The sequence below is a fragment of the Nuphar pumila genome, chromosome 10 (assembly GCF_984573655.1).
Source record: "Nuphar pumila chromosome 10, dmNupPumi1.hap1.1, whole genome shotgun sequence".
NCBI classification, from domain to species: domain Eukaryota; kingdom Viridiplantae; phylum Streptophyta; class Magnoliopsida; order Nymphaeales; family Nymphaeaceae; genus Nuphar; species Nuphar pumila.
In genome coordinates, this window is record NC_143258.1 from 82038507 (window position 1) to 82110595 (window position 72089).

The 72089-nt window shown below is 36.3% G+C and overlaps 3 protein-coding genes and 1 pseudogene across 3 annotated transcripts; 3 read left to right on the plus strand and 1 right to left on the minus strand.

The window, feature by feature from the left end:
• The first annotated feature begins 3113 nt into the window (after nt 1–3113).
• Nucleotides 3114–9815, plus strand: LOC149827048 (HMG-box (high mobility group) DNA-binding family protein). The gene is made up of 6 exons (XM_090020213.1): nt 3114–3235; nt 3346–3462; nt 4354–4411; nt 4495–4539; nt 8013–8093; nt 9292–9815. The coding sequence occupies exons 1-6, from the start codon at nt 3219–3221 to the stop codon at nt 9328–9330; spliced, it is 357 nt and encodes a 118-aa protein (XP_089876339.1). The 5' UTR covers nt 3114–3218; the 3' UTR covers nt 9331–9815.
• A 1904-nt stretch (nt 9816–11719) lies between these two features.
• On the plus strand, nt 11720–17668 carry LOC149827049 (uncharacterized; annotated as a pseudogene).
• Nucleotides 17669–24348: 6680 nt separating this feature from the next.
• Nucleotides 24349–25942, plus strand: LOC149827050 (uncharacterized). Its single transcript, XM_090019142.1, has 2 exons — nt 24349–24620; nt 25350–25942. Exons 1-2 carry the CDS (start codon nt 24369–24371, stop codon nt 25770–25772), a joined length of 675 nt encoding a protein of 224 aa, XP_089875268.1. The 5' UTR covers nt 24349–24368; the 3' UTR covers nt 25773–25942.
• A 2504-nt stretch (nt 25943–28446) lies between these two features.
• On the minus strand, nt 28447–43973 carry LOC149827051 (tobamovirus multiplication protein 1-like). Its single transcript, XM_090020214.1, has 13 exons — nt 43687–43973; nt 43496–43546; nt 42737–42770; nt 42236–42322; nt 42064–42115; nt 40219–40393; nt 39941–40036; nt 32102–32162; nt 31039–31103; nt 30322–30396; nt 30142–30217; nt 29095–29261; nt 28447–28984 (listed from the first exon to the last, which is right to left on the minus strand). The coding sequence occupies exons 1-13, from the start codon at nt 43810–43812 to the stop codon at nt 28961–28963; spliced, it is 1089 nt and encodes a 362-aa protein (XP_089876340.1). The 5' UTR covers nt 43813–43973; the 3' UTR covers nt 28447–28960.
• Between the last annotated feature and the right edge of the window lie 28116 nt (nt 43974–72089).

A 72089-nucleotide genomic window follows, 5' to 3' on the forward strand; every position in this document is an offset into this window, starting at 1 on the left:
GTGGGTACGCACAAACATTCGACATCGTAGCAAACCGAGACCACATGGGGTCTATTATGCTTTTCAATTAATACCCTATGTGACTAGCTGTACGAATACCTAAAGGAGATGATTTTTGACCGAGAGAGTACTCCCCAATGGCAAAACTAGAAATAGGATATACCCTGAAAACTTCTGCAAAGGACTTGGATCTACCACCTATGACATATTTGTAGTCTTGGCCCCCTAACTCTGAAGACTAAGGACCAGGTGAGACGCCTTGCTCTCACAAAAAACATAACTGTCCCACAAAGCTTTTACCATCTACCCTCTCCACGGTAGAACATGAGTCTAGTAACATACACTATCTTTCAGGTGTACCCAGAACTCTGCAAAACTGGTAACATACCATCTTTTAGGTATACTTAGAATCCTGAAAAATCGATAACATATACCATCTTTCAGGTATACCTAGAATCTCGCAGTTAGGATATATGTGTATATATTAAATTTTGTTTATTTTTTCATGTGAGTCATTGCACCATAAGGGATTTTCAAAACCCCAAACTCACACTTGGGGTGATCAGGTGTATGCACATTACCAACCTAGTGCACAATAGGCACCAAAAAAAAAATTCAGAATTACAGCTCAAATCTGAGTCGAGTATTTGTACTTGCATTATTTTAAAATTTATTTCTGAATTAGGGTGTATATATCGTACCCCACTGATCATGCAACCACATGGCATGTCTCAAGTACAACATTTCGTAAGTGCTCATATGACATTACAAAGGTTTTGCAAAATCGCAAGCTCAGTTTAGATATTTTTTGTATAATCATGACCTTATAATTTTCATTATTGTGTAAAAGTTTATAAGAATATGCATTTTCTATCAGACGATCCATACATTGGACATAGTCATAACATTTACATGCAAATCACATACAAATTTCATAAGTGCCTATATGGCATCACAAAGGTTCAGTGGAACCTCAAGCTCAATTTTGAGCTTTTGCATAATTCATCACCCTACAATGTTCATAATTGTGTAAATATCCATTTTGCAATAAGCAGTCTATGTGCTAGATGTAGTCATAGCATTTATATGCAAATCACATATTTAGTTTACATACGAAACAATTTACAACATGGATATATCATTATTTGTCAAAGCACAGTAATAGCATAACATTATTTTCATGTGCATGTGATAAAAATTGCATTTTTGCTAAAACACTCACATGCACACTCATTCCAATAACATAAGGGCAAGAATCATGAAATAGGCATTACTTTACCATTTAACAGGGTTTTCAAATGTAACAACTACCATGTTAAGTGCGCGACAACAAATGTAATAAGTTTGTATTTTGTGAAACTATGCTCATGTATGTTCATTCGATGAACATCAATCAATTTAAAATACAACCTTACTTCATATCGATAACACTTAATTAAATCAATCGAATATACCAAATTCAAGTTTCGCATGTGTAGGTCATGATAGAGTCCTTATATTTATTTATTGAACTCATTATCTAGGAGATACAGATCTTTCTTTGAAATCGGTCAACTTAGAGAAATCTGTACAATCCTGCAACATGACAAAAAACTAATTCCCTATTGCAATAGACATATCTCCTTCAAATCGGATGCAATAAAATAAAAAAAAATACATCAAATTGAAGTTCAGGATGTGTAGATTATGATGGAGTCCTTGTTTGAATTTTTTACATTTGTTATCTATGAGATACAGATGTTCTTCCAAAATAGGTTAGATTAGAATATCACTACAGTCTTGCAAACATGATAGAAATTAGTCCCTTGTTGCAATACACATATCTCCTAGGATACTAATTCAAATAAATCGAATAAATACACCAACTTAAAGTTAAGAATGTTTAGATCATGCTAGAGCTCTCATTTGTATTTTTTAGATTTATTTTCTATGAGATACAATTATTCTTCCAAAACAGGTCAGATTAGAACATCAATATAGTCTTGCAAACATGACAGAAACTAGTCTCCTATTGCAATAGACATATCTCTTAGTATACTAATTCAAATAAATCGAATAAATACACCAAATTGAAGTTAAGAATATGAAAATCAGGTTAGAGCCTTTATTTATATTTTTCAGATTCGTTGTCTAGGATACAAATATTCTTCCAAAACAGGTCAAATTAGAACATCAGTACAATCATGCAAAAAGGATAGAAACTACTCTCCTGTTGCAATAGACATATCTCCTAGGATACGATTTCAACTAAATCAAATAAATATACTTAATTGAAGTTCAGAATGTGTAGATCAGGATAGAGCCCTCATTTATATTTTCTGAATTCATTATTTAGGAGATACAAATATCTTTCTGAAAATGGTAAGATTAGAATTGCAAATAAGACAAAAACTAGAGTCATGTTAAAATAGATATATCTACTAGGATACGAATTCAAATAAATAAAATAAATATACCAAATTAAAGTTCAGAATGTATAGATCAGGATAGAGCCCTCATTTATACCTTGTGGATTCGTTAAAAATTTGTGTCATTTGCATAATTACCAAAAGTTTAAGAGAAACTCCATGCTTCCTTGAAAGGATGAAAAGCTTTGGAAAACCGGCTTCCACAATATTGAAAACTCTAATCCTTTCTTGCTAGAAGATTTGTTTCCTGATCTTTTTCAAAATCAATTTCCTTCCACTTCTTTTATCACTTTCTACTCACTTTCCTTGACGTCTTGCACTTTTTATATTAAAAAATAATATTTTTCATAACAAGTTTACATGTCAGTTTTATATGATTTTATATTTGTATTTATGCCATTTTTTATTTGCTTATGTTATGCCCACGCTTCATAACGATTTCTCTGTCTTTCTTTTTTACTTCACACTATTTTTTTTACTCACTTTCATACTTCTGCTTCACGAATCGCTTTACTATCCATTTAGTTTCCTGATAATTATGGTCCTCTGCATCAATTTTGAAAAGGTTTTCTAACTATCCAATCGAAACCATTCCGTGTCCTAGTGTCCGCGTATCATTGTGACAGTTCCTAAGTCTCCTTTAAGATATTTTTTTCCAAAATAACAAACATGTCCCCTGCTGTGGCTTTTCCTAAACCATCGGAATCGAGGGCATTTGTGGCGATTTCAGGGGTGCGCGAGTTGAAACGGCAAGAGAGGAGACATCACAAACTGCAAGAATCTCTCTCTCTCTCTCTCTCCAATTACGCTATGCCCACAACGCGAAAGTAATAAAAAACCCAGTTTTTTTCTTATCGAACACGCTATAATTTCTCGATTTTCTTCTTGTTCCCATGTTTTCTTCTAATGGGCCCGTTTCTTTTTCTGGAATCTGCAGGAAAAAACTCAAACCCAAGTCACCCATCAGCAAGAAGAGCAAGAAGGTGAAGAAGCAGCAGCAGAAGGTGGACTCCCAAAAGCCCAAGAAGCCCCCCACTGCTTTCTTCTACTTCCTGTGAGTCTATTTTTTCTGATAATCCTTTAATTTTTTCTTCTTCTCTTTCTGGTTTTTTCTGCACAACGTTGGTACCCATCTCATTGTTGTTTTCTAAAAGTTATATGGATGAAAAACAAAATCTGTAGTTGAAACTTGAAGAGGGACTTCGGAACCCAAATGGGTGAACTTTTCTTTTTTGTTCTTTCTCTAAAGTTGGTGTTGTCTTTATCCCTTCTTTTTGTTTAAATGCATCGAATTCTAAACTTTCTCAAGTTAAACTATGGCGGTGCACGAGAAACGAATTGATTTGCCACATATCCTTTCCTTCTCTTTCTGTTATCTTTTTGTCCTTTTTACATGAATTTGGGTTCTGCAAGACATAGCTCAAATTGCTTGCATTCGTTTTTGTTTCCTAAGCTTGTGACATATCAAAATAGGCGTAGTCTGAGAAATGGTCACCGTTAATGAGGGGTAAGACATATTTTTATTAAATTTGTTGCAATTTTATGAGAAGGAAATCAGTTTTTTATTCTAAAGTGGATTATATTTGTGTGATACGTACTCTGTGCTCCTTAAATCCGTCTGTTTCTGACTTCCTGTCTTCAGATGACCATAACTAGAATCTAAATCATGCGGAATATTGTTTGCTTGTATTGTTCATGTGTTATAATAGTTAGAGTTGAATAACACTCCTTACAGCTTCATTTGGTACTGACCAGTAACAACTGTTATTCAAAGACCAAAATATGGATATATTTCCAGCTCTAGTGTATCGTTCATGAGTTTCTAGGAGTTATATGTGAAGGTTATGCGTTACATGCTTGATGGCATTTAATTTTTTTTTTTCAAAGAATAAAAAGGACGTCCTAGGACTTTGAAGTTGAATCTAATACTTAATTTATATTGAAGGGAAGATTTCCGGAAAGGGTACCAAGAGCAGAATCCAGAGGTCAAATCAATGCGTGATGTATGCAACCAAATGCTCCTCTATTACTTTCTTTAAATTGTTCATTCAGCTTAGTAATATTGCTAATAGTTTGTATATTGTAGGTTGGAAAGGCAGCTGGGGAGAAATGGAAGACAATGTCATATGAGGTATGTTGAAATTATAGAAGATATGTTTAGCACCATTGCTTGAACCATTTATATATATCTGTGGAACATCTAAATATCCTTTAGACTGGACAGCCTGTCTTACGTGTTATGACTTTTTTGGGGTGATTCAACTTGGTTCTGTCTGAGTTCAGGTCCAAAATCAACATGATTTGCTGGATTTGTTGGGGTGGCAAATTTGAAACACCATTCTCATTTTTTCCAGCCAAATCATGTCAACTGAGACTGGAACTGGTATTGATTGCATTGTTTTGATGTGTTTCTCATTCAATGTTGCATGAATTTTTTGGAGTTTTAAAAGATAGAATAAACAAAGAAACTTCGAGACACTGCTGCCAAACCAGTTGTTTCTTTATTCAAGACAGATTGTAGTGATCAAAATGTTGGGAAAGTAACAACTGAGTGTTAATGTTGAAAGCAGCTGCCTGTTAAAGTTCTGCATATTGTTATTGCTTTTTTCTCTATTTTGATTGGAGTTTACCTATAAGTATGTTATGAATCATTAATGACACATCTGCACTGCACATTTGTCCATCATAGGTTAAAATTGGATACCGCCAATTGCTGTAAGTTTCTTCAGTTGCTCTATCTCTTATGCTTTCCAGGATTTTATTCACAAGGTGTAGTTCCATCCAAATTAGAGCCACACATTGAGGTCTAGAATCTAGATATGAAGCAGGTTTATCATTCTAGAAGAATGTAGTTGTTGAGAATTTAAGTGTTTACGAGGAGCTGTCTTTCTTGCAACCAGGTTTTCATTAGTTTCTTGGGAGAATATCGTAGACCACATAAGCCCATATACACTTGAAGTTCCAAATCCTGCCAAAACTTTTTATTGTATCTCATGGACTCTGATTCTATTATCATTTTTTTTAAACTGTAGTTTCTACCTTAAATTAATTTGTGATTTTCTTTTTATCACAACCCACACACACAACCTTTTATTACATATTACCATCATGGTGGAAATAGATATTCTAGCTGATCCAACTTTGGTTGATATTGTGTGTGGACACAAAGTAGATTCACATTTGGGTGGGATCTTGTTTAATCCTAGTAGTAAAAAGTGGCTGTGAGAAGCAATGCATGAAAGAAATTTTCAGTTTCATGTTTTCTAAGAAAGCTTCTTAGGAAGCGAGCTTCTAAGTTTTTTAGAAGCTTCTGCTAACTATGGGTTTGACCGTGTGGTTGGATCTTGATCATGCATATGCAAGTCATTTCCATTTTTTGAGTAAATGCCAGACAAGCCTGATTACCCCTGTTAAATAGGCAGTGCATAAGTGAAATGACAGTTTGGTGATGTTGCACCTATAGAGTGGATATGTTCTTGGTTGAGTGTAGGTTTTATATGAAAATTTGAAAATGAATGGTTTGGTTCTTGCTACATCACGTGGATATGGCTGTGAATACAGGGTTATGGCCATTTTTATGAAGTTTTCAATATGACTAGTATATAAGTGGACACGATACTTGGGACAAAATGGAGTAGCTATGTGACATAGGGATGTGGCCTACATCTGATTCATGTATACATGTCCAAAGGTCGAAGTTTAGGTCTGCTAGGCCCAGACTGGATCCGATCTCAATGTCAAAGCAAGAATGCTACACACATAATATAACCACTGCCAGAGTTCAACCTCAGACCCCTTGGTTGAAGTAGTAGGATTGCCAAAACAGCTGTTACACTATCAATAAAATCATAATTGGTAAGGATCTTATAATCTGTTGTTTCTGGGAATTGGGGATCTTCACAGGAATTTCCCTTCTTAAAGGGATATAGAAGAAATGGACTTTTTTTCCTTTACATTTCTTTTTCTATTTTTTGTGTGGAAAAGAGAAACAACTTTTTGAATTTTCTAGAAAAACTGACATTTATCAGGGACTACTTAGGAATTATCAGTAACTTAGATACCTAAATTCACAATTAGAAATACCTACCAGTTAGAGTTATCCCAACCAAATATTCGTAAAATGAGATCAAGGGATTTTTTAACATAGGTGCCTATTTGTACCAGAGTTACTGGAAGCTTCATAGAAAGGTGGGAAGCGCACTTCCCAGAAACTCGCTTTGAAACATGATATTCTTTGCTTTCGAAACTTGATGAGAATCTCGATTCTCCCTTGCTTCTCCTGTGCCTCCCACATGTTTCTTCCTTATTTCCCTACATGCTTCATATGCGCTTCTCTCACGTTTCTTTTCATGTCTTCCATGTGCTTCCTTTCACGCTTCTCACTCACTTTCTATGTACTTTCTCTAAATTAGTAATCATCAATTTTTATTTTGAGAAGAGTTTAATTCTTATATTGCAAAATCATAAAATTTAAGAATAATAATTTTTATTTTAGTTTTTATTCTCTTCCTGTTTGATTAGTATTTTGCTTCCCATTTGATCCTACATTACTTTCTTTTTTATTCTATTTTGCTTTTAAATTGATTCCTCATTTTCTGCTGCTTATAAAGTTTAAAATACCTCGTTTCTCACTTCCGCTTTTCATTTAGTTTCCCGCTTATGCTTTCTGGTCTGGTAACCTTGATTTGTACCACTTGACTTGACTAAGATGGGGTAGCATATTCACTGATAGCACTCATATTTTGAAAACATCGCATGATAATTTCAGTGATTTAGAGTAAGCCAATATTATTTGCAATACATGGCAATATTTTCAAAATATTGCCAAAATTGAGAATATTGCTATAATATCACGGTATTTTTGTGATATTTAAGGAAAAAAATTAATTTTTATTAAACCTACTTTTTCCTATTTTTTTGTTTCTTTTATATTTTAAAACTTGTTTCTTTATGTTTTTTCAAACCTTTTAAAACTTGTTTCTTTATTTTTCAAGAAAAATAATGTAATACTTTGTTATTTTTGTATCTTTTTTGTTATAATTCGTATTTTTTTTATTTTTAATCTTTCAAGATTTTCCTGAGGAAAAAATCTTATTGAAAATCTGTTCGATAAAAACCCTCGGCAAGAAATTACCATGAACGATACAGGTGAGTATGGATGGTAGATGCTCTATTTATATTAGATAAGCTCCATAATGACAAGCTGTATGTTTGGTACCAATGATCTTCTGTCTTTCTAGTATGTTTTTCCCTTATTTTTCTTTTCTCCTCTTCAAAATGGATGAGAAATTTAAGGGCTTGACTATCCTCACTTACCAAACTTGGGCTAAATTGTGTTAACCCTGCACATAATACCTAGTGTACTTGTTCAAGAGCATGAAATAGTTTAGGTGTCAGACCTTGACAATCAACATACTAATAGTTACGTTATCCCAAAGGTGTCAACTGGTTTTAAATTATAACCGTATTAATTTCATCTAATGATTGCGAGGTTTGTTCTTTTCGTTGTCTATTGGCCTCATAAACATTATGCCTCACCTGCCTTTACCCTATGATAAAGCTGATAAATGACTTAAACTAACTTTTGTTTGGCAATGTTTTCAGGAAAAGGTTCAATACTATGATATAGCCACTGAAAAACGGGCTAAATTTGAGGAGGCCATGTCTGACTACTTGGATAGAAAGGTAGTGGTTTATTCAGTTTTCTTTAATAATAGGGTTATTTAGAAAAACATACCCAGTTTTCTTTGATAATTCAGATTCATACCCAAAAAAATTGGTAATTCAAATACATCATTCATTCTTTGGTTAACCAAAACCATACTTGTGGTTAGTTTCCCAGGCTGATGACACTTTCTCATTTCAAATCTCCACTTTACCCTTATTAAAAAAATGAGCTTTAACCGTCCCCAGTTTTCTTCTTTATCCAATCTCCTTTCCTCTTTTTTTTGTTTTGCACTTCTAAAATACCATGTTTCCCCATCTTCTCCATTCATGCATGCACTGACTCTCCATCTTCCACAACTGAAGCCCACAAGTTCATGTAAGATATGGAAGGTAATACCCATGTGTGAGTGGGTCTCTTTGATCCTCCATGATGCTTCTTGAATTAGGCACTCTTCCGATGGTTTTGTAGTGCACAGGGACTTCAGATGTAATTGAAAATGGATGAAAAAAGAGGGAAAATAGGAGGAAACCTGCAATTTTCTGCAGGTTTACCGGTTGGGCAATCACCCACTTGAAAATGTCATTTTGAAAGCCACTCACGAAAACCCTTCAAGAATGTTGACTTTGATTGATCAAGACTACAGATTGGTGGAAGTCTTCTAAACAAATGCACACACACACACACACAGGGTAATGATAGTAAAATGGATAAAGTAAAAATATTTAATGAGAGTAATTGGTATTTCTAAAATTTACGTCTTGTGAGTTTAGGAATCCTGGATTGAGATATGTTATGGAAGCATAAACCACCTGATTGGTAGATGTATGCATTTGAACAACTAAACATAAACTTAAGTATGCATTTGAATTGTAAGTTTTTTTCAAGTATGAATTTGAATTCTGAAAATAAACTGGGTATATTTTTCGTAAATAACCATAACAATGTAACTTGATTTGGATTAATCAAATTTGACTAAATGAATGCATTAAAAAATGGCCCATCCAACTTACTCCTAAAAAATTATCCCTAGTCCATTAAGCTAATATGATCAGTTCAATTTAGGCAGCTCAGTGTGCATTGTACTGATTTGGAACCATTATCTTGAACCCATCTTATCTTTGAACTTGATTTGCACAAAAGCATTGTGGAACAGGTCTTGCTGCTATTCCAGTATGGTTTGTTACTGATGCTTTCTTATACTGATGTTATTTGAAGGAGAACGGCGAGGATGCTGCAAGTAGCGACGAGTCCTAGTTTGGTGTCTTGTGAAGCCAATCCTTGATATTACCTGATACAGATATAATTGTCAGAAGAGCAGTGAGGATGCTGCGATTAGCAAAGAGTCCTACTAGTAGGTGTCTAGAGTGGGATTGTGATATTTTGTGGATTGTCATTGCTGATGACTTTGTAATGCTTAGCATTGTCTGTTTAGTTGACAAGAACACCTGTAGTCTTCATTTTCAGTTTCTAGGAGGCTATGGCTCTGTCACATGGATACGGCTGCGAATACGGGGCTACAGTGGTTTTTATGAAGTTCTCAATATAACCAGTATATAAAGGGACACGATACAGGGGCGTATCTGTGTGAGATAGCCATGTCTGATTGTATATGGTTTCACTTGTTGGGTTCTAAACTTTGGGTTCTAAACTTCAAGAATCTGCCTCATCTCAAAACCATGTTATTTTCTATCTTTTTTTATAGAAATCTTCTATCTATTTAATGTTCATTTACGCAGAAACAGCAGGGTGAGAATTGAACCAAATATTCACTCTGCTCACGGTTCCCCTATCTCAAGATCTGACGAATGATTCCACTGCACTATTTTCAGCATTTGGGTCATGATTAGAGCACATACAGATGTTTCTTCTTGTTTTTGCTCTTTTTCTTGGAGATCAAATGCATCGATAGACTTGCTCTGCCTCATGAATAAACCATGATATTCATACACTACACAACCAACTCTTTAACCATCCAACAGAACAAAAAACTGGCTAAAATGGAGACGCAAGATGGGAAGAAACAGAACTGCTTTATTTGAGAGTGGAATTCGTCTGGTACAATGTCCTTAGAAGCAGATAAATAATGCTTTTATGACAACACAGCTGCTCTTTTGTTAGAATTGTTGACGTTTTGATGGAAATGTACCAAAGAAATGATTGTGCAGAGAAAATTCAATCATGGAAGGGGAGAGGTAATGCAAGTCCAGGCATGGCTACTCTACCATCTGCTCTTTTCTTTTTGTTTTTCAGTTTTTTATGATAATTATAAAGTTTATTTGCTATTCGGTTGTTTAAGCATTAAATGCATATTTTAGAATTTAATTGAACCATATAAGTCATTGTTTACTTTATCTCCATATTTTCATAAATTTTCTGATTTTTTAATTCTTTTACGATTTAAATTTTAAAAATAAAATAAAAATTTGATTGACCCTTGATTCAAATTTTAGTGACCAGGTCTGGTTTCGGATCTGGATTTAACTCCTAACAAATGGTAGAAATTTCAGCCAGGTAACAAACTCAGTCATTTGTTCGATTCTGTGACTCTGTCACAGTTTGGACTAAAACGAGATATTATTTGTTCTTTTGTTTTGCTTGAATCGAACTTTTTATAAAACAAAACTATTTTATGGACCGTATCTGCCCGAAGTACCTTAAGTGGGATCAGATATTCTGTTCAGATCCAACCCACTTGCACCTCTGAAATTCACGACAAGTAAATTTTTTTTGCCAAAATTAAACCAACCAAAATGATAAAATACCCTTAATTAATAAACGATACCAATATTGCCGTATGCAATACTAGGGCTGTCAACGGGTCGGATCTGGTTTAGACCCATCCACGCTTGAAACTCGGATCTGACTTTGAGGTGCTGGTACTGGTTCTGGATTTGGGTCAGATTAGAGCCACCATAAGAAAAACCATATTCGGTTCCTATAAATATTACAGAAACCAGACTCCGTTCATATCTGATAAAATAATATTTTTACATTTTTTTATTAAAAATTGTAGATTTTAATCGTAACTCACGTTGGACTCGGCTCTGGTATGAAATTTCACACACCTTAGCCGGCTCCATTTAGGTCATCCAGACCCAGATTCTAATAGGACCTCCTTATTTCTCCCCAAACACTGACTTTATCAGGTTGGGTACGGGTCGGGTTCGGATCAAACCCGACCCTTGGCACCATTAGTTATGAACCCCTCCATCACCATTGCACTCACCTCTCTCTCCCTCTCTGATTCAGGCCGGAAAGGAGCCTCATAATGGCCCTTTTCCGTCCGGCTATGTCTGGCCGGAGAAGGGCCTCTCTCTCTCTCTGATTCAGGCCGTAAAAGGGTCTCAGAATGGCGCTTTTTCCGGCAGACCATGTCTTTCCATGGATGATAGTTTTCTTTGTTTGAATTTCAGTGAATGAGACCCCTTTGTGATTGTTTTGATGTTGAATTTTAGCATGTTCAATTTGACATATAGTGTAGGGGGGATTGATCTGCAGTGCATGTTTTGATGTTCAATTCTGATATGTTCATGTTGACATTTACTATAGGAAGAAGATTGATCTGAACTTCGCTAAACCAGATACAGCAGTACATGAATCACCCCAATCGTTTCTTCCTTCTTGACTCTTAACTTGATCCGAGATGTCATTCATGAGAGGAGACCTCCTTACGAAGACGAGAAAGCTCGTAAAGGGCCTCTCCAATGCCGAACCGGTGTGGCTTAAAGCCATGGAACAGTAAGAATTTCCTCTACATGTTGCTGCCGAACTGTGATTTTACTTCATTATTGCAACTTTTCTTGGTGACCATTGATTGTGCAGGGCACCACCTGTCACTTTCCCTCGCACCGATGGTTAAGTTGAGATCACTCTTCCTGAGGATGTATACGTTAAGAAATTTTTCAGAAGCATCCCGATTCTAAATATGAGGATTCTGTCATGTTATTTTCTCTCTTCTTTTCTGGTTGAAAGGGAGCATCCGTTTATTATTGCTTTTGGAGGTCTCTACTTGATATGAATATTGTCGTTAGAACGTTGTAACTTTTAAGGATGTGATTGGATGATGTGCTATAAAACTTGATTTTTTTACTGCAAAACCCTAAAAACTTTGTTTGTTGCCTGGATGCCAATATATTAACCTGTAGATAACCTGGTTATCTATAAATTGTTGTTTGGGTGGCAATTATCCTAGTTTTGTGATTTTGTAACAAAATGCTTATATGAACTCCAAGATCTTAAAGCAACCAGTGAATTCATGTGAGATCTAAAAACAATTTCTCTTTCCATGTATGCCATTGAAATCTACTCATAAACATGTTTTGGTTGTGTAACATCTTGGTGGGTGGTAGGTTTTGCAATCTCACATTTTTACCCAGTTTTGGTGTTAGTACTGAAAACCAAGGTTTCTGACCTGGTTTTGGGCATCATCCAAACATTTGATAAAGAAATTAGTTTCCATGTTCAAGTGACTTCTTGGGTGCAATAGCATGAATGTTTTAGATTTTGCTTTCTAACTCTAATTATGAGAATGTCTTCAGGTTGTGGTTTTGTATCTCTCACTCATGTAGCATATGTACCCAGTTTCTACTGGTAGCTTATACTGGCATAGAACATGCATTAGTGGCAATGTTTTCAATGCCACAAACAAAGTCTATGTGCTTTCGAGGTTTGGTAGATGTAGCATATATACCCAGTTTTTACTGGTAGCTTATACTGGCACAGAACATGCATGGCGATGTTTTCAATGCCAAAAACAAACTGTATGTGCTTTTTCTCTTAAATCTTGTAGTGTTTTGATGAGTTCGCCAAAAATCTTTGATCTTGCATCAGTGTCATGCCTCAATCCATTCTCAAATCTCAGATAAGAGGTATTCAATGCATTAAAAATAGATTGTGCGGCTGATCCTAGTCTAATTTGGCAAACATGCTGCTCGATTTGATTTTAGATTTGGGTGTTGGTCTAGTTGCTGCATCTTCAACTGATATATTCTAGTTGAAACCTAGCCTAATTTATATGTAACATCTTATTTTATGATATCAAATGGCTCACTGTTGGGATGTGCCCTTTTCAACGTGCATCCCAGTTTGATGTGCCGCAGAAGGGTGCTATTTGTACATATGGTGCATGGTGGACCCTGTGTCTCCAGTGAGGACCATTTTAATCAGGCCTGATCTGAACCTGATCAGATTAAAAGATTATACTCCAAAGCTGATGTGGTTCTTATTCCGATCATGGTTTTACTGCCTTGAGTTAGGTTTGGGACCTCCTATTTAATCTAACCCTTTAGCATCACCTTATTTGCTTTATTTTGATATCTCCTTACCAGATGGAAGACCAGCTTGTGGTTCCATGTTATGTTTATTGGATTTCTCCTTCCTCCATGGTGCGCCATATTTGCATCTTTTTTATGCTTCTGTTTAAAATCTCTCTCTCTCTCTCTCTCTCTCTCTCTCTCTCTCTCTATATATATATATATATATATATATATATATATATATATATATATATATATATATCCTTCAAGGTTTTTGCTTTTTATATGTTCAAAACAATTTCTGCCTGATTGTGTCATTGCTTGTAAATTCATTTCCTTCAAGTTTCTTATTGTTTAAGATATTATCAACTTTAAATCTTAATATTTTACTGGTTTAATGGTTTTGATCCTCCACCAGCTCGAGTTTTTGGTTGGCGTGTGCTTGAGTTGAAAGAACAGGGAGTTATTGAAGAAGCAATGGCTGTAGTTGATGTATGTAACTTTTTTTTTAATATATGATATAGTTATTTCTGTTACTAATTTAATTGGTAATACTTTTGCTTTTTTATACTGTTCAATTAGGATATTTTCCATTGAGGTATTTCAGTTTTGTTAGAGCACCAAAGGCTATCATGAATATTAAATAATCACAAAAATGAAAATGTGACCATCTCTCTCTCTCTCTCTCTCTCTCTCTGTAGTTATTCCTGGAAGAATTACATTGTTGGATCCAGTAGCATTTGTTTTATTCCCTATAGTAGTATGTATCCAAATATATGTTGGATCTGGACAATGAATACTGTCATAAGACTCACAACTCACAAGCTTCAGACACAATTCCATCTGTCACCAATTTTTAAGAAAACGAATAACAGTCATTTCAGGTCAGAATCATAGGGGCAGGATTTACCTGGGTCCAAACTACATGTAGTGAAGAGTAGACACCTGTAGCTTCAAGCTATCGTACATAATTTGATGAACATCTATCAAACTCATTGACATGTCTAATTCAAACATGCATGTAGCATCTGCTATTTGTTATGCAGGTAAGAAGAGAGGATACATACGGTTCTAACATTATGTATGTGTGTGTGTGCCTAGGATCTTTTACTTTTGGAGATTTATTTTAGAGGCAGTGAAATTCGCACTGTAGTTTGATGCCTTAAGCCTTGTCCCATTTACCCATCTTAGTAGGAGCATAAAAAGGAAAAATACCCATCTTCTAATTGAATTGTTAATCAGGGATAAACAGAGAAACAATTGCAAACACTTTTTTCTGTCTGAAGTCGCAATTTTGCAGGACTTTTCCATGTTCTTTTGTATGTTTTTTGTTTCTCCTGTTTTTCTTCACTAGTTTTTGTCCCATGGCATTCAGGGGGTTTGAGATTGTACCATGATCTTCCATTGAATGGTACCATACTGTATGTGTTCATTAGGGGGGTCTTTTATTTAAAGTTAGACAATCCAGCTAACCGTCCCATTCAGGCTCTTCTGCACAGGTGCTGTTGATCAAACCAAATAGCACTTAGTTTAAATGTCTCCAACTTATTTACTTGGACATAGTGAAAGGGAAGAGTAAAGGTTTTCAAATCAGGCAACCAAGTTTGATGGTCTTGGGTTTATTTTCATTGATAATTTTAAACTGCTCCAGACTTCTGCTTGTGCAAATATAAATTACTTTGATGCGGATTCTCATTCACGTTTCCTATTCTCTCATAGATGGAATAGGGTGATGAGAAGAAAGCAAAGAAGTCCTATATCAGGCTGAAGCAAATTGCACGTCTTCAAGGAAAGAAGCCTCCTCGGAATCCATATCCTATTGCGATGAAAGAGATCCAATCAGAGGAAATGGAGTATGTCCGTGATCGCTTCACCAATCCCAAGATTCTCGAGATTGTCAAGAAAATGAAAGAAGAGAAAACTGCCAATATGGCTGAGAGAGGGGGTAGGTTCAGGGTGGATGGTAGCTCCTGTAAAAGTATCTCCAACAAGATACTAAGATCAAGACCTTAATATTCTTGATAATAAACTTGACACATATGCACAATAAGAACACTTTAGAACACTTGTGCACAAAAGCACAACTCACAAATGCACAACGGCATAAAACATATTGGACTCACTTTATTGAACACTTGGGCTTTGACTCAAAGCCATGAGAAAATACAAAGGGAGAGAGCCCCTATTTATAACAACCAAAAGGGGCCTTGGAGGGGCTCCACTCATAGACGTTGGAGCCCCTCCAACGGCCACAAATGTGACAGTTGGAGGGGCCCAACGTCTATTTGAGTGGGCCCCCCAAGGTACCTTTTGGTACTTAAAAGAAATAAAAAAATAAAAAAAATAAATAAAATTAAGTTACAATCACATTCATAAAAGTGAATGTGCGTAAAACAGAGGAAAAGACTAAACTACCCCTACGGTTAAACAAATAGAAATATATATTTTATATATAGAATAAGTAGATACATATACATATATATTAATATATGTATATGTATTACCTTATATATATAAAATATATATATTACATTACATGATTAATTACATAATTTAACACCCCCCCTCAAACTTAGGGCAGGATGACCGAGAGTTTGCTAAGAAGGAAGTTGAAGCGCAGAGCACATAAAGCTTTAGTGAAGAAATTCGTCAACTCATATTCTGACGTGACATATAGAAGGTCAATGACTCTTTTGAGGTATGTCTCCCGAACATAGTGACAATCCATCTCTATGTGTTTGGTCCGCTCATGAAAAGTGTGATTCTTAGTAATATAAATCGCACTTTTGTTGTCACAACATAGTAACATAGTTTGGTAGGCCCTTCAATTGTGATCCTCATGTCTTCCAGCAACTGATGAATCCATACAATTTTCATAGTAGTAGTTGTCATAACACGATATTCGGCTTCAATTGATGATAGAGACACTTTTTGTTGCTTCTTGCATCTCCATGAAATCAATGAGTCTCCTAAGAACACACAAAAACCAGTAGTGGAATGACGGTTATTTGAGTCACCTCCCCAATCAGAGTCAGTATAAGCAATTAATTTTAAAATAGACGAAGAAGATAGAAAAACTCCCTTATTTAGAGTACCCTTAATGTATCTTACGACTCGTAAGATAGCACTCATGTGGACGGATATTGGTGCATGCTGGAACTAACTTGCAGTATGCACTGCATGAGAGATATCTAGTCTGGTAATACTCAGATACATCAACGATCCTACAAGTTGTCTGTAGGGAATAGGATTAGAGAGAACACCATCATCAATCTTCATTTTAGCTCCTACTATAGCAGGAGTTTCACAAACCTTATCATCAGTAATACCTGACCTATCAATAATATGAGATGCAAGCTTAGTTTGAGACAAAAAATATCCTCTATGAGAGTATGCTACTTCAATACCAAAAAAATAAGTTAGAAATCCTAAGTCCGACATTTCAAACCTATCATTTAAAATTGTTTTTATGCTTTTAATCCCTTTAGAATCGCTTTTGGTTATAAGCATGTCATCCACATAAAGAAGTAAAATAACAATCCCTGCATTGGATTTTCTAACAAACAAAGCAATATCAGTAAAACAGGATGAAAAACTATTTTCTAACATTACAGAGTTAAACCTATCATACCAAGCCTTGGGGGCTTGTTTAAACAATAAAGTGTTTTTCGAAGGCGAAACATTTTTCCTTTAGGAGACTTCATTCCAGGAGGAGCATCTATATACACTTATTCATTTAGATCTCTATTTAGAAATGCATTCTTAACATCCATTTGATAGATGTTTCACTTGTTGATCGAGGCAACAGTTATAAGACATCTGACGGTGACCATTCGAGCTACTGGGGCAAAGGTTTCTTTATAATCAATCCCATATTCTTGACTATATCCTTTTGCAACTAAACGAGTCTTGTATCTCTCGAGGGACCCATCACTCTTAGTCTTAACCTTAAACACCCATCTACACCCTATTGCTTTCTTACCTTCAGGAAGGTCTTGAAATTCTCATGTATTGACTCTTCTTAGAGCTTCGAGTTCATTATCCATTGCGACTATCCATTCAGGACATTTTCGTGCTTCTTCGAAGTTTGTAGGTTCTATGTAAGAATGAATGGTGCTTAAACATACTCTATGTTTAGGTGAAAAAGACTCATATGAGATGAACCTAGAAGGGGTTTTTCTATGTCTTTCAGTCCTACGAAGGTTTCCCTCACTTTGAGGAGCAGTCCCACTAGCATCATCATATCTTTCGAGGGCACTTCTGAAAGTATTTCTATCTCTATGAGTGTAGGTTATGGGATCTCTATACGGTTCCTCATTGACATGCTGATGAAATGAAGAGGACACAAGACTGGTTTCATTATCACTTGAGTCATTCTGATTCGACTCATCATCACTAGTTTCATCACCTTCAGTTAACATATCAAACAGAAAAGAATAGTCTACATTCTCGTCATTAGATTCAAATTTTTCGAAACCACTTAGACTTTCCAAAAAGCTTATATTTTTGGAAACATATAGTTTATCATTTTTAATATCATAACATCGAAAATCCTTTTGAGTTTCGAAATAACCAAGAAAGACACAAGGAATGGCCTTGGGAGAGAGTTTGTCATTTTTATCAATAAGGACAAAACATTTGCATCCAAAAACCCTTAACCTGTTATAATCAGGTTCTTTTTCGTACAATCTTTCAAATGGGGAAACCTTGCTCAAATTTTTTGATGAGAGTCTATTTATGAGATAGACCGATGTAAGGGTTGCTTCAGCCCAAAGTCTTTTCAGAATATTCTGTGAAATGAGCAAGGTTCTAGTTGTTTCAATGATATGCCTATGTTTTCGTTCAGCCAACCCATTTTGTTGTGAGGTTTTTAGACAAGATTTTTGATGGAGAATACCATGACTTTCAAGATAACTTTTGAATTCATTGGAAAGATATTCGCCACCAGAGTCGGTTCTAAGAATTTTTAAACTTCCATTGAATTGATTTAAAATCATCATATGAAATGTTTTAAAAATTGGAAAAACTTTATTTTTATGTTTAAGAAAATATATCCAACTAAATCTAGTATAACCGTCAACAAAGATAACATAGTATGGGAAACCTCCTTTAGATATCACCGGAGCCGGACCCCATACATCGGAGTGAACAATTTCAAAAGATTTTGTTGTAAACATGAATATTTGAGTAAAAGATAGGCTTTTTATTTTCCCAAGAATACATTCATTATATACAAAATTTTCATTAAAAAGATGCTTAATAAAAGACAAATAAGAGATTTTAACAATGTAGGGATGCCCTAATCTCTTATGTCATACATGAATATCTTTGTTTTGAGCAACATTACAAAATTGGTTCTTGAAAATTTGGAGAAAATCAACATAGTAGAGGTCTCCTCTCCTAGAGCCTTCCTTAATCAACTTCCCGGACTGGCAATCCTGTATCCAACATTTATTAGAAGAGAATTTTATATCGCAATCATAGTCCAAGAGTTGAGAAACCAAAAGTAAATTTAAGTTTAGTTTTGGTATAAGACGAATTTTTGGAATAAAGAAGTCTTGTTTTTCAAAATTGCCCATTTCTTTAATTTCAAGAGGTGTTCCATCCACCGTTGAGACAAAGAATGAAAGGAATTTTTTAGAAAAATCGGAAAGAGAACAAACACTTGGAGTCATGTGAAATGATGCACCGAAATCAATGAGCCAAGATGTCTTATCGAGAGATGAGGATGATGACATAGCGGCTCCGGAAATGCCTCCTTTGAGAAGAGGTTGTAGAGCATCCATAATTTGTTGAAGGGAAAGATACTCATTTGATGAAGAAGGTCGTTCCTCTGGTTGGGATGCCATAGCCACAACAAGTATTTTCTTCCATTTGGGGTAAATGGGTTTGATATGCTCGGGTTTTTTACAAAAGTGGCAAGTTAATTTGCTATAGTCTCTTTTACCATATCGATCATTTCCTCCTTGACCTTGATTTTTGAAATGAGAAGGTTTGTAGGCCTTCATATTATTCTCGGGTCTTGACACAACATTAACCCCTTCATAATCATTTTGAGAAGAAGGTGTAGCAAGGATGATAGGATTATTCTTACTAATCCCCATATGGGTTTCCTCACCACTTAGCTTAGTGATTACGTCTTCGATAGAGGGAGATGTGAAAGCAGATAGAAGAGAGGACCAAATTTGCTCAAATTCGGGTCTAAGACCATTTAGAAAATTGAAGAATTGATCTTTCTCTAGTTATTTGTCTTAACTCAATTGCTTATTTGCTCCATTTTGGTTCGAGCATAGCAAGCTCGTCCCAAATAGATGATAGTTCGGTAAAATATTCTCGAATAGACAAGTCGTTTTGTTGAACAACCAATGCCTTTTTTGGAGGTCATACTTGTGTGATAAATCCCTTGAAGTATACATTTTTTCAAGGTACAACCAAGCTTCAGAGGCCTTTTTGAACTTAATGATGTTGGCGTTGATCTTGGTTTTTACGGATGAAAAAATCCAAGACAAGATCTTGAAGTTATTCATCTCCCACTCATCATGCTTTTTTGAATAATCTTCTAGGGCTTTTTGTCTATCTTCCCCCTCAAGAATCTTAATATCCCCTTTTTCAATGATTGTAAGTTTGGGTTCGGGTTCCGGTATTGAACCTTGAACGTACCCCCAAAGACTCTTTCCTTTGATATGGGTTTCCATATTGCCGGCCCAAACATGATAGTTTAAACCATTAAGTTTAAAACCAAGGGAGAAGTGAGAGTCTTTTTCACCCATTAGAGAGGGTAGAAAATAAAAAATAACACTTACCTTAAAAGAATTTCAAGTCTTTCTTGATAAAAGAGGTTTCTAAAATATTATCCGAAGAAGATGATCCACTTCACTCCAATAGCTTAAAGACACGTTTTTTGAGGCATTTCAAAAATGAAGAGATGCACGATTTCCCTTCTTCAACGAGGCTCTGATACTATATAAAAGTATCTCCAATAAGATACTAAGATCAAGACCTTAATATTCTTGATAATAAACTTGGCACATATGCACAATAACAACACTTTAGAACACTTGTGCACAAAAGCACAATTCACAAAATCTCACAAATGCACAACGGCATAAAAAATATTGAAATTACTTTATTGAGCACTTGGGCTTTGACTCAAAGCCATGAGAAAATACAAAGGGGAGAGCCCCTATTTATAACAACTAAAAGGGGCCTTGGAGGGGCTCCACTCATAGACGTTGGAGGCCCTCCAACAATCACAAATGTGATCGTTGGAGGGACCCAACATCTATTTGAGTGCCCCCCCAAGGTACCTTTTGGTACTTAAAAGAAAAGAAATAAAAAATAAAAGAAAAGAAAAAAATAAAATTAAGTTACAATCACATTCATAAAAGTGCGTAAAATAGAGAAAAAGGCTAAACTACCCTTACGGCTAAACAAATAGAAATATATATATATATATATATATATATATATATATATATATATATATAAAATAAGTAGATACATACACATATATATTAATATATGTATATGCATTACATTACATGATTAATTACATAATTTAACAAGTTCCACCATGCAAAACAAGAGAAATCTGTTACTGAATTTTCTCTTTTTTTCTGAAGAAGTTTTGTATTTGTGTTGTCATAGCTGAATACAATAAGCATGGAACTTGTACGCTGAGATGGACCAGGATATCAGAGAAAAGATAAACTTTCATTTCCCTCTCAATCTTTCAGCTTATTTATCAAACTCTCATATGATCTGCTTGGGAAGTGTATTAGGGAGGAATTGATGGAAACAACCTGGTGGGAATCTTGGGGAAATGGATCTGCATGTAATTGATTTTATTTTTTTGGACAACCAGGGAAAAACCGCCTCGCTCACTGGGTTCATGGTGTAATTGTTCCGAACAATTCTCATCAATAAAAAATGATTAGCATGCCATATTGATTTTCTTGACCATGTTTGAGAGTGGCAGAAAATTTTTAATGAAAAATTAATTCTCATACGGCAATTTTTTCATATGAAAATGAAAAGCATGATAGATTTGGCTGAAAATTTTTACCGCAGTTCCCTTTAGGTGGGAATATTTTCATATATATGGTTGAGTTCCCATGCCAAAAAAGAAAATTCACTTGTTTGAATTGGATGCATCTCATGTGATTCAAAATGCATGAGATGAAAATGAAATCATATGTGATTTAAGGTCATATGGTTTCAAATCAGATATTCCACCATGTGATTTTGACTCACATGAGATTCACTTCAAATATGATATCAAATCACATTCCGTTTTTCATTTATATGAGATTTGAAATCACGTTTGGTTAGTGGTTCAAATGAGATTCTCTCTCATTTCCAAATCACATTTGAATGCAACTAAACATATTGGTACAAGAAGAAGATATAAGATTCATGTTTTTGTAGGGATTCAAGTATCTTTGGCTCCATGGAGAGCGATCAATCCAACGATTCGTTTACCTCCAATCCTCAAGATCTCTTTTTTCTTTTTTAAAGTTTAAATCGAGATCTCAAATCCAAGTTTGCGATCCAAGCACTCAAACACACTAAGAATCTGAATGAGCATGTGCTTTGCATTTCAACCATCAGAAAGTATTAAAGCCCTACCGAACCAGTTCACGTACACCTGGGCCCAAGTCTGGCTCCAGCTTCTTCCCAAGGTCCCACCAAAAAACTGTACTGAAAAACAAGGCCAGAACCCAATATCACAGGTCTCATTTTGGATCGGTTTGAACCTCAATTCATTGCCAACCCTAGGTAGAGCACCTCATACACCACCAACACAATAATGCATATCTCATACTGGGTTGGGTCTGACCTGCTGCAATTCCCGATCCGTTGTACCTAATCGCCATGATCAAAGCTCATGATCTCTGGCGATGATAGATTCATCACTCATACCGGATCAGGACAGACCTGAATCCCTTATTGCCAATCATATGCATGGTCCTCCATGATCAAACCTCATATATCCGATTCAGATCCAACCCGCTTGCACCTATGAAATTCAAGAGTACACTTGAAATTTTTTGCTAAAACAAAAAATACTCGATAGTATCAACATTGCTGTATGTTAGTGTCACCTGGTTAGATCCACTCGGGTTCAAACTCGGATCTGACTTTGAAGAGCTGTATCGATTCTGGACTCAGTTCAGATCCAACTCATTATAAGAAAAGTCATACCCAAGTCTTATAAGGATTACATAAACCAGACCCGGTCCATACTCGGTAAAATAATTTAATTTTTTTTCACATTTAAAAATTGTCAGATCTTAATCTGAACTCAGAGTTTTACGCAATGTTGTCAGTATTTGGCCCTGTATCGTTTGGCCAACGATTTAGGTGAATCGGCGGATACTGATACTCAAGTGAATCGTTTTGAATTGGCCAAAAAATAATTAAAAAATATTATGTGTCAATCAGAATGTGACACTTATTAAAGCTATTAAAATCATATCAAAAAATAATTTCAAGTATTTTTTATATTTATTAAAAAATAGCTGATTCAGGGGTGAAGAGTATCGATCGATACGATACGTATCAGCCTGCCTATACCCACAGATGGTGACAACATTGTTGATGTCAGGACAGCGACCTTAAGGGCTTGTTTGATGCACATCTCCCACCCAAAATAGGATGGTGGGGCTGGTTGGGACGGTGTATAAAACATTCATTGGATGCGTCCAAGGAATGATATTTTACCATTCCACCCTCCTATTACGAAAAAAAAAAAAGAGACGAGGGAAAAAAAAATTTCAAGTCATTCACCTCTGACATTTTTTTCTCGTTGCCTCTCTCCCCTGACCCTGGATCTCCCCTCTAGCTCTCGGTACCTTCCGACCCCAGAACTCCACCTTTGGCAAGCATGACCACCGTCCGCCGGCAAGTGATGACCATCATTCCTTCGGCGATCCTCGACCACCATCCCTGTGACATCCTTTCGGCAAACAAGCAAGCCCCCTCTAAGCCTTCCCTCCGATGTCCTTTCGGTGAACATGCAAGCCTCTCGGATCTCTCATCAATCTAGCAAACATGTATCTCTCTCTTTCTCTTTCTTTTTCTTTTTTGTTGTAGTAGGATCAAAATTTAAGGATTTTAGTAAAGGATATTCAAGTATGCATAGATTTTCAGGATTTTAACCTTTATTTTTTGCAAATCTTAAGTGAATTGATTTTTTTATTAGTAAGGCCTCTCTGCATGGTGAGGCGGTCATGATACGAACATGAAATTTATGACAAAAATTCATCTTTGCATTTATACAAGTTTTATATTGTTTTGCTATTTGGATCCAATTTGAGATATATATTTTAAACAAAAAATCATGAATTTTGACAAACATTCATAATAGGATCCAATATAATACCTACCGTTAGGATAGGAAAAAATGGTTGTGTATTTATTTTTTCACAAGTTTTATATTGTTTTGGTATTTGGATCCAATTAAAGATTCATATTTAAAGGCAAAAAAAATTCATGATTTTTGACAAACATTCATGATTGAACCCAATATGATACCAATTATAATAATGTGATATCAAAAAATGGTATTCACACAAGTTTTATACTGTTTTAGTATTTTGATTCAATACAAGATTCATGTCACGGGTTAAAATCTATAATAAATATGTTAAAAATATAGATATTGGTGAGCAGTAACTTAAATCAAACAATAGACATATACACGGCCTCAGTAGACACTAACAAACTTTGGACTTGGTACTGTTGTTATCAGAATAGTTAGTGCGTTTTGTTCGTTCATTCCGACTAATCCATAACGACCCTAATTCCGCAGGCAGAGCCACCGCAGTTAGGTCTCTGATCCTGTTGGGTAGTTTCTCAGTGTAAATATACACACAAAAAAAGTAGACAAGGATCAAGCCCTAATCTGATATGAAAATTCACAAAACCATACCAGCTCCATATATTAGTCGGACCCTGTGAATTCAACCCGGATTCGAATAGAACCTCCTTTTTAGCACCAAACCCTGACGAGGTCGGGGTCAGGGTTTTGGGGAGATGGAGAAGGGAGAGGCGTCCGAAGCGATGACGGCCAATGCCCGAGATGCGAATCCGGCAACGAATCCGGTGTCCTTCGCCATGAAGCCTAAGTTCGATCCCCTTAAGGCCCAGGAGATGTCCTGCGGGCAGGTTCAGTTCCGTAAGGTCTCCGTCCCACCTCACCGTTACACCCCTCTGAAGAAGGCGTGGATGGACATCTACACACCCGTCTACGAGCAGATGAAGATCGACATCCGGATGAACCTCAAGGTCCGCTAAATTTCTGGGATTTTTGAGTTTTTTGTGTGTGTGTGTGTGTGGGGGGGGGGGGGGGGGGAGTTTGGGGTTGGTCGTTTTTTGGGGATGGGGAATCAGTGATTTTCGTTCAATTTGCTTGCTTTTTCCTTTTCTGAACGTCCCTTGATTGGTTTCTGCGTTGTTGGTTTTTCTTCTATGTTTGGTGTCTCGTGTTTGGATGATTCTTCTTGTTTTTCCTCTATTTTCCTGCCTTTCAAATAGGTTTTTTTGTTCCCTATGGTGATTCCGAATAAGTGGATTATCTTCTTCTTTCTTATTATTTTTTTAGTTTTTGTCCTTTGCTTTAATGAAAAAACATCCTGAAGTTCATAAATTAAATTATCTCTTTGGTGTTAGGATAGCAAATCAGTTGGTACTTTCCTAAACTTGGTTTTTTGACAGAAAAGATGGCAATTAAACTTCTTTTAGCATTCTTCTTTTTTTAGTAAGGCTCTCTTTGAAGAGTGTGTGTTTCAAGTGGAATTACTATCAATGCACAGTAGAGAAGGATAGCTGTAATATGTTTATAGCAACAAGGAACTTGGATGTTGTGCCTATTCATCATCTTTGATACTTGTTCTTGTCTTTGCTTTGGTGGGTTTTCCTGTCTTGATTAATGCTTGAAATAGATGATGGTTTTTCTTTCTGGTTTGGAAGAGTAGCAGCTGATCTGGAGTGATTGTCTGGATGTGAATTTTTCAGACGCGAAAGGTGGAATTGAAGACACGATCGGACACGCCTGACATCAGTAACCTGCAAAAGTGTGCGGATTTTGTCCATGCCTTCATGCTTGGTTTCGATATTCCGGACGCCATTGCCCTCCTGCGACTCGATGATTTGTACGTAGATTCATTTGAGATCAAGGATGTCAAGACCTTGCGAGGTGAGCACCTTTCTCGTGCAATCGGCCGGTTGGCTGGTAAGGGTGGCAAAACAAAGTTTGCTATTGAGAATTCGACGAGGACTCGAATAGTGATAGCAGATTCCAAGATACACATTTTGGGGTCTTTCTTGAACATTAAAGTTGCTAGAGATTCTTTGTGTAGTCTTATTTTAGGATCCCCAGCAGGTAAAGTCTATTCGAAGTTGAGAGCAGTCTCTGCTAGAATGGCAGAGAAATTTTGATGCTGAACCAGTTTCTGCAGTCAGCAGAGAAATTTTGATATGTTCATCCATTTAACAAGTTGTGCGAGTGATTATGTTGAAGCTTGGATGATTGGTTGATTCTGTTGAATCGAAAGTGTCTTTCATTGTGGTGACACCTGATATCTGTAGAATATCCTCAAGGCTTCTATTATTATTTTTGTTTTCTTGCTGTGTGTTTGGCCAAATTTGTTTTGCTTCGACACTCTATGAAAGCAGTAGAAATTAGCTACTTGTCTTGCTGACCCTTCAGTATCTAACAAGCTAAATTCTTATATACTGAACTCTCCTAGCATTAAGGCCCCGCTTGGGAGCCTTGTATTGAGATGGAAACATCACTGTGATGTGTTGCTAAAATATGATTTTGCCAAAACGTGGTGTTGAGGATGGAGTAGCCTAAAACATCCTCTTGTGAATGGTGTTGAAATGTCGTGTTGAAGCTGCCAAATCGGTTTCAATGCAGTGTTTTGGCAACATCACTACTCCCAAACAGCAAAGAGCGTGAGAAGGGAAATCACAATACATCTCTGATTCATGGCCCTGAAACAGAGTCTAAAGCTCTGTTTGGAAACCTGAGAGAGATTATGCATTTGGAAAAGTGGTAGCTGGAAATCCACTCTTTAGTGCAAATGTAAAGGACGGTCTCACTTCCTCTTCCAAATGCATAAACTCCCATCCCAACTATTAGTTTCCAAACACCAACCATCAAGGTGGTTTGACCATGTATCTGCCAAATGCATAACATCTCATCCCAGCTGCCAGTTTCCAAACAGAGCCTAATTGTCTTTGGGACTGAATGGAGTTAATGATACGCCAATGATATAAGATAGAGGGGAATGGTGGAAGCTGCGCAAAAATTGCTGAGAAGGATCTCACACACGAGTTTATTTCTTTCTGCATGTTGTGGCTCAGTTCAATTGATCCATTGTGTGAGACAATGTGAAATGCACAAAATTATGGGATGATTAATTTTTGGATGCTAAATTGTGAATGCTAATATTCATTGTTGTGAGAAATGTATGTCAAAATCTGTTTGAATCGGTTGATTCAGATCAAATCAGCCCAAAGACGATCCAAAAAGGGCTGATTCAAGGTGGATTCAATTGATTTTTTAAAATATTTTTGAGAGGGTTAAAAAAATAATTTTAACATATTTTTATTTTTTAATAATACGTCATCTGATTCAAGATCGATTTGATTCACCAATGGGGGCTCCCACCATCTGGTAGTAGCAGATTGTGCAAGTCACCGTGTGATAGGACGTGGCGATTTCAAACCCCACTGGTATATATGGGTGGTTTAATAACTACCTGGTAGTTTGAACAGGCCTCTCTTTTGTTTGTGAAAGGGAGGGAGTCTTAATTTGCCCTGCTATGTTATGAAAAAAAAGTTTTGATTTTTTCATTTTTTCAAAGAATCAGTTCACCTAGTCAATCGATCTTAACAACATTGAACATTGGGGGTTATGTTTGTTGCGGGACTTAACCCAAACACCTTGACGCACAAGTTGGTGACCAGTAAATCAGGATACTGATTAGAAAAGTCCGTTCTTTTTCTTTAACTCGTTTGATTCATGTATGGGAATTACATTTGGTTCAACTGTGTCTGGAACAATTCTCTCTCTCTCTCTCTCTCTCTCTCTCTCTCTCTCTCTCTCTCTCTCTCTCTCTCTCTCTCTCTCTCTCTCTCTCTCACACACACACACACACACACACACACACGCACACAGTAATTTTCAAATGCCTACCGAGCATTTGGTTCTGAGCTCCCCAATTTTGTTCACTTTTAAGCAAATGTTTCCATTTGTGCACTGCGCATGGTTTAATCTTGGGTCAATGATGATTATAGAATCAAAATTGCCATGTTACTCTTATAAAAATATATTGATAATTTACATTTAAAGCATGCCGGCTGTTCATTATTCTGAAGCATTGAAGGTTACTGGAGCGAAACAAGGATTTTATTTGTCGATCAGTTTATTAAGAAGAAAATTTTGAAGGCAGGATTTTACTTGACAAGTTGGGTTTGTAATGGTAAATTGGTCGTTTTAGCAAGTTTAATGGGGGTTAACTCATGAGGTTGTTTGCTTAACATGAAGTACAAGGTTGGGGTATCTTTGTAAAATAAGAAAACTTTGGTGGACATAACCGAGTTTTTGGCATCTAAACAAGGAGAGAGAATGTTTTTTTTTAGGCAAACTGGGGTTAGGCAGACCCCTACCAGATATCTCGTAAGCCCCATGTGGCAGAGGGATTCGAACCTGGGCCTTCAGCTTGGCACAGGACCCCGCTTACCACATGGGATACCACCTCGGTGGTAAGGAGAGCCAATGTTGACTGCATAAGTGGTGGTGGATAAAAAATCAGTATATACTATCCTGTGGAGAATGAACGAGGCTGGCCTCTAGCATTCTTAGCCCATAAGCGATATTGTCCGTCATTGGAATGCTGCCCCTTCTTGAGAACACGTATTTGATAATGATTAGACTTTTTCAGGGTTGGCTTAGGAGACGATGCTCTTTATGCAGAGAAGAGACCCATCAAACGCTGAAGAAATTCAGAGAGAGGCAGAACCCATATCCTTATACTGAAATGCTATCATACGAGAGAGAGAATGAGAGAGAGAGAGAGAGTATAAGTCCTTGGTAGATACCATCTGCATCTCAAAAAATGATCTTGCTTATATACCGTGAAATAGTGACAAGAACAATCAGCTTCCATGGGAGAGAAAGCACAATTTCTTAAGCTCACAACAAACTTTATTCCCAATGCCTGGTGATCTCAAGTTTCTGTTAGCTTCAGTTTTACTAGCTGACAAGCAAGAAAAAACTCTACAGAAGGTTTCCAAGGCCAGTAACAACCGGATGAGAAAACTCTGCGTCTTCACAGGCATGTCGTTTTATTACATCGGTCCATTTGAAAGAAGAAAAGATATTCACCAATGATTTACATTTGCTTGATGAAGATTCGGTCATCTGCATCATGTACAGGGCCAACCCGAATGTTCCATTCATCTGGCATATCAATAATTGTGTGCAGCCCGACCAAATCAGAAATTGGCCTTCTCATCTGCCATCATTGATCCACTGGGTGTCCATGAAATGCGAACTTGCGGCAGCTCACTGGATGGTTTTGGCCTGATCCAGAAATACAATCGATCAAAGCAAAATTTCATATTGGACTTGCTCTTAGGACCTGCAAGGAAAAAAAAAAACGAGGCTATCCTTCACACAACACTGTTAACATATTTCTGATTAAGGCAACTGTCAAGCTTTAAGCAACAAGTTTTCATTACATGAACTGACCTGGTTCTGAGCACTAGTTGAGGTAATCCAGCGCTGAGGAGATGTGGATAACCTCCTTGGTTCGCTGATAATGGTTGGTGTACTAGTTCGTGAGCTTCTATCAACTGCTAATCGAGGTGGCATTTCTCGCATGACCCATAGCACAACACTTGATGGCACAGATGAACCTGGCAGGCCACTTAAGAAATCAACTCATGAAAACTTCATTGATGGAAGTGCACCAGGAATCACAAGGACAAGCTTCCCACTCAAAACATAATACTAGCTTTGCTGATGGAAAGTTAGAAGAGAACAAGTGGTACAAAAAAAATGGAAACATTTAACCAAGAAAAATAGATAGAATTAACCCTAAGAAAGAAAAAACAGCAAGCACAATGGGAGTTAGATGTTGTCATCCAACTATTACGACAAACATACAGCTAAACATGATCCGGCCCACTATATATAAAAGCAGAATAGGTCACTAACTTTGAGAATAAATTTGATGAATCCCCACAGAAATGATACCCAAAATTAACATGGCATCTAGAAGATAGGTTTTGGACCCTTTTTGGGGGGTTCTCAAACAGTGAAGTATGTATGTGAAGTATCTAGATGCTGATAGAGCATGGAAGGACCAACATGACTACTGGCAATTTCAGTTGTAGAAAGGCAATCTTTTCCATTCTTTTAGGAGGAACAAAAATAGAAAAAATGGATTGCATGACATTACATCAGGTTGGAAAAAGTACTACTTTTGTCCTTTGCCAAATGCAATGAATGAAGTCTTAGATGTACTCTGGTCGGGTCTGCCCTAACCCAGCTTGCTAATAAACCAAAAAAAATAGTACTTTCCCTGACTGGTCCTTACTGTACATAGCTGCACAACGGTTTGTCTTGATTTTTACAAAAAATTCTGAATCAGAGCATCGCTACTTTAAAATGAACAATTGGATAAAGGATTTGTTGAATATACATCTCAATGAGCATTTAGAGGGCCAGCTGCCTGGCAGAAACAAGCAGTCAAACTAAACAATGACCATTCCAACGATAGGGAGAAGAAAGTACCTATAAAATAATACGAAATTATTAGAAGAGACGAGTATACAGCATCTATATGCTTTGAATGCCAATTATGAAAGACCTGCCACCAGAAGGAAAACAGAACTTCACCAACTGGATAAACACAGAGTTTCACTGCTTTTGCAAAGAAAGAAGTGTAACACTGCCTGAGCAGTAATCACTTACGGGAATATCAGTAACAAGAGCCACTAGAGCACAAATTGTGAAACATACAACAGAGACTGATGCCAGACCTGTAACCTGTAGTTTTATACAATGTCAGAGAAACATTGAAACACAAGGAACAATATGAACTGGAAATTAAATGGATCAGATTTCATGCATATGATTAGAAGAAAATGCATGCAAAATTGGGAAAAAAAGGGAAAAAGTTTCATTAATATCCATGTCATGAAACTAAAACGTGTACTCTCTAGCTTCTATCATTGTCACCAATGTTAGTAACGGGAATATCTCAGGCAATTCTTAGGATTCTTTTTGCAAATATCAAACAATTCTCACATTTAAAAAAAAAACACATTTAAAGCAACGTAGAGAAGGAAAATAAATTTTAATGGTTTTTTTCCACAATATGTCAAAAGGTAACAAGTCAAAATGTACAAAAACATTGAATTAGATATTTGTAAAAAAACCATGATAATATCACATCATGATATTTTCACAATATTTTCATAGAAGAATATTTTTGAATACATCTGATTATTTCACCTACTATGTTGTTTGACCAAAATATCATGATAATATTGCAACTTTTATGAATATAAGCACTGCCATATTTTCAATCAGGTGGAAATGGCACAAATTTGTTTTTATCATAATTCACATTATAATCATAACCATCCAAGTCAAGTCCTTTAATTGCCGTAGTAGCACAGGAATCACCTTCCAGATCTCAGATGAAGCCCTTTCAGATCTAACTTTGCTCATTTTTGAGAATAACAAGAAACCTGGTTTGACAAGTAAAGAGAAGAAAAACAAAGAAAATTATGAATATACTGCAACAAATATTTCTAGGATATTAGCATCTAACACAGATAAGGCATTATGATATCATGACTTCATGGGAAGGAAAGTGAACAGTAATAAATAGATATTCTGCAGGACTGAAGCCAAGAGAAAAATGAAAAAATGTGCAATACGGTTAAGATGGGGATGAAAGGCTATTAAACAAAAACAACAAATTCACATTAATACACAAAGAGCTATTCACCAGTAAATATATAACATTGGTAATTGATCATTACATTGCTGGAGCTCAAAACATTCCAACCATATTTGACCTTCTTGCGCTGAAAGAGTAAACATATCCTGGTCAAGACATGTATTTCCATAGGCACTTTCTACTAGTGACCTAATATTTCCTTTTTCAGTTTTCAAGAGCAAGTTATCAGCAAATCCACTTTAACTAGATCCAGCTTCAACGATTCAAGAACTAACTTTATTGCATCTTCATGTTTTTCTCCTTTCAAAGGACAAAAAGGAGAAAGGTATTCATTAATGCAGATGTGCGCAGAAGAATCTAAGACCACAATTGCTAACTGGCACTTTGTTACAGAAACACAAAATGTAGCTTAGGAGAGCCAGAAGAGTCAACGGCTCAAGCCCCTCATGCCACAAACCATTTTGAAGCATGAAAGTGACTTCATAAGGATCATGTATGTAAATGCAACTCAGTCAGTGATAAGGGGAATAATTTGTGGAACAACTCAAAAAGTACTAACAAGTACTATAATAATGATAGTTGCTTATTATGAGCAGAACCAATTGAAGAATTTATCAGTTTAATTCAATTCAGGCATCATGGAAAGAAAAATAGATGGCTAATGAATGATAGGCCAAAAATCTCTTTCAGAAAAAAAAGGATGGTAATAAAAAAATGGCACATTGCTGCAGATCTTAATAATATGTTAGAAACTTAACAAGCAATGGGCAAAATACAGTCTACCATAGCATGCTAAGCCACCTCCGAGGAGAAGCATCATTGTAGCAAAAAGATCCAAATAAACCTGAAAAACAATGATCAATATTAATTTACTCTCCAATTTCTCATATAAAAAATAAGGTTACAGACAACAAAATAATAGCTAAATACATAAAAAAGGATATATTGAACTATATATACCAATGTTGTAAGCATCGTACCGTATCAAACGATACGGTACGATAGATATCGTTACTATGGGGAATATTGATATGATACACACTCGTATCGCGATACAAGTGTGTATCATATATGTATTGTCCGATATAGCCCCGTATTGTAGCATATCATACAATACAGGGTGTATCGTACGATGTAGATTCTGCACACTTAGAAAAGGGCTGAATCATAATTTTTCAGTTTTAGGTTTTAAAGACCTCTTAAAGGCCGATGTAAAACCATGTCCCTCCCTCTGCCCACGATAAGAGATCATGGGAGAGTGGGGATGTTTCAGGAGAGAACCGTAAATGTGGGAAGTGGTGGGGGTGACCCCCCACCACTCTCGTGGGTCCTATAAAGAGAGCCATGAGCTCCCTCATCCTCCCAGTTTTTCAGAGAAAGAGAGTGAGAGAGAGCTTGAGAGGGTGATCGAGAAGGAGAGAAAGGGAGCAGCACTGTCATCGGCAGGTAATCCCATCCCCCTTCAATTTCATTTTCTGAGAGAGAGGGAGAGAGGAGATGCCCTATGTCTCCATCGCCGGCAACCATGGGTTGTCGGTGACCTTTACTGCCAGAATATGAGAGTCAAGGGAGAGGGAGGCGGAGCCACCCTCTCTAGCGTGCAGCTTAGTTGCACCGTCCCTGTTTTTGGCAGCCACCGGCAACCACACTGGGTTGCTGGCACTGCCACCGTCGCTGTCACCGTATCAAGTAGGGGGCAGTCTCAGCTATCGATGATCGGAGGGGTCGCCGGTGGCATCGGCGTGGAAAGAGAGCAGACAGGGAGGGGTGGTGGCACCCTTGCCACCACCGCAGGCAACCGGGTGGTTGCCAGCGTTGTTTGAACCAAAGGGAGAGAGAGAGGCGACAGAGGGGTGCTGCCTCTGTTGCGGGTTTAAAAAAAAAGAACCCAGACTGACTCAGTCCAAGTCTGAACCAGACCGAGCCGACAAACGGTCTGGGTCTGGGGGGGGCGACCCAGACCGGGTCTGCACTGGGTGTGACCCAGACTGAGTGTGATCAGGGTGAAAGAAAAAATTATATATATATATATATATATATATATATATATATATATATATATAAAATAAAGAAACTGAGACAATAGCTGTCTTGGTTTCCTGTTACAGGAAGACAAGTCTGGGTCTGGAAACTTATTTGGACCTGATCCAAATTTGTGGTTTGGGATTCAGTTTGGACCAAATCCAACGGGATCAGGATTGGGTCCATTTGGTACAAAATTCAGAATAAGCTAGACCCAGTTCGGCCATACTGGATCTGGATCCAGTTTGCTAGAAGGTTTGGTAACTGAATCCTTTTAGGATCAGTATGAACCAAACCCAGACCAAGTTGGGTCTAGATACGATTCAATAAATTCGGGAATAAGTGAGTAATAATGAAAAAATAAGAAAACAGGTTAGACCCACTTGGGTTGGGTCGAACTCTATTTGCATACATACTTGTATGAACGAATATATATATATATATATATATATATATATATATATATATATATATATATATATATACACACAACAACAACAACGACGCCTTCATCCCAAAACAATTGGGGTCGGCGATATGAACCAAAAAAGAAAATCATTCTGGGTCTTCCACATGAATCCTTCTCCAATCATTTTTATCCAATGCCATGTCCTCGGTGAGGTTCAAAGCATTCATATCCTTTCCTATCATCTCCATCCAAGTCTTCTTAGGCCTACCCCGACCTCTTTTAACTAATATATTTTTTCATTTCTTCATCCTTCAAACTGGAGCATCATTAGGCCTTCGCCGAATATGTCCAAACCACCGTAAACGATTCTCTCTCATCTTATTTTCAATGGATGCAACGCCTACCTTCTTATGTATCTCCTCGTTTTGAATCTTATCTTTTATTGTATTTCCACACATCCATCTAAGCATACGCATCTCAGCTACACACATTTTTTGAATATGATGTCTCTTGGCAACCCAACATTCCGTACCATATAGTAAAGCGAGGTTAATTGTCGTCCTATAAAACTTTCCCTTCAACCGCAATGGCATTCTACGATCGCACAACACTCCAGATGCAGTTTTCCATTTCATCCACCCAACCTTTATCCGATGATTTACATCTCCATCAATTTCTCCATACTTTTGAATGATAGATCTCAAATATTTGAAACAATCATCCACCGGTATTTCTTGATCACCAAGCTTCACTACACTCCCATCACTACTTTGTTGCTTACTAAACCGACATTTCATATAAAACCTCTTGCTTTCAATGTCTGTCTCCATAATTCTAACTTAGCATTAACCCCAGCTCTAGACTCATCAATCAAAACAATATCATTAGCAAACAACATACACCACGACACATTTTCTTGAATTGATCTCGTAAGCTCATCCATCACTATAGCCAATAAGAAAGGGCTTAATGCAGATCCTTGATGTAACCCAACCGTTATAGGAAAATTGGTTGTCACCCCTCCACAAGTGCGGACATTGATTACTACTCCTTCGTACATATCTTTAATTATACTAATGTACTTGAGAGAAACACCTTTCTTCATCATTGTCCACCAGAGAACATCCTTAGGTACTCTATCGTATGCCTTCTCCAAATCAATAAAAACCATATGCAAATCTTTGTTCCTCTCTCTATATCTCTCAATAAGTTGTCTAAGAAGATGTATAGCTTCCATAATTGATCTTTCGGGCATAAAACCAAATTGATTCTCCGATATCATGACAACCTTCCTCAACCTATACTCAATCACCCTCTCCCAAAGTTTCATAGTATGACTCATGAGTTTTATACAACAATAGTTTGTGCAATCTTGTATATCACCCTTATTCTTATATAGAGGCACCAAAGTACTCTTCCTCCACTCATTAGGCATCTTATTTGTTTGCCAAATCTTGTTAAAAAGATTTGTCAACCATTTTAAACCTTTCTCATCCAAGCATTTCCAAGCCTCGATAGGTATACCATCTGGGCCAACTGCCCTTTTTTATTTCATTTTCTTCAAAGCCTCTGCAATTTCTTTCTTTTGAATCTTGCGCATGTAGTCACGATTCATCTCATGAAAAGGAATAGAGAAGTCTCCAAGAGACTACGCATGACTTCCATTAAATAGCTTATCAAAATAATCTTTTCATCTCTCCTTAATCTCCTCATCTTTGACTAAAACCCTTTGCGTTTCATCTTTGATACATCTAACCATACCCAAATCCCTCGATTTTCTATCTCTCATCTTTGCAACCCTATAAATATCTTTCTAACCCTCTTTGGTATCCAACTTGTCATAAACCTCGTTTCGAACTAATTTTTTAGCTTCCTTCTTTGCTATCATATACTTCTCCAATTTCTCATTATCACAACTCTTAGATTTCTATAACACTCTCTTTTAACCTTAATAGCTAATTTGACATCCTCGTTCCACCATATATACGAATGAACTTTGGCACAACCAAACCTGGGTTCAGTCTGTCAAGTATGGATTGAGCTTAAGTCGAGCCATGTTCTGACCTAGACTGGGTCAAGTCAGTAAAAAGGCCAAATTACCCTTGAAGCATGTGCTTCGTAATTTGGTCATAACTCCTCACCCCGAACTCAGAATCGGGTGAGGTTTAGTTCGTTGGAATCAAGACGTAGAAGGAAATTTTTTCTATCATGTTTTCATGACCAAACACGCAGTACGAAAAATGAGGTCTTACAGACCACCATCAAGAGGGGTAGTTTGGTGATTTTATAAAATATGAAGAGATATATGTTTAGTAATTAAGTGAGTCTTTATGTTATGAACAAATCCTATTACTACTACAAGAGACTTGACTGCAGGTTAGAGTTCAGTGCTGGAATTCGAGGTAATGAATATTATGAGCATTTTCTAGTTAATAATAAACAATGATTGTTTACTATGTATGAGATAGTTTGCATGAAATCATATATATTTGAGAATGTAGTCATTACTTCGCATATACTGTAATTATATTCTAGAAATAATTTGTATGCATGCTTGAGAGACCGAATGATGCATGTGAGTTAGCCACAATGCCGAGAATGGTTTTGTCTAACCTTGAGTTTTCTATGCATGTGAGGAAATTGTGTGATTTTAGACAAAAATCCATATCCTATGCTTCTTGAGAATATAAAACTACATGCATGTGAACATAATTGAGTATTTGAGTGATTTCCTTGAGCTCCTTTCTTTTAGTTATATTTACTGCAATTTGAGTTATCTTAGCATGTTAAACTTAACCCCATAAATTCTGGAAGAGGCAATGGATGAAAACGGCTACCTAACAACAGTTAGAGTGAGAGTCACCATAAGCATGGGCCACCAGCGATTTATTGATGTAGATACACTAGATCGATATAGAGACACTACATCTTCTACATGCTTAGATTTTTGTGAATATCGAAACCTTAAGAATATCCTGAGAAACTTACTTGAGACAGAGAGAAAATGAACTTGAGGGAATTCATGCGGGAAAAACAAGAGTTGCATAATATATACTAGGGGTTATGTTTCACTCAATGATTTGAGACTCTACGAAGACCAAAATGTAACATAAGCCATGAACCTTAGGGGGCAAGTATAGCTCCTCAGTTTGACTCGCTAGCGAGCTAGCGATCGATGACTTCTCTTTTACTGTAGTGCCTAGTGATCTCAGTCAAGATCGCTCAGAGTAGCTCATAGTCTAGCCAACATAGTAGAATTGAAATATTCTACATGGGTTTCTATGCCCATAATAAGTTATTTTCGATATAGCCAATCTAGAGAAATAGATAACATTGAGTAAATGCTAACTTTTGAGTTTTGAGAAGGTTAATGGGAGGATTAAAAGAGACAAAAATTTGTATTATGTGATAAAAAACTAAATTAAGACTGAGGGCTTTGAACCCACTACAGTTGTAAATCAGAGTTCTATATTGCTTATAATTGTTCCTTACTGAGTTGTAGACTCACCCCCCTTAACAATTATAATTGTAGGTTCGTAGAGGTCTTTCAGAGACAGGTCGACGTAGTCGCGACTTCAACAAGTGTTCTTAAGTGGCTGATATGCCCAAGACAACAAATGTATTGATTGCTTAGGGTATTTGATCAGGTTATGGAAGATGTTTAATCTCAAAATATTGTTTAATTCATTATTGATATACAACAAATTATAGGGCAACAGGTAAAGAATTTGCAGAAAATTATAGGTCATTCTTTTGGACCCCGTGTGTTGTCCATTGCATAGACTTCATGCTTGATGACATCGACAATATGGATGAGATAAAACACACAATTGAATGCTGCCAAAAAGTTACTAAATTTATTTATAATCATGCATGAATTTTGAACTTGATGAAAAAGTACACTAGTGGTATTGAGTTGATTCGTAATGCAGTTACTAGATTTGCTACAAATTTTTAGACAGTGCAAAGTTTAATAAAGAATATAACTACACTAAAAATATGTTTTCAACAAATGAGTATAATGCATATACCCATGCATAAAAAAGAAAGTCGAGAAATTATAGATATTGTATTCAGAATTGAATTCTGGGATTCATGCATGAAGTTGTTGAGAATCAGTATACCTTTGGTGAAGGTGTTTCGATTGGTTGATAGTGAAGACAAACTAGTTATGGGTTATCTTTATGAAGCGATGGATAAGGCAAAAGAGGTCATTAGAGATAATTTGAATAGGAATAAAAAATTGTACATCCCTATATATAACATCATTGATCATAAGTAGGAGTGTAAACGGGTCGGGCTATAAGGTTTGGGTATGGTGACAAATAAAAAGACCCGATTAAGACCCGAGTCTGGACCTGAAGGTCCGATTAATACATGAAGAGAGGTATAGTCTTTGAAATTTTATACCAGACTCGAACCTAACCCAAGTTTCGTCTAAGACCCTTAAATTTTCAATATAAAAATGATAAAAAATATTAATTTACCGAGTCTGGTTCATGTAGTTCTTATCGGGTCCAGGTATGCTTTCTCTTATAGTAGACCTGATTAGACCTGAGTCCAAACTCGATACCATACCTAAAAATCTGGTTCAAGACTGGTTCCATCTGGGTCCGAACCAAACCCGACCCATTGGCACCCCTAATCATAGGTGGACTGGGCAACTTAATCAATCTCTTTATTCTACAACATATTATTTAAATCATACATTTAGATACTCACCTACATTTAAAATGGACAAGGAAGTCAACAAGGGACTCTGAGATTGCATTAAAAGGTTGAACCCTGATTATAGTGTTCAAAATCAAATTCATAAGGAAATAAAAATTTAGGATAATGCATTATATGATATGAAGAGACCTGCAACAATGTGAAACCATTCCATAATGCATCCAGGTAATTTATTGTCTATTTAAATTTTAATTTCATATTGTTATTTAGGTATGATGTTTTGTATGAATGTATCTGTTATTGTTTTATTCATTTCTCATTTTCTTGTCTTTTTCAAACATGTGGTGGATCAGGTTTAGAAGTGATGTTTCAAACTTGAGAGTTTTTTGTCATTTGTATTTTTAACCAAACGTGTAGTGCAAGTGGATGCGAGAAAAATTGAAACATCTTTAAGCAAACACATACACAACGAAAACGTGGATTTGAACACAAAAAGATCTATGACCTTGTCTACATTCGCTACAACTTGCGGTTGAGACAAATGTATATAAATTTATAAAGTTTATTTATCATTTTCATGTGTTTATTTAAAGTTTTTTTTATATCATACAAAACTCAACTAATTTTAATTTTTTCATGTCAACTTTTTAGGCAACTAGAAAAGTTATCGTCAAGGAAACATAAAAAGCAATTTGATCCCATTAGTTTGAAAATATTTGACGTATTGGATGCATAGATTAAAAAAGAAGCAAATATTCTAAATGAAGAAGACATTCAGTGGATAAACATGAAAAGAGCTTAGGATGTAGATGATGAAGAGCCCACGTACATTGGAGATGATGTGAATGTCGAAGGAGGACAAGAAGAAGAAGATAATGATGATGATGATGATGATGATTGATGGTATATTTTTAAAAAACTTGATTATTGTTTGCTGTGTTATTTAAAAAAAAACTTGGTTATGATGTTTTATGAAGATCACATAGACATAAATGTTTCATAGGTGATTTTATGGTTGTATTTTGTGCAATTCGTCATTATTTCACGTGTTATGATTTTTTTAGATTTTTTTCTAATTTTCCTGATTTTTCCTGATTTTTTGGAATTAAAAAAATATATTAAATTTTTGTTATTTTTTACGATACAATACGTATCTTATTTTGGACCAGACCGATATGGGTAACAATACGATACTTACAACCTTGATATATGCCACCTTCATTTTTTTAGAATGTAAAAGAAAAAATTGGGAATGCAAATTTTTTTTTTTTTGAGAATGTATTATTATCATCATTAAAGCAACACACACTTGCAAAACATTGTCCATATCAACACATCTCAAGTCAATATGTTGCCCCACTCCCTCGTACATACAAAAAATAATAGAAGAGATGAAATCCTTACTTCAGTCATCTAACCCCACTCTTAACAGAAAAAGGGCATATTTTGCACAATGATTTAGAAAGAAAATTAATGAGATGCCAGCAATAGTGTTGAACAATGTAGTATCAAGCCCATACCCGAGCCACAAGTGAAGAATCAATAGGATTTTTTCCCATACCAACCCATATTAGCACTGCAGCTGTGATCGCTAAAGAGAAAATAAATAAAGTCACCTGGAAAGAAAATAAAGCTCACAATTAGTAGCTGTGACAGGACTTGCCACAGTAAAAGTGCAAAGTAGTAAAAGTAGTATATCATTTGGATTTATAATCTGAACTGTTTATTCTGCTTGTAATGAACAAGAAGGATATCGGGAAAGTGGAGGCATGATAATATAATCATCCACAATACCTACCAGTATTACAACTTTTTGTCGGCTTCCAATATGCACGGCTTGCAAGGGGCAACACTTTCTACGACTTTCCACATGTTGAACACCTGCTCTGCTCTTTGTCTTTTCCAGCAATGCTTGGTAAGCACAATCATCCTCTTCTTCCTCAACATCATTTGCCTGATGGCAAAGGTCAACCCTATAAAACATCATCATAAATGTGTTCTTATAATAAAGCAATTTACAGTAATGATTGCAGGAAAAATACAAAATCTACAAAACAAAGAAAATCAATCCACAAGAAATTCATAGTTGTAGCACAAATTTAGTGTGGATCATTTGAAAGAGAGATTTGTGACTCTCAACTAGACTTTATCAATAGATATTTATTGTGAGTTTAGGTTTATTTGTCCTAGAAAGTTCTACAAAGGAAAGTAGTCAGATTGCTTAAGATCTATGGATGGGACGTGTAACACTACTAGTGTCATAACTTTAGACTTCTGGAAAGATGACACATCCTTTAGACATGACAAGAGAGGAAAGGGTGACTTGATGAGTACTATCTCATGGAAGCTCTAGACTCGACAAAAACATGTTAGAGGGATATTGTAAGTTAGTTCAGCTCAATATGTGGTGGTTAGCCTTGTAGATAGGGCTGGGAAACAAGATGAGCAGCTCGCTGTTCAGCTCAGTTCAGCTTGTGAGAAGCTCAGATCGGCTTGGAAATTGAGATTGGCAAGCCGAGCTACAAGCCAGCTCATTTAGGTAAATGAGCCAAGCACAAACATGGCAAGCTCGGCTCGGCTTGGCTCGTATAAGCTCGTTTTACATAGCATACACTTATATATTATATATAATATACATATTATATGTATTTTATATATTTATTATATATGGAATGTCGGTTTAGTAAGCAACGAAGTAGTGATGGGAGTGTAGTGAAGCTTGGTGAGCAAGAAATACTGGTGGATGATTGTTTCAAATATTTGGGATCTATCATTCAAAAGTATGGAGAAATTGATGGAGATGTAAATCATAGGATAAAGGTTGGGTGGATGAAATGGAAAAGTGCAACTGGAGTGTTGTGTGATCGTAGAATGCCATTGCGGTTGAAGGAAAAGTTTTATAGGACGACTATTAGGCCCACTTTACTATATGGTACGGAATGTTGGGCTGCCAAGAGACATCATATTCAAAAAATGAGTGTAGCTGAGATGAGTTTGCTTAGATGGATGTGTGGAAATACAATAAAAGATAAGATTCGGAACGAGGAAATACGTAAGAAGGTAGGCGTTGCACCTATTGAAAATAAGATGAAAGAGAATCGTTTACGGTGGTTTGGACATATTCGGCGAAGGCCTAATGATGCTCCAGTTTGAAGAATGGAGAAATGGGAAAATATATTAGTTAAAAGAGGTCGGGGTAGGCCTAGAAAGACTTGGATGGAGATGATAGGAAAGGATATGAATGCTTTGAACCTCACCGAGGACATGGCATTGGATAGAAATGATTGGAGGAGAAGGATTCATGTGGAAGACCCAGAATGATTTTCTTTGTTGGTTCATATCACCGACCCCAATTGTTTTGGGATGAAGGCGTAGTTGTTGTTGTTGTTGTACTTTATGTATATATTGTATATATTATCATGCTTAAAAAAATTTAGAAATAATTTTTTAAAGAAAACGAGCCTGCTCGTAATAGGCTCACCAAGCTCGGCTCGTTTACCAGCCCTAATTGTAGAATAGTGAAAGGTTCTTGTCAAATTCCAGTGTTAATTTTAATAACAAAACCTAATATTGTAGGTGGCCTAGAACTTATATCTTCAACAGCGGGATTCAGCATCAAAACAAAGGGATTAAAAAAACTTACCAAAATGACAGAAGCAGAAGAAATGTTGCAACAAACAGAATCTGTGGAAAGGCTGCAGAACACCATTTCAATAAGATACCAGGCAACAAGCACTCAAGTTAACATATCCATCTGTGGATGAGAAGAAATCAAATAAATTATCTTATTCTAAATATGAAGGATCAAAGCATACCCATGAGGATAAATCCACATGCATGTGACCAACACGACCATCCCTTACAGTTGGCAACAAGAGTTAGCAGAAAATAGATCGTGTAACCTGCAAAACCAATAAAGCATTTCCTAGACCTTTAAAGGGCATGTATAACTAACAAGAACCATGGCCAGTTGCCAATGGCACCAGTGAACTCCAAGAATGTCAAAATTGAACAGGTGTTGGTCAAATTTTCCACATGATAGATTACCATAATTATTTACATATTGAAAATGGTGTACAAGCACCCATTTAACAAGTATCTCATGAGTACACGGTCCATGTTGTTAACTTTCCTTAATTATTGCACAGATTCAGAACATAGTCATCAGGGACTTGGATGGTGGGTCAGAAGTACCTGGGCGCTTAGAGAGCCCAGAATGCTACGGTAGGATCATTTAAACTACAGTAAGCCTTTTTTCTCTCCATAGAAAGGTATTGTACGACATTCATGGCAAAACCATAAAAGAAAAATCATACCAGTATTAGAAGATCCGATCAATAGATGAAAGATCTGCACCAAGATACATGTCGCCATAAAATTCACGCACAAGCTTGTCAAGAAACAAATCACGAATACCAAAATTCTAAATTTGTAAAAAAAAAAGGCAAAACAAAATACGGCAATCCAAATTAGCCTCGCTTTAGCAAGTTAAAAAACGGAGATTCATTCTCATTTTTAGCCTGAACAGAACAATGCAAGTTTGGCAAACAAAGAAGAATAGGCATGATAAGTTCACCAAATTTAACCTTGATCCATGCTTACCCATAAACGAAAAAAGAATGAAAGTTTTCATACAAACAATCTGGAGTCATTTTCAAAAAACAGAAAAGGACTCCACAATATCAAATGCACAGCAGAGCCACCCACGGCCACTATCAAACCAACAAATCGTAAGCACCATATTATCCCTACCCCAGTATTTTCTTGCAAAAATCCAATGCGTACTCTATATCTTTAAACCCTCACGAATTCCACGACCACAACCGTGAGGGTTTAACCAGCATTACCCTAAACCACAACCCCCCCAGCAATCATCCAAATTTGAGACAAATTATCGAAATGACTAAGATAAAACGACGATGGTGGCAATCTCACGACCAATTCTAGAACTCAATCACCCAAATTCACACAATCCACAACTAAATCACACCACAATCTTCGAATCGAACCTCTAAACATCTTCCCATCCGACAAGAAAAACCAAATATTTTATACTGAAAATCCATCTAGCTCACCTTCTGGCGCGTCCACCCGACTTGCCTATTCCGCAAATGGATCCTCAACAACTGAAACGAAGAAATCCAGAAAAAGGATCACGAAAACGAGAAAGAGAACGAAACTAAAACCACAAAAAACCCTAATCGACGAATCAAGAATCAAAACTCCCCCCAAAACCCTACTTCACGAGAGAGAGAGCCCTCTCCACCTGAGAGAAGGCGAGGGCAGCGACGACGACGTCGACGCAGGCGAGGGAGAGTGCGGTGATGGCGGAGACGGGATGGAGGCACCCTCCGGGAGTCACCGCTCCGTGCAGCATTGTCGCCGGAACCATCCGGGGAAGGCCGCCGGAAAATCCCTCCTCCTCGGGACGGCCGGATTCAGGAACTCGGAGGGATATTCTCTCAGATGCAGTCGCTCGCTTTTTCTAGACGGCTGGATCGATCAACGAACTACTAACCCTACATTGGACGAAAACAGACTCCATAGCCACCAGGCCACCCTTGATATGGGATCGTGGATTATTTAATAGGATAAGATGTAAAACTGGGTCGGGTTGAGGTGAATCTGTATATGTCGATGCAGGATCCAAATTTCAACATGGATCGGACTTTTGCTTCTTCGGATCTGGACTTTGGTTCTGTGTATGATCGCTTAACATAAATCTCGGTGAGGTGAATATCAAAACTTTCAGGCATTATCCAATGCCCAAATAACAAATCATCGAGTTTGGATCTGTTTGGATCTGTTTGGATCTGGGTTATGAGGGTCAAGAAAATTAGATTCCAAACCCAATTATTATAATTTATAAGAACATGTGAAAAATTAATACTTGGACCAGTCCATCAGAATTTTTCTTTAGCGAGAAAGACGTAGGAAAAGTGATGCAAAATGAAAAAATCTGGATTTTTTGACCCTTCTAAACTAGAGAGACTTTTTTGTTAAGCTAATTTTTTTAAAAAGTACAATTTTTTTATAGAAAACATTCTTCCATGAGAAGAGGTGGAGTAGTGTTTCCTACCAAGAGAAAATTTATTTTTACACTCTCACTACCCATCTCACCATCACCATCCTCCTCCTCCTCTCATTTTTTTCACTATTTTTTTTATTTTGCTTTTTTCATGCTACACAAACAAGCGAAAATATTTATCTTTTACCATTTACCTTTTACCTTGATGTATATCTTATTGGATCTCTACCTATTTGAAAGGAGATTAGGATGAGATCGTGGTTGCCATCATTTGGGCTCCACTTGTAACTGTCTCCTATTGTATACGTGATTACATATCACCTTGTATGGAATGAGAAGATTGATTATCATTTTCTCTCATTATCGTTTTGCTCCTTTCCATTTTTTTCTTTCATGGTATCAAAGCAGGTATCCTAAGGACAAGCTTCTATGGCTTCTAACGATACCAATGGTAGCCAAAACCAAAAGGGTGACGATCTGATCATTTCAAATCCATTCTACATACACCATTTGGACAATTCGGGTGCTCTACTCGTATCACAAGTTCTCACCGGGGAGAACTATAAGAAGTGAAAATGGTCTATGTTTATGGCACTTAGTGCCAAAAATAGTATGGGTTTCGTCAACGGCACCATCGCAAAGCCTGTGGATCCACTGAAGATGGTTGCAGCGTGGGAGAGGTGTAACAATATGGTCATCAACTAGATTCTTAATGCCATCCATAGAAACTTGTCAAAGAGCATTATATATGCTCAAAGTGCAACCGAGGTATAAAATACCTTGAGGAGCATTTTTCACAATCAAATGCATCGAAAATTTATCAAATTCAATACTAAATCATCAATACTAAACAAATGCAAAACTTTGTTGCAGATTATTTCACAAAGACAAAAAGTTGTGGGATGAGCTCAATTCATATAGCTCGCTTCACATGTGTGTATGGTGCCATGAAAATGGTACGTGATTGATTGCATTTAGATTGCCTTATTTAGTTCCTAATGGGCTTGAACGATAATTATGACATTGTTCGTAATCAAATCCTACTCATGCAACCACCCTCAGGATCTCTAAGACTTATTCTTTGGTCGTCCAAGAGGAGCGACAACACGATATGTGTGTGACCCCTAGCGCCACAATTGAGATACCACTTGCTGCAGTGGTTGAAAATCAAAGTCGACTTCATCAAACAAGAACTTGATCCCGTTGTGATCATTGCGGGAAAGTTGGTCATATTAAGGCAAAGTGTTATCACTTGCATGGTTTTCCAAATCTGATGACCTAGAGAAGCACAAGCTCGACAACAACACAAGATGAGACATCCAAGGCCAATGTGAACAAATCAGCCATCACAGTATTTTCTTCAAATGAAAAGACCACTCCCAATCAACAGTTCACCAAGGAACATATCGAGCAATTTTTTACTTTCATCAACCAAGGTAATCGAGCAGGACACCGAGCGAATTTGGCAGGTAATGTCTGAAATTTTACTACAATTGTTTCCCTATCACAAAGTTGGATAATTGACACATGCACCACCGTCCATATGACTGGGTCTCTCACCAATTTGAATTTACCCATAGCAGAGTCATGTCCACCGGTTAGCCTTCCAAATGGAGTCACCTCCCATGTTTCCCATAACGGAGATATCACATTTACTCCAAAGATTCGTCTTTCAGAAGTCGTATGTATTCTTGAATTCAAATTCAACCTAATCTCAATTAGTAAACTTATCCAAGACCTCAATTGTATAGCTTGTTTTGAAAATGATCTTTGTTTATTATAGGACTATATCTTGAAACAGATAATTAGAGCGGGTAGACAATAAAATAGACTCTATTTTCTTGAGAAAACCAGCAAAATTGCTTTGGCGGCCGTTACACCAGCTTATGTTTGGCATTCAAGACTTGGTCACATTTTTAATAAATGCATTCAAACTCTTGTTAATTCTAATAACATTAATGTTTGTTTTTTTGATGGCCATTGTTAAGTTTGTAATCTCGCCAAACAAACTTGTTTACCTTTTCCTGCTAGTTTTATTTCAACCACAACCGTTTTTCAATTAATACATTGTGATTTGTGGGGGGGATACCAAACCCCATCCATTTCAGGTGCACATTATTTTTTAACCATCATTGATGACCTTTTCCGAAGCACATGGGTGTATTAGATGAAATACAAATTCTTAACCACACAGTTCATACGGGGATCTTTTTCCATGATTAAGACTTAGTTTGGTACTCAAATTCAATGCCTTCGTAGTGATAATGGGACCATTTTTTTTTAATGAGATGCAAGCTTTCCTTCGTGAACAAGGAGTCGTGCACCAACACAGTTGCATGTCCACACCATAAAAAATGGGGTTGTGGAATGCAAACACCATGATATTTTAAACATGGCACGAGCTCTACGTTTTCAAGAAAACCTTTTCATAAAGTTTTGGGGTGAATGCATTCTCATGACTATTTATTTGCTTGATTGTGTTTCTACTAAACCACTACTAGGCAAAACTTCATATGAAATTCTTTTTCACAAAAATCCTTTTTATGTTATGCATATAACATTCATTATTCTAATGAATTTGACTCTCGTGCAGGAAAATAGATATTTATTGGGTATCCAAATGGTCAAAATGCCTATAGTGTTTATGACTTGGATAACCATAGCATTTTCACTAGTCGAGATGTTATTTTCATGAAAACATTATTTCATTTCAAAATATACCAAGTGCACCTCAAGAGGACTGCAATATCATGTTACCTTTATCCATCACAAACATTTCTCCTGATGGTGAAACACCTTTCCTAAATGATACTATGGATCACGTCTCACATTGTGAATATGATCATGAACCAACACCTAATCTAACCCAAGATCACCCATCAAACCCAACTCTTGAGTAGGATACTGACCCACATTAGGGTTTACCCGCACCCCCTCCCTCAACTTTCCGAAGATCCATCGAGGCCCGTTCTCAACCTGGATATCTCAATGACTATAGATGCTACATTATCGTCCACCATCTTCGTGTGAGACTAAAACCCATTTGGTACTCTCTCTTTTTCTTTTTATCTTATGACAAATTTTCTTATTCTCACAAAGCCTTCCTAGCAGCCAACACTCAAACTGTTGAGCTGAAGATCTTTACCTAAGCCGGTCAGTATCCACAGTGAAAAGAGGCGATGACAGTGAAAAATCAGGCATTAGAGGCTAATGATACTTGGTCCCTTGTCTCTTTACCTTCTAGTAAAGGATCCATTGGGTGCAAGTGTATAACACCCCAAAAATTTAAAACAACACTTTGTCCAAATTTCATGAATTATTTTTTTGTTTGCATTAGAATTTAGAAAAGACTTTAGCAGTGAAAATAAATGATAGTTAGTCACCGGTTTTAGAAGATGTCAGCCAGGTCACAAATATGTGGCCAATCACTTATTGTCTACCAAAATATTTCATTTAAGCAAACCAAAATAAGTTATATATTACAAACAGTACTGCTTAGTAAAACAATACTAGATAAACTGAGTTTGTAAATCAAATGTTTAACGAAGTTTGGAGAAACTCTAGATCTTGATGTTGCCCTACTCTGTATCATACAATCCAGGTTCAGTAATTGTATCACCCATAAAACGAGGTCAAAACCATTCCTGGTCTGGTAGAAAAGCATTTAAATTCTAACAAGTATAATATATTGAAGACATAAAGATCACTCTAAGACCATAGCTGAAAACATCGTAGCTCAAATATCCACAACTTACCGTATAGGTATCCCATAGACTAAAGCAGGAGTTCATCGAGCCTGACTTAGCCATACAAATATAATTTAGGTCCTTCACCTGATTGATCCAACACTGTACCGAGATTAATACCTTACATAAGGTGATGCATAAGTAGTACTAATGTATATTCATTCATTCATTCGTTCGTTAGTGTACCTATTACTAATGCATTATTTTGATAATTACAAGTTCACCCCTTAGTATACAAGAGAACCTAACTTTAGTATCAAACGAAACCATTTGAGTGTTTCTTATGTTATGTATTTTTTTGCTCAGATGCCTGAATGACCTTGTCCGTAGTGGAACAACAGATTTTTGTTGGGATAACCCCATAAGGTCATTTTGGATGCATCCTACTAATGCAGTAGCAGAGTCAACCCCTAGGTATTAGGAATAACCTGGCCTCCTAACCTCCGAGTGACTGGGAGACTGCATGAAGTCTTTGGTTCATAAGATAAAGTATGTCACTCAAGGTGGTATCATCATTGTCTTCCTCAGTGAGTGTAAATCTTGAAGGGTTTGACGACATAATCTTTATTATTAGAATGTCGAGTGTCACATAGGCAACTAGTGCATTATGCACAAATCAAAATATAAACACAACTTTAGCCAGTTTTTTGAAGCACAGGCCGATTCCCATGTGGATAGAGACTATCGTTATGTTTGTTTATATATATGCAAACATTGCTTTTGGCACCTACGACCTTCATGAGTGCTTCCTCCCTTGTGGATGGATAACCAACTCTAGCATAATGACACTTAAGAGTATTATTCGAGTAATAGTAGTTTATAGAGGCATGCATATAAACATGGATTACTTTTGATTGACTGCTCGATCGTATTTAGTCGCAACGAGCATTGGCATAACAAGGTGTAATAACTACTCTGGCGTAACGGCTCTTATGAGTACAATGTCTTTGAAGGCAAAAATGGAACAAATCATCCTAGTAGGGTTTCAACAATGAGGGCATCATCATGCTATCCATACTAGCTTAAGTGAGTATTTTGCTAGAATTTTTTTTGGTAGCATCTTCCCTGTTTAACTTAAAAAAGCGCTATGCTTGTTTGAGGGCACAAACATACTATTTCGGATTCGGGTAATCATTTACCAAAAATTTCGACAGCATCTCTCTTGTTTAACGAGAAAATACTATGTTCTTTTTTCCTCGGAGAGCATCTTCTCAGAAATTTTGGCAGCATCTCCCTTGTTTAACAAGGAAAATGCTACCTTCATTTTTTGATAGATGTGTAGCATTGTGTGTACATTGCATCTCCCATAGTTTATCGAAAACTTAGGATTTACGTTGGTGACCTAGATGTTTACGTAAATATAGTTTTGCGCAAATATGAAACAATTCTAATAGAAGTTTCTTTGCCAAATAATGTTTTGAACACGACAAGGATTTTGAATTGCTTTGAGCGATAGGGATCAATCACCATTTATAAACTAATTACACCATAATTCTATTTATTAAAAATAAGAGCATGTATACATAATAACGTGATGATAAAGTAAATAGCATAAAGTAGAATCCTATGCACATAACAACGTGATAACAAAGTAAATAGTGTAAAGCAGGAACATGTGCACATAACAGTGCAATGTCAAAGTAAAGTGCGTAAAGCAAGGTCTGGCAAATAAAACCATACATCGGGCTAAGTAACTTATATAAAAGAACGCATATATATAGTAAATAGGAAAGTAGTCATAAAGATATGCACGTGAACACTGAATCTAGCTTGCGGTGGCCTAGAGGGAGTCAAACTAAGGACTAGGATCTTGTAGCACACAATTCATTGTAAATATCGAGAAGTAGTCGCAAGGATACACACGTAAACACTGAAGCAAGCTTGCGGTGACCTAGAGGGCGTGAACCAATGATTAGGACCCGATATCATTTATAAATGTGTACAGTAAAGAAATCTCACCATACACGATATTTATTTTAACAAATATAACTTTAAATAGAGAACAATGTGCAAACCTATCAAAAATCCAGTAGATGTGGTTTAGTGCAAGCGTAGATGTGCTCATAGGTCATGGCCCACACATCTAAGCATGTCTAGTACAATCACAATTATGAGCGTCTCATGTAGAATTTATCAAAGTAAAAAAACACAAAAAAATCTAGAGAGAGTTTTTTTCTAGAGAGAGAACTTTTTTCTAGAAGAACTCTTTTCTAGATAGAGTAAAAATCTAGAGAGAGGGCTCTTTTCTAGAAGAGATTCATTTTCTAAAGAGAGAGAACAAAACTAGAGAGATATGAGAGAGAAGAAAGAAAGCTATAGAGAGAGGGTAGCGATTTTCTAAAAGAAGAGGGGTCTTATTTATAGAGGATTTGGGTGTGGGATCCACCCCAAGGGATAAGTATGCCCTACTTTTTTTAAAATTTTTACTAAAGATAAGCATGTCCCCTATAGGGCCCACCTAGATATTTATGAGATATTCATGTGAGACCCATGAGATATTTTTGTGGGGTCCTCGATTATTTTATGAGATCCGCATATTTTTGGGGTTTTGTCGATATTTTTTGTGAAAAAAAGTTAGTATATCATTCTCTTCGTTTCGACGAGATGAAGCAAACTTTCTCTGCAGAATTCTCTCATTTTGCCAAATGAGCGTAATATGGGTCTATATGAGCTTACCACCAGGATATTATGGTCAGGGGGAACAGAAAGTATGTCGCTTATATAAGTTCATCTATGGCCCTTAAACAATCATCCCAAAATTGGTTTGCTAAGTTTTTGTCTTCTCTCAAAACCATTAGTTTTAGTTAATCAAAGGCATACTACTCCTTATTCTTTCAAACTACATCAGTTGGAAACATGTACATCCTTGTGTACGTTGATGACATCATAGTTGTCGAAAATGATATAGGGTATATTGAGACTCTCAAAACCACTTTGAATAGTATATTCCGTATTAGAGATCTTGAAAGGGTTAAATATTTTCTCGACCTTGAGGTGACCTATTCCAAATTAGGTATCTCTATCCCAACAAAAATATCTTTTAGATATTCTTGGCGATAGGGGTTACCTTGGTGCCAAACCAATCGACACACCAATGGATTTATATCTCAAACTCACCAAAGAAGATGGGAAAGTGTTGGATTATTCCATCTCTTATCGACGGCTCATGGGCCGATTCATTTACCTCACCATCACTAGACCGGATATAGTATATTTAGTCAATGTTCTCAGTCAGTTCATGCATCAGCCAAGAAAACCACATGAAAGTCGCATATTGTGTCTTGCATTACCTCAAACGGATGCCCGGGCAAGGTATTTTTCTCTTCTCTTTTGTATCTCACTGGTTATTGTGATTTAGATTGGGCCTCATATCCAATGACACGATGATCCACCTTTGGATACTTTATTATCCTTGGAGACATCTCCATCTCTTGAAAAACTAAGAAGCAAACCACAGTTGCTCGATCTTCAATCAAGGAAGAATATCAAGTCATGGCCATGGCATGTTGTGAACTAACTTGGCTCAAGTCCATCTTTCTTGACCTTAGAATTCAACACCCTCAACCGATGACATTGTTTTGTGATAATCAGGACACACTTCACATTGCGGTCAATTCAGTCTTCCATGAGCGGACAAAACACATCGAAATTGATTGTAATATAGAACAGAGAGACCTGCACCAAATTTGTTCCTTCTCATTTACATTGGACAAACATTTTCACTAAGTCCTTGTCAAGAGACCCATTTCATCGGCTTAAAACCAAGTTGAGGTTGTTAAATCCACACCCCAACTTAGGGGGAGTATTAGAAATTACTTATCACATTTGATATATTTATCTTTTACAATTTACCTTTTACCTTGATGTATATGTTATTGGATATTTACCTATTTGGAAGGAGATTAGGATGAGATTGAGATTACCATCATTTGGGCTCCACTTGTAACCATTTTCTATTGTTACATGTCACCTTGTATGGAATGAGAAGATTGATTATCATTTTCTCTCGTTATTGTTTTGCTCTTTTTTATTATTTTTCTTTCACAAATTTTTTTTATGAGAGTTTATCTCTCTTCCAAATGTGGGGTCCTCCTTGGGGCAGATCAGGTGATATGTCAAATCACTTTGAAAATGATTTGACATCCTCACTGCATTGCTTCATCCTGTCCTTGTGCACATTAGGTCCTTGTGTACATTATGAACGGTGAGGATGCAAAAACTTACTTTTCTAAAAGTGATTTGTAATATCGCTTGCTGCTCAATGTACACTCAGCTTTGACCTTGCAGGGAGGGATGTCCTCATGGGCCGTTAGTAACTTTCACAAGTCGCTCCTACGGCCAGCAGGAAACAACATTTTTCTCTGCTTTTATGTTAGATCTTACAGATGCTATCTAGATGGTTGCAAGTATAACAATAATAGGGAATAAGCTCGTCTGGTAGGGGAGATGTGTGAACTTACCAAGTTATGAGTTTGAAACCCATACTGGGCATCCTTAGCTGCAAGGTCGAAGGTGAGTGTACTCTCAAGTGGGTAGGGGGGCACCTCAAGGGTTTTGCCAACTGAAAGCCAGACAATATGAGGGAGATTTCTCATTGGCGTAGCAAAAAAAAAGTGGATAGCAATAACAGGTTTTGGATCAGACCCAAGAGGTTTGGCGTAGTGGGATGGGGCCTAGACTGTTTGACGTGCAGTATAGGTTCAAATTCCATAGCCGTCGCCCCCTGCAGAAGCCGAAGCTTGGCGACTCCCTGAGGTCAAGGGGGTAAGCACTTGGAGTTTTACGCTGACATGGACAAAGACCATAAGTACCTGAGGCTGAGCCAGCACAGCTAGGTCTCTGCACCTGAAGTGGTTTCTCTGAGTATAAAAAAAATAATAGGTATTGGATCATGCAATTTTGATGTCTAATCAGGTGTTTATACAACTTCAAAAATCATTAGCAAACTTTGAAAATTGGCCATCCCTAGCGAACATATCATAGTACACATACCAGTTGGGTAAAATTGAGTTGCCTATGATGGTCAAAGTTGACCTGACCCATCAACTACACTTAAAATATGTCAATACTCAGGTAGAGTAATGCCTACATAGGGATGGCAGTGGACCCGGGCAGGGGCGGGGGACAAGATCTCCACCCCTGCCTTGTCTCAAAATCTTGCCCTCCATCCCCGCACGGATTTTGATTTTAACCTCCATCCCCAGTCCAAACGGGGCGAGGCGGGGCGGAGGAAAGCGCAAGTCCATCCCCACCTCCATCCCCATTTGATGTCCTCCATCCCCAATCCAAACAGGGCGAGGCAGGGCAGGGCCCCGTTTCTCCCTGGTCCACTACCATCCCTATGCCTGTGATGACTCGACTCATCTAGTAAGATGACTCGTAAATGTTACCAAGTTGATCCGACATCACAAGTTTGAATTAACCTCACGGGCATCTCTTGCCACTGAGGTGACCTCGGTATCTCATAGGGTAAGCGGGGTCTACAAGGTTGAACTTGGCTATTTGAACAGAGTAGGATTGGTTTCCTGCACATATTCAAGTCATTGACACCCTTCAGCAATGTTGTCAGTGTGGAATCAGACCTGTGTCGTTTGGCCAACGATTCAGGTGAATCAGCCCATACCGATTCTCAAGTGAATCGATTTGAGTCGGCCAAAAATAATTAGAAAATAGTGTCAATCAGAATGTGACACATGTTAAAGCTATTAAAATAATATTAACAAATTAATTTTAAGTTATTTTTTATATTTATTAAAGAATAGCCGATTCAGGTCAGTATCATATTGATTTTCTAGGGATACGATACGTATTTAGACCCATACTGACAACATTGCCCTTGAGTTTCTTGTTTTCCTCTGCAGTTTAAGACAAAACTGGTTGGATTCAAAAGGTTATAACAGAAACAAAGATCCAGATCAGTCAGGTTTTGCATTCTGTTGTAGCATGACACATTTTATGGGTTTGGGTGTGGTCATCTCTGTGACCTTAGGGTATGTTTGATGGCTTGTCTAGGGTTAGACGAAATGAACAAAAGATTCAACTATGATTCAACCTCAAGAACCATCAAGAACGGCCCAAGAAGATGATCTAACATGGTTTCACTGTTTTTACAGGGATTCTAATCCGTTAGAATCAAATATTGCATTAATTTTTACGTTATTAACCAATAAAACATGAGATTTACCCTTTTAATGGGTTAAATCCATGGTTTTAAAGGAAAAATCAAATTCCAGCCATGGATTCCCTGTTTTTATTTTATTTTTTACTTAGTTATGTTTATTACATGTGTTTTAACATAGAAATCAATTTCGTTTTGCTGTTTACTATTTTCCTTATTGTTTTCATTAATTAATGCATGGTTTATTAGATTTCATTAGATTTCTGTGTGTTTTTAAGCATGGATCATCAAAGTATATGTTATTTCGTATTGAAGAACTCACTGTAAATTTCTATTTTTTTTATATGTGATACATAGATGTGTAAAAGAACTACTGTAAAACAATCAGAGGTTTTGGGATTCGATAACTCTGTCAGAAAAATTGGAAGTCAAACCGTGATTTTAAATCTTCAAAATCGTTATTTAAATTCAAGAGGTAACTTGCTGTTATGTTTTTTTTCTCATTCGATATCCGATTTGAGATCCGTAAAGTGCTGTGGATTCATGTTGAGATGATCTATTTACTGTGAAATTTTGGTAATTTTTGGCCTCTGTTTAATATTTTTCCTCTGACAGAAAGTCTGATTTTAAATTTAAAACTCGTTAAGGTTTACCAAAACCCTAATCAGACTTGTAATGACCATAGATCTCACACCACAGATCCGATTCACGATCTGTAAACAAAGAGTTTCATTATTTTTTTGTCTACTATTCACTTCTAAAATTTCAAAAAATTTTGATTAAGTTTGCTATTTATTTCTGTATTTTTAATCTAAAGTAGCTGTTTTAACCCCTGTTAGATTCGTTATAGTTTAGTTCAGATTGTCAGAAAGGTTTCTCTCAAACCGAAGATGATTTTTCTGATATATAAAAAGGAAAACCTTTGTTTTTATGTCTAGTTTGCCTCTGTAAAAATTCAGAAGTTTTTATGGAGGATTGACCCCTGATTCGGGTCTAACTCTGAAACTGGTTTGTGACTTAGGTTAAAAATAGCATATTTTAGGGTTTTAATGCAATTTTCAGATTAAAATAATGTCAAAAATTTATTTTTATGATTTCAATCTGATTTTAGAGACATAACAAGCGCAGGTATCAATTTGTATGAAATTTGGAATCCGTTTGATGCCTAGATTGATAAAATTGCAAAACAGGGCCCCGTAGGATCCCGAAACACTGCCAAAATCACAATTTTTGTGATATTTCTTGATTTTCATGCATAAGTGTGTGTTTTTAGAGTTAGTTCATGTCTAGAATCATATTAAGGTGTTTCATGTTTGATTTTGTGTTTATTTCAATCATAAATCTCAAGTTTTATCAAAATCTATTTCAGAAAACCCTCATAACATTGGTTATGTTCGTTCCATAACAACTGTTCCAAGTCCAACATTTGTTTGGATTGTACTCAGATGCTATGTTCCAAATGTTTGTTGTTTGATGATGGTGTGCAGACAACTTGGACAGTCATGGATAATGGGTTAAATTACTTTATTTTGGATCGTATGACCCGATCCATTCACTATTTTACATGTTTTAAAAAGTTTATTATGTTTTTTTGCTTGGATATGGATTCAATTATGAAATTATATCTAAAATCATGAGTTTTTGCCTTGAATATGGATTTGGAATTAGATTTTTGCCCAAAATATGAATTTTTGCCTCAAATATGGATATTGAATTGGATTTTTGCAACGAATATAGATTTTTGCTCCAAATATAGATCTCAAATTGGATTTTTGCTATAATGTAATTTTTTGACCCGAATATAAATCTTGAATTGGATTTTTGCTCTGAATATGATTTTTTGCCCTGAATATGGATCTCGAACTGAATATTTGCTACAAATATGAATTTTGCCTCGAATATAGATCTCAAATTGAATTTTTGCCCGAAATATGGATCTCTAATTGAATTTTGCCTCAAATATTGATTTTTGACCCGGATATGGATATCAAATTGTGGTGATTCGAATATGGATATCAAATTGTACGAGACTCTTTCTCTCTCTCAACGTGATACTAACACATTAAAAACACATTTTCAACTTTTTAATATTGTTAATGTTATCTATAAGTTTATATATTTTTAACTGATATCTTCTCAAACATGTTCTCCATATAACTAAAATTTGAAAATATCACAAGACTTTTCTCACTTCCAACACTTGAAATTCGCTCTACCAGCATAAGTGGTGATCATGAATATCGACATTGTGGACTTACAAATTGTAACAAAAAATGCAAAAAGTTACAGGCTTAGAGCAGGTTTATGGTCTAGCAATGTTTTGACCAGAATGGGCACAAGTTTAGACTCAAAAGAGTAAACTTTCACCTTCAATTGATGAATATTTATGATACAGAAAGCATATATAAAAAACTAACACAAAAATAAGTTCATAGAAACCACAAATCCCTGTATAAGTTCATAAAAATCACAAAAATAATACATTTATCAATGCAAGTCATCGAAAACTAACACAGAGTATTTGGCATATGCCTCTATCAGAAATCATGTTATCAAACAACCAATAGAAGACAAACTGCCACTTCTGTGGTTGCTGATAAACTTTGATTCAGAATGCCTCATAAAAAATCATGACCTAGAAATGATTAACGAACAATTTAGATGGGATAATTCCAAAAGTGTACCTGAAAATAAAGCCACGGACAATTGGCATGACCAGACTTGAAATAATAACACAATGAGCATGAATAATATCCACAAAATTCCTACCACAAGAACCAGTCTTATAAATTTCTTCTTCCAAACCGGCTTCAATGGAGATTCTTGAAAGCGCTAATCAAGAAAAAATACAAAAAGAAAGAAGAATAATGAAGAAGATCATCATCAAAGAAATTAGAAAAAAGCCCTAATTAAGCAAAAACCAAAAGAAGAAGAAGAAGAACAAACAAGAGAAGAAGAATAAGAAGAAGAAGAAGAGCAAGGGGGCCAAACGGCCTCGCCTCCGCCGACCGCACCTCTTCACCGAGAGAGAGATAGCTCTACCCCTCCGGCTGCTGCATAGGAGAGAGACAATTTTAAGAGAGAGGGTCAGGCACGAGAGAGAGGGTCGGCTGCCCCCATCGATGCAATTTTTTTTTAAATTTTGTTCCCCAATCTTGTTATTTTGGCATCGACGGGGCGACAGAGTCATCGTGGCCAGTGGTAGAGGAGGAGGAGGAGCCACCTGTTGTGCTGCCGAAGGGACGCCCCCTCTTGGCACCGGAGGCAGTGGTGTCACCACCCGCCGCTTCAGCGGAACCCTTGCACACACACACACACACACACACACACACACAGAGAGAGAGAGAGAGAGAGAGAGAGAGAGAGAGAGAGAGAGAGAGAGAGAGAGAGAGAGAGAGAGAGAGAGAGAGAGAGAGAGAGAGAGAGAGATGGGTGTGGTGCGCCCGTCGATGCATTTTTTTTGTCCCCTCCGTTCTTGTTCTTTTTTGTAATAGGGGGAAGGTGGATCGAAAATTATAGACATTTATGGACATGACGGATGCATGAAACGTCGTCTGCCGTGTCTAATGGTTGTCGAATTTCACTGTTCCAAATGGGATTTTCGTCTGAATCCTGCTGGGAATGGCGTATCAAACATGCCCTTATGGATCGAGATTCATTGTGTATAATAACACTTATGTCACAAAAGCACGTGGACATGAGGACGGGTGATACATATTTGACATGAAAGTTCTATTTTTTTTAGAAAAAAAATGATATGAGGGCACAAATTTTATTTTTTGGTATTTTAATATTAAAAATTTGGTTTTTATTAAAAATACATAAAATTATAAAATATTAAAATAATATGTGTACATGTAAATGTCCAAGTGTATGATAATGTGTAAATCGGTTTTGGATTTGGATATATATGATGTGGAATGTACGCCATAAAAAGATGAGGATGAAAGTGTATCAAAGCCAAGGCATATCAACCACTGAGGTGGTTTCCCATGTGGTAAGCGGGGTCATGTGCCAAGCTCAAGGTCCAGATTCCAATCCCTCTGCCACATGGGGCTTAAGAGATATCTGGTAACCTTGGCTTGCCTTTAAAAAAAAACTAAGGCAGATCAGGTGCAATGTGATTGCACACTTTTTTAGTGTACAATCACACTGCTCTTATTCCTTCCTCTACCATAAAATTAATGTTGTTCTTTCATTGCAATCATTCTTGTGTATCATCAATTTATATTAATGTTGGATAGTAGGGAGTCGGGGTGGAGCTAGAAATTTAAGCCAGGGTGGACACAAATGCACAATAAAAAAATTAATTTTTATGATAATAAATTATACTAGCAAATGCAAACAAAAATGATGAACTACATAGTGTCATATTTATAATTAGGAACGACTAAATAACATGTTTTCAGTAATAAAGAAAATTATTTAAGAACTACATAGTATCATAATAACATATTAATTTGTATACTTCAAATTTTGGATTTGTTTGATGTAAAGATGAAATAAAGTATATTTCGTGAATAATGCAATGTGACTAAATTCAAGTGTTGATCTTGAAATGCATTCAGCAAGACATGACAAAATAACACAAATATCTTACAAATAATTAGTCAATTAATTAATTAATCTTTAGAAACATCTACAAAATACATCATAAATATTTTATAAATAATTAAAAAAGTACAAGTCACTCAAAGTGAAGAGAAACATCAAACATATTTAACATCAAATAGTTACTCTAGCAAATACCTAATTCATATTCATCTCATTAAAAACTTAAATGCTAATTAAAAACAAAATAAAAAATTTAAACCTAATTTAATTTTAATTAAAAAAATATCTAAATTAAATATTTATCTTATTTAAAAAATAAACAAACTAAATACTATTAGAAATATATAAAAAATTCTAAAACTTAATTAAATATTCATGCTATTAAAAAATCTAAATGAAAACCTCAATCCTAGTGAACATCATTCATAGTTTTCATACATAAACTAATTGAAATAAAAAATAACAAAACCTTTAAATTTTTAACTAAAATTAAGCATGTAGATCCTGTACAGTATTGATTAAAAAATAAAAAATAACTAATTAATATTCATCTCATTAAAAACTTAAATGCTAATTGAAAAAAACACACAAAAAGCCATAAACTTAAACGGTAATCAAAATTTTAATTCTTACATCATCAATTATGCATTTATACTCTAAACACAAGAGAGAGTACATTTCATTTAATGCACACTAAGCAGCAGCATGCACGATGTGACATACGACTATATTGTTGTGGGGTCGGGCCATTAGGAGGAGGGGGCCACACAAAAAATTGAGAGAGAGAGAGAGAGAGAGAGAGAGAGAGAGATGTGGGGCCCTGACTTGCCATTATAGCTTGTGGGGTTGCAGATAGAGGCGAAGCCATGGGGGCAAGAGAGAGAAGGGACCATGTGGGGTCATAGGAAGGGTGAAGGGCGAAAGCGAATCAAAAGAGAGAGAGAGAGAGAGAGAGAGAGAGAGAGAGAGAGAGAGAGAGAGAGAGAGAGAGAGAGAGAGAGAGAGAGAGGGGGCTCAACTATTAAGGTCGCAACATGGGGAAGGTGGCCCTCCCCAATATCCCTATCAACTACATGCCACTCTAACAACTGAAGGTGAAGAGAGAGCAAGAGTTGCAGACGTAGAAGGAGAAGAAGGAAGAAAGGAGGAGGAAGCTCAAACAACCATAATCTCAAGTCCCAAGAATCAATCAACTGACGTTTGATCACGCTCGAACCAAATATAAGGAGAGGAGAGTCCCATCGAACTCAAGGTCGATGGATCCAACAGGAGGAGAGAATGAGGAGAGGGAATCCACAATAGGAGGCAAAGATTCATGAAGGAGGAGTGCCTGCCACCATGGTGCTAGAAGAGAATCACAGGTGGAATGGTCATCATCGCCACCAGAGAATTGCGATGATGACGATACTCGCCGAATTGGGTCTGGGGAGCCCTAACAGCGAGAGGTATAGAGAAGAATAGAGGCACTTTAAAAATCATCATCTCAGAAAATCCAAATCCCAAACCCACCTCGAAGGTGAATAAGAAACTCAACAAAGTGACCTCTGAAATTTCAGAATAGGATAGGTACGACGATGTAGGGAGAAACTACTGGAGGAACAAGAAGGTGAGCCACATCAGGAAGGATTAAAAAAAGCCCAAAGAGGAAGATAAAAGAAGCACAAATCTCCTTTGTAATGCATATCCGATGATGTCAAAAATTATTGAATTGGCAACTGAAGGCACTATCGAAGAGAAAGACAAGAACAAGAGCGAGGACGTGAAGAAGAAGAGGATTTTCAAGAAAAGATACAACAAGAAGAAACCAAAGAACTAGGCGCGTGCATGCAAGAGAGAGAGTGTGTGTGAGACCTACAATTTTTCAATAAAAATTCTGAATAAAACTAAGAAGTATTTTATGTAAAAATATCATATTAACTCAAAATGTGAAACGAATGATTTTCGTAGACCCCATTATACTTAGGACGTATATATCTGCAAAAATATATGCTCAAACAATCAAGGAGCCATAACTCACTCCCTGGACAAAATTAGGAGATTTCGTAGATCCAATCTGTTTCGTCTCATCGAGACAAAGAAAATGGTATACTCATATTTTTTTGCAAAAAATATCGACAAAACCCTAAAAAATGTGCAGGCCCCACAAAAATAGCTGGCGGGCCTCATATAAATATCTCACAAAAATATCTTGTGGGCCCCACATAAATATCTCATGAAAATATCAAGTGGGTTCTATAGGGATATGGATGTCATTATGTTACTTTGCCCTTAAGTTTAGATCTTACATCAGGTGAACTAACTGGATCAGAACCAGGCCACACATAGATCCAAGATCCATATTTTTGTCTATAAATAAAAGGATACCCTTCCTCCTTTTAAAATTTTTTTAACCCTCTCTCTCTCTCCTCTTTCTCTCTTCACTCTCTTGGTTTTAACCTAAGTTAAGCCTAGTTGACTTAGACCAAGCCCACTTGCAATAAGCTTGAACCTACTTACCCTAAGTTGAGCTCAGTATGGTCAAGTCAACTTGACCTACCAAGTTAGCATTTCTCGCTCTTCCTTTATTTTGATCTTAGCCTAGGTCAAACACATTTGACCTAGACTAAGCCTATTTGAGGTGAGCTTGGACTCACTTGACTTAAATTGAACCTAGTTGGGATAAAACCCCTTAACCCTGACTCCTTAACCTCCTCTACCATTTCCTTGACTAGGTCCAACCTATCTGACCTAGCCTAGCCTACTTGAGGTAGGTTCAAACCCAATTGCACCTAAACTAGGTGCAATTCGATTTTGGTCTAAACCTCATCGTTTCACCATGTCGTCGAGTTCTGTAAGAGATGCTTTTGGTTGTGATTATAGCAGACATAAAGAATGTGCTGACCATGATCTAAGAGTGCCTCAACTGCTGAATTGAGCCACCCCCCATCGATTCTTGATAGGTTTCTAGGATGATTCCTCTCTTTCAAGTTATTTGGTTAAATAATTATCGTATACGGTGTAATTTTTCTTCCCGTACACTTTTCTAAAATAATATATGGTACTAGTCCTTGGTTCACTCTCACTAGGGCACTGCAGGCTTGCTTTGGTGTCCACACGCGTAGCCTTGCGATGATCACTCGATATTTACTGTGCACTAAGTGTCATAGAGTCTTAGTCCTTTGATTACGTCCTCTAGGACATCACAAGCTTGCTTCAGTATCCACACGTGTATCCTTGTGACTAATTTGCTATATATATATATATATATATATATATATATATATATATATATATATATATATATATATATATATATATATTTGCTTACACATTTTGTCTTGCCGTCATACTATATGGTGCCAAGGCTTCTGCTTTTCGCAATATATATATATATATATACTTTGCTTATGCATTTCGTCTTGTTATCATGCCGAATGATGTCGTCAAGGCTCCTGCTTTCTGCAATTTATTTAGCCTGATGCGTGGCTTCACCCACCAAGTCTTACTTACACTTTTTATATTATTGTCGCGTTGTTATGTGCAGACTCTCGCTTTTACTAAATATAGATGCACATAATAAGCGTATAAATGGAGACTGCTCTCTATCGTCAAAGTGATTCTAAATGTCCTCCATCGTTTAAGATATTGTTTGGCGAAAAAACCTTATTGAAAAAGTTTTGCAATTTACATAAAATCGCTTTTACGTAAACATCAAAGTCAATAACGTATGACTTAATTAAGGCCTAGGTTTCTAATAAACCATAGAAGATGCAAAGTATGCACAATAGTGCACATCTATCTCATAACGAATGTAGTACTTCTTCTGTCAAACAGAGGAGGTGCTACAAAAATTTCTGACAAGATACCCTCCATAGCAAAAAGAAACGTCGCACTTTTTCTGTCAAACAGAGGAAGTGATACCAAAATTTCTAAAAATTTACCTACCTGAGCTAGTATGAATGTCATGATAATGCCCTCGTTGTCGAAACCCTGACTAGATGGCTCGTTTTACTTCTGCCTTCAAGGACACCATACTCGTAAGGGCCGATGTGCCAGAGTATCCGTTGCACCTTGTTGGGCTAGTACTGGATGCGACTGCATACACTGAGTAGTCGATCAAAAGTGATCATTGTCTATACATTCCCAAGTGAAACATTATACTACAATAACACTCGTATGAGCCATTGTATCAGAGTTAGTTGTCCATCCGCAAAGGGTGAAGCGCTGGTGAAGGTCGTAGATGCCAAGAGTGAGGTCCTGCATGCATATAAATAAAATATAACGGTAGTCCCTGACCACACGAGAATCGGCTCGTGCTTCAGAAAATTAAGTGGGTTTGTGGTATATATTCTCTTGGTGCAGAATGCACTAGATTGCCTATGTGGCACTCAGTCGCCTAATAAGAAAGATTATGGCGTTGAAATCCTTTAGGACTTATGCTCATTGTACCATGATGGTACCACCTTGAGTGACTTGTATGATGTTATGGGTCAAAGAGTTCAGGTGACCTCCTATCACTTAGAGGTTAGGAGGTCGGGTTATCCTTAAAATCTAGGGATTGATCCCCACTATTGTAGTAGAATGATGCATCTGAACCGGCCTGGTGGGGGTCTCTTGGCATGAAAACTATTATCCCACTATATATGGACAGGGTCACACAGGCCTCTGGGGTATACAAAAATATATGGCATAATAAACCCTAGATGACTTCATTTAACCTTGAAGTTAAGTTCTTTTGCATACTAAGGGGTGAACGAGTAATTATAGAAATAATGCATTAGCTATAGATGCGTTGATGAATGAATGTGCATTAGTGTTACTCATGCATCATTTGATTCATGGGATACTGTTACGCTAAGTCATGTAGACTTGAGCTACAATGTTTTAACCACAACCCTGAAGAGGTTTCTCATGTTTATACGCTAAGTTGTGGAGACTTGAGCTACGATGTTCTAACTGCAGCTCTGAAAATGCTTATCATATTTTCAAGCTTTATACTTGTTAAAATTGGAATGCTTTTGTACCAGACCAGCGATGGTTTTGACCCTGTTTTATGGGAGATACAAGTACCAAACCTGTGATATGATATGCAAAGCAATGCAACATCGAGATTTAGGGTTTCTCCAGACTGCGTTGGATATTTTATTTATAAAACTAGTTTTATCTAATACTGCTTTACTAAGCAGTGTTGTTTATAATAAATAACTAGTTATAGTTTGCTTAAATGAAATACTTTGGTGGTCAATGAGTGCTTGGCCATGTACCTGTGACTTGCTTAGTATCTTCTAAAAGCGACGACTAACTATCATCTATTTTTGTGGTTAAAGACCTTTTCTAAATTCTGCTGAAAAAAAAATCATGAATTTTTGATAAGTTTTGTTTTGAAAATGCAGGGCATTACAGAGAGGTATTTGCTTAGTGAGGAGGAACGAAAAAAAATTCGGGAAAGGGGAAGGAGTTAAGGATTTTGAGTAAGAGATACAACAAGAAGAAACCGGAGAACCAGGCACGCGCAAGAGAGAGAGAGAGAGAGAGAGAGAGAGAGAGAGAGAGAGAGAGAGAGAGAGAGAGAGAGAGAGAGAGAGAGAGAGAGAGAGATTTGCTTAGTGAGGGGAAATGGGGAAGTATTTGGGAAAGGGGAAGGGTGTCGGGGGGAGCCATCACCCATCGTCTTGCTTTGATCATGGTGGACACTGACCATGTTTCTTGTGGGTTAGGGTGGACACCCGTTCCCCTTGTGGGGTTTCTATGGGTTAGGGTGGGTATGTGCCCACTCTCCCATTAACGTAGCTCCGCCCATGGTAGGGAGCATCAACTAGCAATTGAGAGAGAAAAAAGTGTTTTCAGAAATTTCTGAATCCTAACAGCATATTTAATGTTATAAAGATTACAAATAATATACAAAAATATGAAGAAAATATAAAAAACAAAAGGTCAGCTAGTTTGTTAATATGGCGATAAAACTGTCATTTTAAAAGTGTAAGCTATAGTCGACTGTATGTGCAATCAACTTGACATTTTTTTTTCCAGGTAATCGTTGGATTCCAACTTGTGATTTGGTTTTCTCCATAATGCAAAGATTGAAAACAGTAAATACACCAAAATTTCTCCATTGAAAACATGATTTAAGGACTGATCTCTAAGAAATCACACTTGACACATTTACAGACTACAGCGTGAAATTTAGTAGAAAGCAACTTGGACCTATAAGATCCTAGTTCGATAGTACCTACAATCGACTGTAGCAAATCTACATCATTTGTTACATGGTTAAAAACTTGATACAGAGCATGTATTCTCTTTGCCAAAAAACGGTCCAGGTTCAACGCACCTGGCAATGTCATGTGCCTAGTGCGAAAAAACGTCTACGTTCAATGCACCTGGCATGTGCCTAGTGCGAAAAAACGTCTAGGTTCAACCCACCTGGCAATGTCACATGCCTATTGCACTTTTAGATGTTGCTTCTTTCAGCATAAACAAAATAAGCTATGCAGGTCTGCCAATGCTGACCGTCCATCTTAATTTTTCTTCAGATGAAGAACACACCTATCTTGAGAAATGCCAAGATGGAATGGTTGTCCAGAAGGTCTCGGCATGCCCATGAACTCTAAGGGCAAGTTTGGAAGCCACAAAGATATAGGAAAAGTGATGCCAAAAAAAAAAAATTTGTTGCAGATTTTTCTACCATTACAAACGAGAGACTTTCTTGTTGAGAGAGCTTTTTTTTAAAAGTACACTTTTTATAAGAAACATTCCTATATGGATGGGAAAGGGGGGTGAAAGGATGTTTCTTACAAAGAGAATTTAGTTTTATACTCCCCACCATCCATCTCACCACCACCCTCCTCCTCCTCTCAATTTTTCATATTTTTTCACTATGTTTTTCTCATGCTAAACAAATGAAAAACTTTCTTTTGAAAAACTTCTCATACCAAAAATCTTCATAGGCAAAACTTTTTTTTTCCTATGAGATTTTTTTTTCTCTTTCAAACGTGCCCTTAAGAAAAATTAATATATCTTTGAGAGAGCCAACATCATTTGTGGTATATATTATTCAGCCTACGAAAATATTTAGATTTGTGAAACATAAGAAAGACAAGAGGTGATAAATCTCTTGCATGTGGTGGTCCTTATGAAGTAAGTTGTTCTAAGCTTCTGATGAAATTGTTTAATCTTAATGGATCTCAGAGCTTTATGAATGCTTCCGTTACTTTCATTTCTTTTCGTACCAATTATTTAGAAAACTGGGGCCCTGTCTCTTTTCCGTTTGTTTTTTTTTGTGTTTGTTTTGGTATGTTAGGGGATAACCCTCGTGGGATTCGATATCCTGAGACCCCTCAATTATAATAATGTGACCGCCTATCTCATTTGGCTCTATCTTCCCGACTTGTTTGCTTCATATGACATCTTAGATATCCACATTTTTTTTTAAAGTCGAGCTGGGATTAATTAAGCAGAACCCTACCAGTTATTATTCAACGTACAACCGGAGTTTGTGCACCGACAGCTCCTATCAACCAGGCGGAGCACCTGTTGCTATCTACATATCCATATTTGTCATGTTGAAGGTGTTAAAACTTTTCTTTTCTCAACCAAAGTGAGGCCATTGGCACAACACATGCTGAGTTCAATGAAATAGTCAGGGAAAATGTGTTTCCTACCGGACCAGATCAAGTGACATGTTTGGGCACATTTCCTCCATGTTTTGGCATAATCACTACTCATCCTGGCAACCAACAGCCGCTGCTGTTGATGACTTCTGTCGGCGTTCCGGCGAGCCTGCACCGGGATCTGTACCGTGAATGATTGAGATGAATGTGATGGACAGTGGCGAAGCCAAAACACCAAAAAAAAACGTGTTTTGTCTTTATCATTGATCTGATATATTGCTCATATATATACGTCCCATGAGAGTTCATTATTATTTTTAATTTAAAAAAAAGTATATTTTTTTTTGTAAATGTATAAGCTGGAGCTTGATTATGCTTGCCATAAGAATGAACCAAGCTTGAATTTACTCAGTTCGATTCATTCAGTTGGTTTAACAGCTCTCTGTATCCATGTACCAATCTAGTGAAGATCTGATCAAGGCCCTTTCAAGGCAGACACATGACTCGTTTGCTGGCCCTTGAAAACCATGTTATCACGATTTTGTCAGACGTGCCACTTTTCTAAATGAGACCCCATCTCATGTCTGGCCACAGGTTGGCTGGCTCCAAAATTGAGGAACCGGTGCAATTGTCATCTGGGACACGGAAGTTGAATTTAGTTTTGATTCATTTCAAACTTATCCGCTTTTAGTGTCACTGACATATCACTGATATTTAAAGGGGTGGATGATGTTGGAAGTTGGCACCAGTTAAAAAAATCAACCTAAAATAAACATGAGAAAAAGATTAAAGGTAGTTTTTATTTTTATGGATAGCATGTCTAATGTTAGGGGAGGGTAAGGTGTCCTCAGATAGCCATGTAGGAAAAATATTGGCTATTGTACCATAATCTCTAGTTGAATGTCATAGGTGCAAACTTTATTTGAACAATTTTGACCCTGCATATGCACTCAACGTGGTCCATTCACCATGAAATGTACTTTGTATCGAGTGATTTCGATGTAAAAACAAATGATTTTGTTAATCATGGAACTTTAATGCATTGTGAACCATTGGAATTTGAAGCCCTTAAAAACTCTACTTAATATAACGTGATGGGGCAATCCAAAACTTGTCTTTTACTTGACAAACTATACAATTTATATACGTGGGGCTTCATGCACAAAAAAATCATGAAAATGTGAAAAAAAATGTTACAAGCTCCATGGCTTCACTTAAATCAGACCACTTGTATTTAATCTTGGGATATGTATTTGTGTCTAATTGTCTTGTTATTGTTATTGGGATTAATGCTATTGTAATTGGGTCTTGGGTTTGGGATATATTTGTAGTAGGATTCATAATCCATGTGGAGAGTATAAAAAGGGTATAAGGGTATTTTGGCCTTTTAAGAAACTTCTTTAAAAAGTCTTGATGAAGAGGTGTCTTGTGTAGCTTGTAGAGGAAGGAGATGTTTAGAGAATTTATAAATAAGACATTTAGGTTGTGTTTGGGAGGATGACATCTAAGGGAATGAGAGAGCGTCTTACAAGTAGTTAAGCATTCCCAACGTATTTGCCTGTTGTTTGAGAGAATGAATTTGAGGGAGTCATGGGAATTGGGGGTTTCCAAATCCTTGATTTCATTATTTCAACTCCTTTCTGAATGAGGAGGTATTTATAACTCTTCGCTCAAAAATTTATTCGGACACAATTTTGGGGTGCAAGTGTCTTTGTGAAAAAGGTGCCACGTGTCCACATGAACACAAAATGCTCGAACTCCCACCGTTGGGGCAAAGAAGGTGGTTTGACATGCCAAACAAATCCCACTGTTGAGACAAAGAGGCCCTAGCGGTGGGTGTTCTTCGTTTGATACACACAGAACAAATCCCATGGGATGAAACCAAGAGTTTCCCGCGCAACACATTATAATGTGTCAACACGGAATGTGCCAATCACACCCCTGGGGTGCGACTAGTGGGTTCTAGAAAAACACTTTTTGTTCTCTCCATGCAGCATTTGTTTAGTGAATCAACCACAACCCTAGTCTTCATTTTATAACCTTTTTCGACAATTAATGAATTGAGCACTCCTTTAGAGTTCTCTCCCACAATATTAGTTTTCTAGTGTACACTACAAGAAATCTGCAGATTAGCGACGAGCGCAATCCAATGCTAATCCATCACAGAATTGTTTAGCGATGGATTGGCGCGCGATGACTTAATGATGGATAATGTTTGTCCTTATTTTTTAGTCGCTAATTAGCGACATAATTGATATGTCGTTACTTTCATCGCTAATTTGCCACGGATTAGTGAATGTCATGATCCGTCGTGAGTCTGTCGCTAAATAAGCACTGATTTGGTTTTGTGACAGATACATATTCATTGTTAATCCATCAAAAAAATTTAATGATGAATATGTATCCGTCTCTAAATTTTGTCGTCAATTTAGCGACGGATTAACGATGGATTATATTACATCGCAAAACATCGGCTGATTCAGTTTTTGAGACAGATAAATATTTGTTTATAATGCATCACTAAATTTGTGACAGATATTATTCATCGCCAAATACATCACTGAATATTAGCGATGGATAATATCTATTGCAACATTTATAAAAAATTAAAACAATTTTGTTTGAAATATAAATATCGAGAAAAAATTTCTCATTATACAATTTATATAACCTATGTATAAAAAATAAAGTACACATAAAAAATACATATACAAATAGGTGAAACAAATTCAACACAAGTTATAAGTGAAACAAATTTAACAACCCAGTATAATCATTGCCAAGTTCTAATTAGTTACAAGTAACATATATAAAGAGTTTTGTTTGAAACAAAAAGTACGTGAAACAAATTCAATAGATGATGCTACTCCTCACCAAGATTCGGAGCATCATCCTCTTCATTATCTCGATCTGCCCCTTCATCCGTGCCTCCATCAGCTCCTCTACGATAATCATCTCCAGCATCCTAAAAGAGAACCAAAATGTTAGTATTGATAAACAAAATATAATGAAATGAATTATATGCAATGCACCTAATCTAAGACAATCAAAGTAACATGGCTGAATGACACATAGACTAACAATAAAGTGGAGGACATTAACATAATTCAGAGGTTGTCAAAAAAAATTCATAGTGATAAAATCATGCCTATATGTGTTGTAAGGTTGTCAAAAAACTTCCATAGTGATTCAATCATGCATATATGTGTTATAAGGCAGTCAAATAAAATTTATAGTGATTCAATCATACATATATATGGTGTAAGGTTATAAAAAAAAATTCATAGTGATTCAATCATGCATATATGTGTTTTAAGGTTATCATTTTTTTTATAGTGATTCAATCATGCATTTATATGTTCTAATGTTGTAAAAAAAAAATTTAGTGATTCAATCATGCATATATGTGTTCTAAGGTTGTCAAAATTTTTTTATAGTGATTCAATCATGCATATATGTGTTCTAAGGTTATAATTTTTTTTTTATAGTGATTCAATCATGCATATATATGTTCTAATGCTGTCAAAATTTTTTTATAGTACAAGATCAAACAAGAGCAAAATTTGGAGCATAAAATAATCTAACTGCCAAATCACACAACCAAAAAAAGCATCTTTTGACATATTGAAGAAACAAACTAAACATAAAGAAATGATGAGATATACCAAGAGGATTACAACGGCAAAGGCGCCAAGTAGTCAATATTGTCCCCTTAATAATGCCATATTTCTTGTAAGCTTCCATTGAATACTCACTCCATGTGGGGACATACTGCAGCTAGTGGGCAACGATGGTGAAATCTCCCTTGTACCAACATAATCACCAATATTTTGAAAATGTTGAGATATTATCAATATTTCAAGGTCAGCCGAGATTTCCCAAGATTTCCAAATATTTGTTCTAAAGGTATCAAAAAAATTAATAGTGATTCAATCATGCATATATGTGTTCTAAGGTTATCAAAAAACTTCCATAGTGATTCAATCATGCATATATGTGTTATAAGGCAGTCAAATAAAATTTATAGTGATTCAATCATACATATATGTAGTGTAAGGTTGTAAAAAAAAAATCATAGTATTCAATCATGCATATATATATATATATGTTCTAAGGTTATAAAAAAAAATCATAGTGATTCAATCATGCATATATGTGTTCTAAGACTCATAAAAATTTTATAGTAATTCAATTTTGCATATATGTGTTCTAAAGGTGTCAAAAAAATTCATAGTGATTTAATCATACAGATATGTGTTCTAAGGTTGTCAAAAAAATGTCATAGTGATTCAAGCATGCATATATATTTTTTAAGGTTGTCAAATAAATTTCATAGTGATTCAATAATGCATATATGTGTTCTAAGACTGTCAATAAAAGTTTATAGTGATTCGATCATGCATATATGTGTTCTAAGGTCGTCAAACAAATTTTATAGTGATTCAATCATGCATATATATGTTTTAAAGGTGTCAAAAAAATTTATAGTGATTCAATTATGCATATATGTGTTCTAAAGTTGTCAAATAAAATTTATAGTGATTCAATCATACATATATATGGTCTAAGATTGTCAAAAAAAATTCATAGTGATTCAATCATGCATATATGTGTTCTACGGTTATCAAATTTTTTTTATAGTGATTCAATCATGCATATATATGTCCTAATGTTGTAAAAAAAATTTGGAGTGATTCAATCATGCATATATGTGTTCTAAGGTTGTCAAAAAAAATTTATAGTATTCAATCATGCATATATGTATTCTAAGGTTGTCAAAAATAATTTATAGTGATTCAATCATGCATATATGTGTTCTAAGGCTGTCATAAAATTTTTATAGTGATTCAATCGTGAATATATATGTTCTAATGCTGTAAAAAAAATTCTAGTGATTCAATCATGCATATATGTGTTTTAAGGTTGTCAAATAAAATTTATAGTGATTCAATCATACATATATGTGGTCTAAGGTTGTCAAATTTTTTTTATAGTGATTCAATCATGCATATATGTGTTCTAAGGTTATCAAAAAAAATTTATAGTGATTCAATCATGCATATATATGTTCTAAGATTATCAAAAAAAAATTATAGTGATTCAATCATGCATATATATGTTCTAATGCCGTCAAAAAATTGATAGTGATGAAATCATGCTTATATGTGTTCTAAGGTTGTCAAAAAAATTTCAGACTGATGAAATCATGCTTATATGTGTTCTAAGGTTGTCAAAAAAATTCCATATTGATGAAATCATGCATATATGTGTTCTAAGGCAGTCAAAAAAAATTATAGTGATTCAGTCATGCATATATGTGTTCTAAGGTTGTCAAAAAAATTTCATGCTGATTTAATCATGCATATATGTGCTCTAAGGTTATAAAAAAAATTATAGTGATTCAATCATGCATATATGTGTTCTAAGGCTGTCAAAATTCTTTTATAGTGATTCAATCATTCATACATGTGTTCTAATGCTATCAATAAAATTTTATAGTGATTCAATCATGCATTTATGTATTCCAACATTGTCAAAAAAAATTTATAGTGACTCAATCATGCATACATATGTTCTAATGCTGTCAAATAAATTTTATAGTGCTTCAATTATGCATATATGTGTTGAGGTTCT

Coding starts and splice junctions, on each gene's coding strand:
- LOC149827048 (XM_090020213.1), top strand. Junction 4,540..8,012: donor GGAAGACAATGTCATATGAG/GTATGTTGAAAT, acceptor CAATGTTTTCAG/GAAAAGGTTCAATACTATGA. Junction 8,094..9,291: donor CTGACTACTTGGATAGAAAG/GTAGTGGTTTAT, acceptor TGTTATTTGAAG/GAGAACGGCGAGGATGCTGC.
- LOC149827050 (XM_090019142.1), top strand. CDS start 24,369: ATGGAGAAGGGAGAGGCGTCCGAAGCGATGACGGCCAATGCCCGAGAT. Junction 24,621..25,349: donor ACATCCGGATGAACCTCAAG/GTCCGCTAAATT, acceptor TGAATTTTTCAG/ACGCGAAAGGTGGAATTGAA.
- LOC149827051 (XM_090020214.1), bottom strand. CDS start 43,812: ATGGTTCCGGCGACAATGCTGCACGGAGCGGTGACTCCCGGAGGGTGC. Junction 32,163..39,940: donor ATTCTTCACTTGTGGCTCGG/GTATGGGCTTGA, acceptor ATTGTTTTTCAG/GTTTATTTGGATCTTTTTGC. Junction 31,104..32,101: donor AGGTGGCTTAGCATGCTATG/GTAGACTGTATT, acceptor TTGTCAAACCAG/GTTTCTTGTTATTCTCAAAA.